This window comes from Macaca thibetana, chromosome 2 (assembly GCF_024542745.1).
Source record: "Macaca thibetana thibetana isolate TM-01 chromosome 2, ASM2454274v1, whole genome shotgun sequence".
NCBI classification, from domain to species: domain Eukaryota; kingdom Metazoa; phylum Chordata; class Mammalia; order Primates; family Cercopithecidae; genus Macaca; species Macaca thibetana.
The window spans coordinates 135379856-135451944 of NC_065579.1; the positions used below are offsets into that span (position 1 = coordinate 135379856).

At 38.0% G+C, this 72089-nt stretch overlaps 1 long non-coding RNA gene across 1 annotated transcript; it reads left to right on the top strand.

Moving 5' to 3' along the window:
* The first annotated feature begins 33308 nt into the window (after positions 1-33308).
* On the top strand, positions 33309-55909 carry LOC126947672 (uncharacterized). Its single transcript, XR_007723162.1, has 3 exons — positions 33309-33401; positions 55145-55280; positions 55819-55909. It is a non-coding gene; the product is annotated as an uncharacterized LOC126947672 (long non-coding RNA).
* The last annotated feature ends 16180 nt before the right edge of the window (positions 55910-72089 follow it).

Here is a 72089-nt window from a genome sequence, read left to right on the forward strand (position 1 = left end):
AATATTAGCCGGGTATGGTGGCAGGCACCTGTAATCCCAGCTACTCTGGAGGCTGAGGCAGGAGAATCGCTTGAACCCCAGAGGCGGAGGTTGCAATGGGCCGAGATTGCACCATTGCACTCCACCCTGAGTGACAGAGCAAGACTCCGTCTCAAAAAAACAAAAACAAAACAAACCAAAAAAAAAGAAAAAAAAAGCCAACTTGTAATTTTTATTATTCCATTTCTCAGGTATAATACAGTTAATATATTGACCAATTTATATACAAAATTATCGTAATTGCTTCATATAATCTGGGATAAAAGTATCTGCTTCTTTAAGTTGACAATATATTATGAACATTTTGAGTTTCGTTATAGATTTAGACACATTACTTTCAAAGGTTTTGCAAGATTTCACTGTAATGAGTGTACCAAGATTGATATAATTATATATTACTAGTTATTTAGGATATATCAGTATTTCTCAGTTTAAAAAACATATTAGAATTATGATTACACACATTTTTGTGTGCTTTGAACTTGCAATTGAACTTGGAATTGAGGCTATGTCTATTTTTAAGCATCTTGTTATCTCTCACCAACTATTATAGCTTGAATTGTGTTCCCCTAAAAGTTATATGTTGAAATCTGAACTTTCAGTACTTCAGAATGTGACGTTATTTAGAAACAGGGTCATTGCAGATGCAATAAGACGAGGTAACACTGGAATATGTGGGCCCCTAAGTCATTATGATTGGTGTCCCTATCAAAAGGGGGAAATTGGGCACAGACCAATAGAAGCAAGGTAATATGGAGAGACACAAGGAGAAGACGGACATCTACAATCCAAAGAGAGAGGCTGAGAAAGTTCCTTCTCCCGGAGATCTCAGAAGGTTTGAGCCAACCCTGCCGACACCTTGATTTCAGAGTAGTATCCTTGCGAACTGTGAGGCAATACATTTCTGCTGGTTAAGCCACTCAGTTTGTGGTACTTTGTAACTGCGGTCCTAGCAAATTAATACATGAGCCAACACTGCAGGAAAGTTATCCCCACTCAAAACTCCCTCTCCCTTGCCAGTCCCGCCATACCTCTACTGACGCCTAAAATGATTTGGCAGATACTTTGTAATCTTTTTTTTTTTTTTTTTTTTTTTTTTTTGAGACGGAGTCTACGATGTCCTTTTGATTTTTTTTTTTCTGAAAGTTTCTACCAATAGATAGGCTTACCCATGTTTTTCTTTTTCTTTTCTTTCTTTTTCTTTTTCCTTTTTTTCTTTCTTTTTTTTTTTTTTTTTTTGAGATGGAGTCTCGCTCTGTCGCCCAGGCTGGAGTGCAGTGGCGCGATCTCGGCTCACTGCAAGCTCCGCCTCCCCGGTTCACGCCATTCTCCTGCCTCAGCCCCCCGAGTAGCTGGGACTACAGGCGCCCGCCACCTCGCCCGGCTAATTTTTTTTTTTTTTTTTTTTTTTTTTTTTTTGTATTTTTAGTAGAGACGGGATCTCACTGTGTTAGCCAGGATGGTCTCGATCGCCTGAGCTCATGACCCACCCGCCTTGGCCTCCTAAAGTGCTGGGATTACAGACGTGAGCCACCGCGCGCCTGGCCGATTTTTTAATCTTTTACTGTCTTTTATCTCCAGGTCAAGTGTGTGTCCCTGTTTCCCTTCTTCCAGTCTGTAGTCATCGTAGAGGGCATTTTCTTATCATATCATTCCTATAGTCTTGAAATAATTAAAAAATCATACTACTAGTAACAACAGGTAATATTGACTGCTTTCTATGTTCAGGCTTTATGCTAAACTAAGCTCTTCGTGTTAATTATCTCCTTTATTGCCGTGTTAATGGATTCATAGAAATGAAGCATAATCTCCATCCTGTTTTTCTCTCGTTTGTTTGACTTTGTTGTATAGGTGGTGTCCTGTGCGTTTTTCACATCCATTATATGTTGACAGCTTTGCTACTCTGGCATAAGCCTTTAAAAATGATTGCTCCCTGATGCGGAGTTACAACTAACTAAACTCTAACTACAGTGGTTCTCGGAAAAACAGATTAGAATTTGCATTAGGGTGGCATTTATTCCGGGAGTGGGAATTTTCACTGAATTGAATTCCAATTCAGTTGAAATGTCACTGGAATCTTCACAGTATTTAAGTTCACTGAGTAACCCCCCACCTCACCCGGAGGAGGGAGGAGCACAGCAGCCAAAAGAGGCTCTTCCGATGGTCAGAAGGCCAAGTAGGAGGCAAACAGTACTAAGCGATTGTGAGCATCCAGAACTGCGGTGCTGAAAGCTGAGGGAGGAGTGGAACACAGCCTTTGGGGCTGGGGAGTAGAAACCATCTGAAACCAGGGTAGTAAAGAGAGGGGTGCAAGGAGGTGACTGGGAAGCAGTCAATGAGGGTTGGATTGGGGCAGGCCAGGAACAACCTGAGGGGCAGGACTGACAGAGCAGGGTTTGGGAACGGGGGAGAGGAGAATTTGTAGCAAGAGGAGACTAGCTCATGTCAAGGAACAGAAAGAGAAGTTAATGAAAGGAGAATGGGCTGCCAGCTGCTCTGGATTTTTGTCATTTAGGATGCAGCTGCTGGCTAATGTAGGGCTGTTTGGGTGAAGACAGCTGTCAAAGCCTGATGTTAGCAAATGTCCCACATAAGCACTATGCAAACACTGCTGCAAGGGTGGAGTTTGATAGGAGAAAAAAGTTGTGGGTTTTTTTTTCTCATTAGAACAGATTTCTTACTATCAGTAAAGAAAATTGTATTTTGCTCTGAACTCTTGAAGGGACCACCTAGGAAATGTGTGCTTTCAGATTTAGAGGGTGTGAAAACTGGAAGGAGCCTCAAGACCCTTGGTTTTAAATAGCTTGAAACTCTGAAGGAGTGGGGGCATACGTTTATTGATTTATGCCAATGCCTTCTCCAAGTGTCTGGCCTCAATTCAGTGAATGTTCTTTCAGCCTGAAAGAGTTAATGCAGCTTCCTGGCTGCATTTTGGCTTTCTCCTCCTGGGGAAACTACTAATGTATTTTTTTTCCAAAGGTGTGACATGAGTGCTTGATGCCTTCATAGAGACTCTGCCTGTCTACTGCAAAGACCTCGTCTCCTGTATGTGCAATAAAACGCTTGTTTATGCATGAAGCTAAATATCAAATTTGGCTAAAATGCAGATGATAGTGCCAGCCATAATCCTATATGTGTTTCTTTTGGGAGTTTCTTAATTATATTTACAACTGTCTAGCAGGAGAAGATTATGTGCTTGGATTTCTCTAGTTTGAAGTTCATTCATCTCATATTCTGGTAGCTGTCTTTACCTTGGCCTGCCATTATTCACTAATCACTCCTTTTCCAGTCATACCAATCAAAGACCAAACATTTGCCAAGTTTATTTATCTATTATATATTTATTTTGCATCCCTTTGCTTCAGCCAGCAAGAATTTTCTGCTAACCTAGGTGTCTAGAGAAAATGGTTTTATGAAGAATTGTTTCTGACTGATTATTTATTCATTCTGTCTTTTAATAAAAATGTACTCAGTGCTTTTTTTGTGTGCCACATGCTACACTAGGTACTGGGAATATGGTGGTGAACCAAAACAAACAATCTGTGCCATCCTGGGCACTGCAGTCTAATGATAAGAGTTGCAAACTCAAGGGCCCCCCAGGATTCCAGTCAGCTGTAACCACTGCATCATCACCCCAGAGTAGAACTTTCAAAGTCGTTCAAGCTTTATAAACAGGTCTTCTGGGAAACATTGCAGTCGCCAACAGCAATGATTGCACTGGGGCTGGGTTTTCCAGTCAGTGGTTTGTATTTCCAACGTGATCTGCTGGCCTCTTGCATGTAATCGAACCTATCCCATTGTACATCCTCTGATCCTGCGTCGTGAGAACTGGTCCACAGCCACTGAATGCTTTTCAAATCAGAAAGAGAATGTGTTCACAAAGGCTTATTTCTCCCAAGAGAATGTACAGGATCAAGGCTGCAGTTTATAAATTCCATTTGGTTTAGCACTCAATAATGCTGATGTCTCCACAGGAAAACTTTTGTGGTCCTAGCACACAGCAAGCATAACATTTCACTATAACATTCTGTAATCTTGGATGAGTTTTCCAGGAGGCTGTGCTCATTTAATTATGGAGTTTTATGTAACAGTAGGGTTGGCCCTTATCCAAGGATTGATGAAATCCAAGTCATTCTCCTTCCCATCAGCCCCACTTGGTACCAGATCCCTGGATCAAATCCAGAGGAAGAACAATCTCCCCTCCCTTATCCCTCCCTTCCTTTCAGACTTACAGAGGGCCTTCTGTGTGTAAGGCAGTAGGGACGTAAAGATAAGCCACAGATATATATGCACCTCTGCCTCATTTAGTGGGAGGACCCGCAAGAAGGCACCATTTTAATACAACATAAAAACTCCAGAAATTGCAGATAATGACAAAGTTAAAAGTTTGGACTAGGGCTTCAAGCTGAAGTGAGCTTGGGTGATGGGAGAGAACTTGGTATGGGTACATGTGTGTACATATTATTTGATAATAAAAACAGTTTTTAATGCTTACTGTAAATATAAGGCCATATTCTGAAACAATAAGAACAAGTAAGTATAGTAACGCGATTGAGGGCCCATCAGGGTTTGGTGTGCTGTGGAACACGGAGGAGGGGTTGATCCATTCCCCTCCAGAGACTTCTTGGAGAGGTGATACTTGACCTGAGTCTTATGGATTCAGGTAGTAGATAGAAAAATAATTCCTGGCTAAGGGTGCAACATGAATATAGTCCAATGGGAAAGCATTTAGGTATGAACCAGCAGTTTCAGGTTGTTGTTTGATGTGGCTGGTGGATATTGGTATGAAGGACAAGTTCTGGGAGAGATGAAGGAAGCAGGACTCAGATCATGAAGAACTTTGTATGGAAAGTACACAAAGGATCCAAATGTCTAGCATTTTCAAACAAATCAGAAATCTTACTTAGCATCAAGTTTTACTATTAATTTAAAGAATACAATTAATCATGAGGCTAATGAAAGAGAGAAGTCCAAGAACACAAGCATTGCTCCCCAGTCCTTTCTTGCTGAGTCAGGCAGGACACACTGTGGCCCAAGTCAACATATGTGATTTTTAAGTAATGTATGCAGCTACATTTTATGCAAAATGAATTAGTTTTGCCCACACATCATCTCAATTTTACACTAACATAGATAGCTTACATGATGTTTTCTAGGGAGCTATGTTCCATAAATCTGTAGTGTTCTATGTTTGTTTACCATAAGCAATACTAGAAAGACTAGGTACATCTCACTAAAAGCATTACATTAATAAGGCTTCTGCTAGCAAACATCAATTTTATGTTTGCCAGGTCTATTATTATGCTAACAGTATGGTTACAAGAAGATTTGGCCTTCTTGCTTTCTTTCCTTCCTGGGTAATTTCCTGTCCACCTTCCCCACACAGGAATGAGTGAGAATGGGTTGTAGGCTTGCTAGACACCATTTCCTTCTTAGTATACATTTGGAGTATTATAAAAACCAGTGTGGTAGAAATACAGTCCACATAATCTGAATCACCTGGGATCCTGAGTGAAATGCATACACCTGTGTCTTGCCCAAAACCTACTGAATTAGTTTTCTCAAGTGGGGCCTCAGAAATTTGCATTTTAAAGAAGCTCACAAGATAATTATTATGCAAACTAATGTTTGAGGCTTTATTAGTAAATGATGGTGGAATTTGAAGTGAGTTCCAATGTTTAAACTAGGGGCAATTCTGAGATCTTCAGTAGCTTAAACTATATGAAACAAAGCTAGCACTGAAAACTTGGTAATCAATTTGGGAGATAAGGAATAAAACATCCAGGGCATGATGGCTAAGATTATTGGAGTGAAAATGACACATCATTTTTTCATTCTAGTCAGAGCTCTGAGAATGTCAGAGGATTTTAACTTTTCTGGGTATTAAAATGGGTCACCCATTCATACTAACATTCTGTGGTTATTCCACATGACTAAATTAAATGTGCTATAATATAAAACTATCTTTTATGACAATAAAGCAATTGAAATGTGCTTGATATACAGTTTTAAACTAGAATTCAAATATTTTAGAGTGGATACTTCCAGATTGCTCTTGTTTGATTATTTCTACCTATGTTCAGAGATGAATTTATTTTTCTTAGATAAGAGATTATAGAAGTATTACTTAGGAGAAGGGCATTAGGCCCCAATCTTTAGTTCATCATTTGTTTTAGTGAAGTAGCACTGGAAGAAATTAATACCACAGTGGTGATGATAATACATCATTATCTATAGTGTATTCTATTCAGGCAAATTATTGGGCTGTATAGCTAGTCAGTTAAAAGCCACAGATCAAATTCCAGAGATACTATATTCTTGTTGTATGACATTAGGCAATTTATCTAACCTTTCTGAGCATCAGTTTTCACCTATGTAATTTAGATTATTAAGAAAATCCACCTTTAAGTGTTGAGAAATTTAAATGAGAGCATTCATGAAAGCAAAGAAAACAAAGTATTGAGATTATAGTGTTTAACAAATGGTAGCTATTGTTATTAGGGTCATTATATACATACATTCAGGACATGCAGTCTTAATATGCCCAGTTAATTTTTCTCTTCTCTAGTAAACAACATGCTTCCTTTTCTTAATCCACTATTCCTTCCTCTCTTCCGTGTATTTTTTGGTAGTGCATCCAATCAAATCACCTCCTTTTTCTCTGGCTAAGAAGTAGGTACTTGACCCACATTCATTCACTCAGAATCTCCCTACAAGGAACTGAATCTTAAGAATAGAAAATGGCTAAGAAAGAAACATTTAGAGAAAACCCCTGAAGAACTTGTCAGTAATTCCTCCTACTCAGTTTCTTGATAATGACTGTATCCTTGCCCTTCCTTAGATTCAACAAGATACTCAATTTTTTTTAGTACCTTCATTTACATTTTCAACAGAATTGGTTTCTGATGCTTATAATCATCCTCAATGAGGTATTAATATTGAGGTTTTGATATATATCAATGGCCTGTTTCACCTCTGTATAGTTTGTATAAATTTTAGATTTTCATATATATGAGTTTTTTTCTACTCTTTTAATGTTATTATGTACATTTATCCTAATAATATTAAAAATATTTTTCCAGCATCATTTTTAATGGTTACATGCTATTCCACCACAGAATTTTACTGCAGTTTGCTTAATGATTTTCCTATGTTGGACATTTCAGATATTACTACTCTCTGCTGTTACAAATAAAGTGCAGGAACGTTGGTGACTAATTTTAGTACTGCAACAACCTAACTGACTGTAAGTCTTCTGTCTTAAACACAGACCAAATAAGGCCAGAGTTTGTAAAGCTGGAGATCCCTCAAGCACATGCTAAAGAATCCCATGTGCCCAGAACATCAAAGACTCTTTCGTTGTTTCCTTCAAGTTGCCCCAGTAAGCAACCAACTACATGTCCAATTGCTTTAGTGTCTCATTATATCAAGAATATAAACAGGTATTTTAAAGTGGTTTTATAATGTACAAAGATAGAAATATTTAATAGACCTGTATTGAATCCTGAGAAGTCATGGTACTATGGGAAATAATAGTTAATTTTGAAACTTTTTAATATGAGCCCAAGTGGTGCTCTTTAACCGTACCATTTGTGCCCATATCTCTAAAGCTGGGTCTGTACTCTGGACTTCACTTGCAGAACTACAGAAGCTGAGAGAGTGAGTTTCATGAAGAGGTTGCCCTAGAATATATTTCAAGCAGCATCAATCCCAAAACAAAAGTAATCTCTTAGTCATCTTATATAGAGCTATGATCATGTATTCTTTATGCTTCAGATTGTGCTATTTTTATGGTTTGGACTCCTCAGAACTTTCTGAAATCTGAACCCAGAAAGATAATCATCTTTTCTTTATATGTGTAGATATTCAAGGTTCTATGGTGGCTTACTATGAATATGAAATCATAAATATCTGTTAGAGTTTGTGTAGTGCAATATTTTTTGAAAAGACGCAGTCTAGGATTTTATGTTCATTGAGAGAAAGTGATTTGATTTTTCTATTGTTTGAGGTTTGTTAAAAAGTTCTAGAAATGTTAATAATATATTTTATTAACCCAATGAAAGCAGCCTCTTGAAACATAATTCTGGTAATCAATATATTTACTGGGTATCATAAATTCATTTTAGTATTAACTCAAATTCAAATTAACTTAATTATCTTTCATTTGAAAAAAACAATAACACTTTTATGTCCTGGGATAGTATAATGAGATCAAGTGAATCCAATTTGATTTGGTGATTAGGTTTCCCAAGGCCAGATCTATTTTTCTTGGCATGTATTACCCCCTTGTCTCCTCCTTTGGAAAGCTTGATATTTTTCTTTACTTCTAGAAACCTAAACATATTTCCTTGTTGTAACCAACATCAATGCAATAACAATGACCTGATTTGTCGGTTTTTTCCTTTCAAACATCTCTTTAATCACAATTAGAGAGTGTTGAATCCCTGATACATTAGATAAGCTGTTCCCAGGTGTTGTTTTCACAATATCTGTTAGACTTCTGAAAATTATTGTGGAACCTAAAGAGCTGTAGTTCATGCGAATCATGCCTATTGATATTTACCAAATTAAAAATTAAATTTGACAAGAAATTAATTTTTTTGTAATTCTTATAAACCTATTACATGCTAACATTAATAACAGTTACATTAGATATAAAGCTTTAATATTCTAAAGCAAAAATTAGAAGAGTAGCATTGTTTTGTTTTTTTTTTAATTTATTTAATGGCTGGCTTAATAGACAGCTAGATTCACATCTGCTTCTGCATTACATTTATTTCAATATGTTATTTTGGCTGAAGTATAGGAATAAAACCTGGCCTCACACACATAGGTAGTTGAACAAGGGAGATGAGTATTTTAATATCCTATGCATAGATAATTGTGGATGATCTTCTTTGATACTATAAACAAAACTTGACAAGTGGTAGTTTCTTAAATGTTAGTTGCAATGTGGAATCTGAAATATTATCAATGAACTTTCTGAGCTCTGGTTTATTAATCTTTGATCTTCCTCATATTTTAAGTGGACCCTTTACCCATAGACAGTTTACAGCATCATGCATTGATATTTTGGAGGATTTTGGTTCACTCTTTTATGCACATTGTCAAGACTATTGCAATAAGGAGACAAGATGGAGCTCAACTCTGAGTACAGCAAGACAGTTGGGGATTTATAGCCAACAGGCAGAGTCTATGCATGGAAAATTACTAAGAGGAGACATCAAGAATAGGGAGGGTCTTGCTAAACCAACTTAACACGATTCTCTTACCGAAAGCAGGTCAAAGACTTAAACATCAGTGGGGTGATTCTCATTAAACTGACTTAGCAGGATTCTTGCAAAAACTGGGCTGTGTAGGCCTAGCAAGAATGGGAGCCAAGGCTGAGGATTAGTTGAGAAGAGAGCTCAGAGGTTCCTGACGAAAGTTTGGTCAATAAGATAATCTGTGTTAACATCTTCCAAATGTTGACATATTTCATTATACAATTTCAGAAAATCACAGTTGTTAATATCACAACTAAACTCATCAGAAAAGTCTTTAAGTTTCGGGAAGCTGTCATGCTGATAGTGGCAGAGATTTCTAATGTTCTAATTTTGAGTTTAAAGCTCAATTTTATAACTCGTGCCAAATACTGTTCTTTTTTTTTTTTTTTTTTCCTTGAAGTGACAGGCTCACATTATTTATTTATTTATTTATTTACAGAAAATATCTGTCAAATGCACAATGCTGAATAATCATACTCTGTCTATTGTTCTTTCAAGTAAAATTGGTATTCCACATGAAAGGCAGCCATTTCAGCCAGGTAGAAGAATTTTCTCTCAAGATAACCATCACATTTCGTATGCAGAAGTATGTGAAAGGATATTACTTCCAGGTATGTGACTTAAATATTAAACAGGTGTACTCAAGGGTTAAGATTTAACAACTTTTACTGCTTTGTCAAGGACAATCTTAGGTGAAACTGGCATTTAAAAAAAAATTGCAAGTGTGTTTTGGTGCAGAATACAATGAATAGTAGTATGGTTTAGTTTCAGTGTTTTGATTTGTGCTAACGCAATGGTAGTCTTACCCACCATAGCTTTTGCACCAATTAATAAAAATGTCAACCAGTGAAAAAGGCCTCGACGATCTGAATATTGTTAGGAAAGTACTTTTGACATCATGGACCCCATGAAAGGGTTCTGGGAACTCCCAGGGTGCGCAAACCAAACTTTGAAAACTACTTAGATTGTCAAAATTTGGGAAATGATTTCTGCTATACCATTATATGCTAACCTTCAATTTTACTAATTTACCAGGGGACTCTGGGGGTTCCAGTAACCCATTAACATTCTTTTGAATGCCTCTCTCTCTCTCTCTCTCTCTCTCTGTGTGTGTGTGTGTGTGTGTGTTTGTGTAGAAAGAGAAAATAGAAAGGAAGTGTAAGAAAGAGAGTGGGAGTGAGAGTGAGAGAAAATGGGAAAGAGAGACAAGCAGAGATAGAGAAAGACAAGCAGAGATAGAGAATGCATGAAAGGCTGCTGTAAAGGAAAAGCGACCAATGAAGATGTACTTCTTTTACTTTAAGACTCATTCAGGCGTATTGTTTGCTTTAGCTTAGCTCCTGACAAATGTAGAGCCTGAGACAAATGTTTGCATACAGGTAATTTATTTGGGAATATAATCCTTTAGAAAGAAGGGAAGGTCAATAAGATCCCATTTTGATTTTCTGAGATGGCTCCTTAGTCCTGCTTTCTGAGATACTGGTGCTCAATCTTGCCAGAATCTTCAGAAAATCCTTAGAGCCACCTGCCCAGGAAAGAAAGGGAAGCATTTATTTATTGATTCCAGTACTCCAATGGTTAAGGGTGGCTCCATAGGCATCTATCACTACGTTTCCATGTTACTTCTGTTTTTAGTCTGGTGAGTTAAGAGTGGTTCTACCTGAGCCCCATGTTATAGCACGAATGAAATCCAAAAGCAGGGAATGAAAGGTATAAGGGGCAGGCTGGAAGCCATGCAAAGGCCATAGGAAGACATGAAGGTGAGCATTTGCAAGAAGTATTCACCATGCTGCTTTTGCCTACTTCCATGACCATGAGCTTGAAGACTTCGTTAAGACCCCCTAATGAATTCAGCATCACCTTGCTAAGTCTTGGCCCATATTTTTGGAAGTACAGTGCTAAGGTGGAATCTCTGAAATAATATATGTGAAACTACCTGTCAAAGAGTAGGTACTCAATCGACATGTGTCATGTGGGAAGCTGTCCATGTCCTGCATAGAGATCTCTGAGCAGACAGACCAAGGTGCTCTGATAAGCTAGAAGGAAAGTTTATATTCGGTAGGCTTTATGAAAACAAACAAATAAATAAGAGAACAACTTTACCAAAACAATCAGTAAAGTGTTCCTAGTTAGTATCTGTATGGATTCACAATGTCATATTTTGTAAATAAACATAGAAATATGAGTTAACAGCTACTGGGAGGGTGAGGCAGGAGAATCGCTTGAATCCGGGAGGCGAAGGTTGCAGTGAGTGGAGATCATACCACTGTGTTTCAGCCTGGGCAAGACTCTGTCTCAAAAAAAAAAAAAAAAAAAAAAAAAAGAAATATGAGTTAATATTTACGGTACTTTCAGCTTGGTCATCCTCTCTTGAAAAGAGGGACCCTGGGCACTGCTGAGTTGTTTCCGATTTATGCTCAATGTTACTATTTGGCATTAATGAACCAATCTCCTAGTTTAACAGGCTTAAGAATGACTGTATTCTCAGAAACAGTTGTCCTAGTTTATGAATTTATTCCAAGAAATTATTCAGAGATAAGTTCTAAATTGAGATGTATAAGAAAGAATTATTTTAATGTACCTCATAATCATAATTTGGAAACAACCTAAGTGTCTCCCAAATAGAAGAAGTTTTAGATAATTTATGGTAAATGGTAGCATGAGATGTTTTGCAGACATTAAAATATTGTTTTCAAAATGGGAAAATTCTCCTAAGTGGCCTGATATGAACACAGGTTATGAAAGTGCATATTCAAGATAACAGTTGTGCTGAAAAATATGTACATGGAAACTAGAAAAAAATGCACAAATTTTAACACTGCTTACCTCAAAGGTGATTTGTGTTTCATATTACGCTTGTCAATATTTACCCCATTTTTTATTTTGAGTATGTGATACATTAATATCAGAGAAAAAGGAACTGTTAAGAAAATACTGGGGGAAAAGCTAAAAAGAGCATGGTAAACAGCCAACTAGCCACTGTGATTGAGAGATCAAAAGCAATTCTACAGATATTAAATATTTAACATGCTAGCCTGCTTTCTGTTGCGTTCGTTCTGTCACCCATGTCAGGTTTAGACTTTGTTAGGATCCTTTTCTTCTACCAGAGTGCATTGTAGTAGAGCTGATCAAAAAAATCCATGCTCTGACTTTCTTGGAAGTCTGCCGGTGGCCGGCTATACCACCATTTCTATACTTTCAGGCTCCAATAACAGCAACTTCTGCCCATGTAATAGGAAACTAGACTTTCTAGCAAGACTTTTCTCCAGGCCCGTTTGATGTTGCTGCAACATCCCAAGATTCTGGCTGGACACAAGTTATATCACATAAGGCAGGAACAAAGCCAGCAGGGGCAGTAATCAATGCTGCACAAGTTTGGTCTAATATTTCTTCTGTAGTTACACTCTGCCCTATGAAGAGCTATTTTCTGTCATCTCCTCATAACATCTAGAAAGATACCTGGCTCAATCCATTACTGGAAAGAGTGCTATGTTTCTCATATAATCTAAAAATCCAGAGGATAGTTTAAATATTTCTTTACTGTTCAAATGTGCCCTCTGTCTGTGTCCGTCCTGTCTCTCTTGAAACTCCCACATGTCCTTCTTGCCTGGATCCCTTCCCTCCTTTTTTTAATTACCCCTTCCCTTGTGAGGTCTGGCTTCTTAATTCTGCTGCCATCTCTTGCAGGTGTTTGGAAAACTCCAAACTTGCAGTTGCCCCATAAAATCAATTTGATATAGGACAAACCTCTTTTTTTGCTAAAATTGATCACTTCTTCTAGAATATTTCTCTGGATTATAGGGAGGAAAAATTAGTACGATAATGGATAGTTCTCATAGAGAGTGAGAACAGCATTCCACTTAAAACAGGACCTTAACTTCTTCAGTCCCTCACCTCTTGATCAAACTATGATTAATGTTGCTTTAAGGAGCATACGCAGAATTTCCTATTAATTTTCAAGTATGGATATTTCTCCACAAAGAAAATGAGAGATTGAACAATTTAAAAAATATACAGACATTTATGTGTAAGTTGAAGAATAAAATTTGGAAATAGATCTATAATTGAAATTTCATATAAATGTATGTTACATTCATCAAATAATGAAGATACAACATAATTAAAGAGAAAGCAATATCATCTGAAATTAGCAATAATGGTGACTGTGTTATGAATTTCTACTTATGATCTCTGTAATGCTAAAAACTTAAAAACCTTTGAGGATTTTCCTCCTCCAAATATTTAGGATGTTTGTGTAACAAGTGTCAAGAGGAGTCTCCTCTTATTGGAGGATATAAGCCAGAGGCTTTTGCATTTTCCAATTACCTCTTAATTGTAATATATTGAATGCACATGGATAGAGGCAACATGCAGAAGGGCATCAACAACATCAAACTAAAGAAGGCTGAAGTGAAAAGTCTTGGGGATTCTTTGGAACATTAATGCATAATTATGAGACATTTTGGTTGAGAACTGACATTTGCACATAAAGCATATATGTCACCCTCAGAGTGTTCAGTAGCATTTGTCTGTATCCCTTTTAGGACTTGAACTATATTCTACTTTATAGTATCACTGTTAGTTTACTTTATTTCATTCACAAGATGCTAAACGTTTTAAGCACAGAATTGTGACTGAGCACCCTCAGGTTTAGACCTCTTGCTACCCTGGGTATCAGCGTAGCAATGTAAACGCAATCACTATCACAGCCAAGTCTATATTAGTCCAAGTGGCACTTTGGTGTGAGTTATAAAAGTCAGGTCCTGCCTCTGGGTAGATGCATCCCTTTGCTAGGGTGTGCACATTGGTGATCCAACTGTAGTCTGGATTTCAGCCCCCATCTGCTCCGCAAGTTGGGTGACCATATGCAGGGAGCAGCCTACACAGCCATGCAGATGACCCTGATCATTGCTCACTAATTTGTAAAGTAAACATGACTTCAAAGAGCCAGACCCCGGAGAATTATCCCTCAGGCGTTGGGCTAGCTTGAATCTGTGGTACCTGGTACATATTTTTAAGCTCTCTATATCCAACTAGAAATGGAGAGATATGGTTAAGGCAACTGGAAAGTCAACAGAATGCCATGTAGGATCTACTCTTCAAATCACATTGGAAATATGCTCCACAGAGTCTTGTTGCATAATTCTATAGCTACTCTTTATTCCTCCCAAGCACCAAAGTTGCTGTAGAAAGTAAATACATTAATTGAACACTTTCTAGTCCTAAAAACCTCAAGGACAATCTGGGGCCTTCCATAGACATCAACTGTTTTTAGAGAAACACTTCCTTAACTCTTCGTTATATACCTAGCTGCAATACACTACTGATTTGAGACATATCAGGTAAGATGCTATTATATAGAGAACATAAACAGGTATGACAACCAACATGCCAATATGCTGTAATGAGGAGAAGCCTTTTTTATTATGAAGATAAAGAAGGTAATTATAAGAAATGTGTGCCTTATAAGCTTCAGTAAAGTGATCTTCCTCAGACTCAGTGCCAAAACAAAGAATATTGTTTTTCCTCTGTATGAACTTTGTCCTAAGCTCTGTCAATATCAGTTGAGCCAGAGCTTTGTTGATTGTTCAGCTGTCCAGAAAACCTACCAAAAAAGCCTGTTGATAAAGCAAAGCTGAGTTTATTAGATTTACTGCAGTAGGGCAGAACACCACCTTGACAGAATCTTAGAAGTGCTTTAGACAACTGAGGTCAGAGAAGAGTAGTTTCAGGATTTTGAGGTCTAGAATCAAGAGGTTCAAGATGGATCTTTCAAGAAAGAGCAATGATTGAGATTGAGTAAAATTTGTATTAGAATAATTTAGAGTTGCTGAACACTCTAAGGTGAGGATCTTAAATGAGTCTTGATAAGTAAATTCTTGTCTGATAATGAGTAATTTGCCCAGAAAATCAATCTGTTCTTCTGAGAGAACAGCTATTTGTCCATATGAGCCCATCATTTGGGTGGGCTATTTGCTAAGATAAATTGAATTGCAATCATTTTCTGAAGTTTCTTATTTGTTTAAAATCTTATCTTCGTGAATGATAATTTCCTGGAGATAATTAAGTCATATTAACAAAGACAGTCTCAAGTCTCTGTCTTCTGTTCACATGTGTTAACCTATACTATGGGCTCCTGACCCCAGAAGTCACCTCACAACCCTCACCCAGCAGACCTATCTCTGGTACTATGGGATTCCATTATATCTTACATGTACCCCCATTTCTGCCCTTATCATACTATATTCTAATTGCCTCTCTTTCTAGGTAAACTATGAGCAACTTAAGGGCAACAATTTTCTTTTTTTTTTCTTTCAGTACCTCCAAAACCTGAAATATCCGGAGACATTCTAGATCTTAAAAAATAGAACTGTTGAATGAATGATTAACTTACGCTATTTCCTTAAGGTCAACATTAGCTATTTGGTATTGGTCTATCAAAGGATAGTTGAAGGCATTTGTTCCAGATTTGGACCTCACCTCTGTCATTTATGTCTCTGATGCTCAATTTCTCTAAATTGTAAAATAAGAATGCATAAAATGGTTAACACCACTGTTGCGTACACAAATCTCTAATTTATTGCTGTGTTTATATTATGTCAAGAAATGTGCTAAGCATTTATATAGATGATCTACTTTATTCCTCACAATAATCCTGGGAGGCACTATGATACAAATCTTATATGATGAATAAATTGACGCTCAGAGAAATTAAATAATTTTCCCAAATTCACGTAGTCAGAAACTGTAAGACCAGAATCTTCTGATGAGAAAAGCCAGATTTCAACCACTTCATTAGATTTCCAACCACCTCATGGGTATTTTAACATGATTTTACGAATTTAGAAGTCAGAAGCCTGAATCTTTACTATATCATGTTCAGCACAAGACTTATCACGGTCTGTCTCACGGCATACCTCACATGATGGGGTAAACAGAACCTTAAGAATCAGTCTTCCACACTCGATACATTATACTTACAAAGAGGTGTTAATGTTAAGTTGAATCCAGCCACCTTGAAATTTCTACCTAGAGTGATATGTTTTACCCTTTGTATGTAAGCAGAATAAATTAAATCATTCTCTTTTGCATATCAACACTTTACAATTAAAGACACATCTCATGCTTTCATAACCTTCCTTCTTTACCACCCTAACCAAAGCTATCTCCTCTCAGATTTAAGCATTCCCAGCTTATTCAGGTGTTCTCCATATACCACCATTGGGTTTGAGCACCTGTCTATCAAGCTGGGGACATTAATCTGGGCATGTTATAGATTAACAAAAATATTTTCTATTATGATGCTCCAAACTGGACATAATATCATAGATGTTGTTTGACCAGTATAAGACAGGGATAATAAGAGTATCTGGCAAATTATGGTTTCTGTTGCCCTTCAGGGCTAGTTATACATCCTGCCTTATTTTGGCAAATCATTATGCCACAGAGGGTTGATTTCCGTGTTCCTAAGGTCTTAATTATGGAAGATAACGTTTCTTCTTGGGGATGCTATCTTCTTACTCTTCTCTTTCTTTAGTCAAAGCGTGCTCTCTAGATTAAATGCAAAACCAGTTCCCACTCAAAGGGAGGCAGAATTTATGAACAGAGGTTTTTGTAGTGAGACTACGTAAAATTTAATCCTTTGTTTGCTACTTACTACCTCCATGAGCTTGGAAAATTCTTTGACCTCCCTGAGCTTCAGTTATTTCATCTCTGAAGTGGGAATTCTAATCCCTTACTTTTGTTGGTGGTATACGTGTTACATTAGAAAAGGCAGGTAAATGCTCATCTCAGATCTCAGTCCCTGACAAATAGTAAGGGGTAACAAGAAAGATAACTGTTGTTTTTAAATCAAAACAATTGAAAATTTAAAAAATGATATTCTACTAACTGGGTTATATCTAAATATGTAGTCAAATAATTTATAAAGGAATTACCACAGTCTTAGGGCCTTCATCAACTCTTTGTAGTCACTGATTTTTGCAATGACAAAAATAACACATTTCTTCAATTCTCAAGGCTTTGATAAAAAGATAAAAAACAAGGTTCCTGATACATCTATGTATTTGTACTCATGTTCATATATAACTTCATAATTGAGTTTAAAAATTTTTCCAGCTCTTCTTTGCTAATGACCCTGCACAGTGATCACATAATAAGTTATTGAGAATGTACTGGTAATAGGCCTTATTGACATTTTCTAAATTCACGTCACTGTAATCTGTCTCGTGGGCCACAATAATAATTTTTTTAACCTATGTAAATTTCTTTGAGACTCAGTAGTCCCAGGGTTTTTTTGTTTGTTTGTTTGTTTTTTGTTGAGACAGGGTCTTGCTCTGTCATCCAGGCTGGAGTGCAATGGTGTGATCTCAGCTCAATGCAACCACTACCTCTTGAGTTCAAGTGATCCTCCACCTCAGCTTCCTGAGTATCTGGGATTACAGGTGCATGCCACCATGCCCGGCTAATTTTTGTATTTTTGGTAGAGACGGGGTTTCACCATGTTGGCCAGGCTGGTCTTAAACTCCTGGGCTCAAGTGATCTACCTGCCTGAGTTTCCCAAAGTGCTGGGATTACAGGTGTGAACCACTGGGCCCAGCCAGTAGCCCCAGTTTGAAATGAAAACGATAATACCTATCTTACCTGGATATTTATGAGGATTAATTCAAATTTTTGTATATGACATAGTAGATACGTGGCTTATAAGTTTTCTAAAACTTAATTCTTTACCCCTACTTGTTAGGGGGAACTTGATATTACGATACCCTGCTACCTATTATAATAAGCACAGATATATAAGCCTAACCTGATAAATATATGTCCCACAAGTGATCCCTGCCTTTTCGAATTTAACATGTACACACCTCATTATTTAGCTTTCAGAAGCCTCTTTTGTTGTTGTTGCAACTATGAGTATGAGGGCAGAAAGACAATCTTGCTTTTACACTTAGTATCATATATTAAATATTTCCATTATTTAAGCTGCATTTTGGAACAATTGCCTGAGGTTAATAGCAGGAGATTATTGCAATTTATGTTCTGAATATGCATCTCAATTCCTATGGGGGAGGAAGGTTGGGGTAGAACTTCTTGATTGCAGTTAAAAACTCTATATTCCCTCCCTCTGCAGGACAATTACAATTGCTATCAGTGTGTCAAACATGTGTAATATGCCTCCCAAAGAGCAGACCCCACAGTTCCTTCAAACATCAAATGCGGTGATGTGACAGATCAAAAACAGTCAGTTGATTTCTGTCTTTTAAAATACATACGACAGTCACATTCATACCAAATGATTTCAACAAGATTAATGTTATTCAAGTCAGTAACTAGAAATTAATCATTTCACCATTTTTTTAGTGTTAACGAGACACTTTAGTGGAATCATTTGACAAAGACTATTCACATTAAATTGAGAGGAGAGGCACAGATGTCAAAAGCTAATTAGTACCGGACAAATTCTATAGAGCATTCTGAGTTGAGTTTTAGAAATAGGATCTATGCCTTTGGAAGTTTCTCTTTTGCTTAATTTACTCTTGGGTCCTGGCCTCTGTTCTCTTAGGTAACATCCAAAACCCAGCTAGAATGTGTCATCTCCCTAGATACTCCTGTTTTAAAAAGAAGCACTTTCAGACCACAATTAAAAATAATCATCATTATCATTACAGATAACATAATAAGTGTTACCATGTTATAGAAACTATGCTTGGAATATTAGGAATACCATTATTATCCCCATTCTTCAGCTAAGATAAATAAGATAAATAGACTTGTTTAAGGTCAATTTGCTTAGGCAACAACTTGTTGCTTTTTTTTTTTTTTTTTTTTTTTTTTTTTTTTTTACTATTCTAAATCTTTAGTTCAATTGCTGTTTCAGGACTGTTTCTTTCTATTATGACATGTTCCTTTAGTTCAATTGCTGTTTCAGGACTGTTTCTTTCTATTATGACATGTTCCTTTAGAGAAACCCAAACTCAAGTTTCTCAAATGAAATAAACAGTGACCTGGTAGGTAGTGAAGTTTAATTTTTAGGAGAGAGCCACATATTCCTTTGAAATAGTGTATTAATCAGTCCTAGAATTTCCATTGGGTTTTATCATTTGTCCTTATCTGCTGAGATTTATCAACTTTTTGTACATTATGAGCATATTTTCCTTTGCCTCACTGAGCATAGTTATAATAGCTGCTTTATTGTAATTGTCTGCTAATTACAAAATTTACATAATTTGGATAATTGTCTTGTTTTGAATATTAGTCTTACAGTCCTGTCTCTTTGCATGTTGAATAATTTTTAATTTTATCCTGAACATTGTGGAAGTCATGTATTGTAGTTTCTGTATTCTGTTATATTCCTCAGAAGAGTGTTAAATTTTGCTTTGGCAGACAATTAACTTAGTTGGGCTCAAAGTGAATACTCTGCCTATTGGACAAAAGCTGAAAACTCAATTACTTTATCTGAAAGTTGGTTGCTTTGTGTTTGCCCCACACATGTGTGGTTTGGGGGTGAGCCAGAGATTGGGCAGAGCATTTTGGTGTTTCTTTTCTAGCTCTCTTCTTTCCATGATCCCTCTCACTTCACTTTCCAGATATTGTAGATGTCCGAAAATAATTTGTCCTTCTCTCTTCTTTCCATGATCTCTTTCACCTCACTTTCCAGATACTATAGATGTCCCAAAATAATTTGTCATCTTGTTCTTCAGGGTTTTCAACTGTAGGTTTTTCGATCAGAGCTTTAGACTCCTTTCTTGGCTCTTGGCTCTTAAAAGCTAGAGAGAGAAAGAGAGAGAGAACATTGAGTGCTGTTCTTTTCTTCCAGGTTTTAATTTCTTCTCATCCTTCCCAGAATCTCTTGTTCACTTTTAGGGCCTTCAGGGAGTTCATTTTTGTTTCATATCCAGAATTCATATTTGCTGTCTATGGGAAGCTTGATTTGATAGTTGCTGAGCTGTCCTATTCTCTTTTGAGATTAAGAGCCAGCTAGAAATCTTTGCTAATAGACATAAATGTGCATGTGAAAATGAATATGCACACTAACGCATATGCAATTTATGAGGCAATTCTGTGGGGTACATGCATCCCTGTACATGTGGTGGATCTCTGCTCAAGAATCCTTGGTTCCTGTGCATAATGCTGAGATTGCAAAGTTTACCACGATGTAGTTCTCACCCTCATAGATCTCTTGTTTAGAGCAGGGGTCAGCAAGCTTTTTCTTCAAGAGCAAGAGAGTAAGAATTTTAGGTTTATGGCCTGGCTTTATGACCTCCATCACAACTTCTTCAATTTTGCTGTTACAGCACAAAAGCAGACATAGACAATACATAAATTATGGGCATAGTTATATTCAAACACAAGTTATAGTTATATTAAAATAAAACTTTATTTAAAAAAATAGGCTACAAGCCTATGGACTGTAGTATACTGTCCCCTATTTTAGAAGAAGAGAGACTGTGAATAAAAATGAAATAGTTTAGGCCCGGCACGGTGGCTCACGCCTGTAATCCCAGCACTTTGGGAGGCCAAGGCGGCCGGATCAGGAGGTCGGGAGATCGAGACCATCCTGGCTAACATGGCGAAACCCCATCTCTATTAAAAAATACAAAAAAATTAGCTGGGCGTGGTGGTGGGCACCTGTAGTCCTAGCTACTCTGGAGGCTGAGGCAGGAGAATGGCATGAACCCAGGAGGTGGAGCTTGCAGTGAGCCAAGATCGCATCACTGTGCTCCAGCCTGGGCCACAGAGTGAGACTCCATCTCAAAACAAAAACAAACAAACAAAAAAAACATAGTTTAATAAGAGCATCAGTGTTAAAGAGAAATCCAAAATAATAAAACAAGAGACTGTGATTACTAAGGGAAGATACTGGCATTGAGACTCTGTTTAAAAAGCAAAAGAAAATAGCATAAACATCATAAAATTGGTTTCATCTTCTTATAGCCAAGATCCAAACATCAAACAACAGCAAATAAACCTACCCCTGGCTTATGCATAGTAATTACTTCTTCATCAGTTCTGCAGACTGAAACTCTAAATCCTGTTTTGAATTAGCTGTGGCATACAGCTTCACACTGTTTTGTGGCTGTGTACTATCTTTATTCCATACTGGAATATGAGTTAAAAGTACAGGTGATGGTGGGGATATATTTATTTATTAGCTTGTTTATGTGTCCTTATTCTTAGTGTGGTAATTATTACTTAGTACTTGGATAAACTCATCTGAACAGATGATGGGGAAAAATTCACTTTCATCAATATCCATAACGTAGAGTAGAATAGTAATAATCTCTTAAGAGATGTATATGCAGTACATTAACATTTTATAGGAATGAAAAATCATAATAACATATCTAAGTGAAAGAACTAGTATGAATTCCATGGGGAGAAATATTTAAGCTGCATTTTAAAAGTTGGAAACACTATAAAGCATTATTCTTCTAGTCTTTTTCTAGAAATTGAAATAATACGGACTTATATGGGAAATGTGATTCCTTAGCCCCCTCTTCCTGATCCCCAAATTCTTCTGTCCCTTTGTTGACCTCTGCTCTATTCCTCCCTCATTTCTCTTTAGGAGGAGAGAATGCTAATGTGACCTATTCACACATATTAGTGGACAGGGTCATTGTGGAAGACAGAACAAGTGCTCATGTTTTCCCATCCATGTGGCAGAATGGCAATCTAATTATCCAAACCTACTTGCCTACTGGACATTGCTTTTGATTTCTGTACTTGTGTCCATTCAGGAAGTGGTAATATTTCCAAACACAGTAGTAATATTCCCAGTTCTTGGAGATATTGAGGATTTGATTCCAGACTACTACAATAAAGCAAATATCGCAATAGTAAGTTGCACACATTTTTTGCTTTCCCAGTGCGTATAAAAGTATGTTTACACTACAATGTAGTCTATTGTAATAGCATTGTGTGCAATAGCATTGTGTCTAAAAAATACACATACTTGAATTTAAAAATACCTTTTTGCTAAAAAGTGCCAACAATCATCTGAGCCTTTAGTGAGTCCTAATCTTTTGGAGGGTGTTGCCTCAATATTGATGGCTGCCAACTGATTATAGTGATAGCTGCTGAAGTTTAGGGTGACTGTGGCAATTTCTTAAAGTAAGACCGCAATGAAGTTTGCTGCATGAACTTACTCTTTCATTCACAAAAGATTGCTCTGCAACATGCGATGCTGTTTGATAGCATTTTACCCACAGTAGGATATCTTTCAAAACTGGAGTCAATCCTCTTAAACTTTATCGTTCTACCATAAAGACACATGCACACAAATATTCATTGCAGCACTATTCACAGTAGCAAAGACATGGAATCAACCTAAGTGCCCATCAATGACAGACTGGATAAAAATAATGTACATATACACCATGGAATGCTATGCAGCCATAAAAATGAATGAGATCATGCCTTTTGCGAGAACATGGATGGAGCTGGAGGCCCTTATCTTCAGCAAACTAACACAGGAACAGAAAAGCAAATACTGGACGTTCTCACTTATAAGTGGAAGCTAAATAATGAAAACTCATGAACAGAAAGGAGGGAACAACAGACACTGGGGTCTACTTTGGGGGCAGGGTTGGAGAAGGAAGAGGAGCAGAAAAGATATCTATTGGGTACTGGGCTTAATACCTGGGTGATAAAATAATATGTACAACAAACTCTTATGACACATGTTTACCTATGTAACAAAACTTCACATGTACCCCCAACCTAAAATAAAAGTAAAAAAAAAATCCCCTTAAACCCTGTGATGCTTTATGAACTACATTATGTAATATTCTAAATACTTTGTTTTCATTTCAACAATATTCGTAACATCTTCACCTGGAGTAGATCCACCTCAAGGAATTCCTTTCATTGCTCATTCATAAGAAGCAATTCTTCATCTAGTCAAGTTTTATCATGAGATTGCAGCAATTCAATTACATTTGCAGATTTCAATTCTAATTCTAGTTATCTTGCTATTTCTACCAGATATACCATTACTTCCTCCACTGAAGCCTTGGGCACCTCAAAGTCATCCATGAGGGTTGCAATAAACTTCTTCCAAATTTCTATTGATGTTACTATTTTGACCTCCTCCCATGAATTACGGATTTTTTAAAATTTATTTTCAATTATATGGGTACATAGTAGGTGTTTATACATATGGGACACATGAGATATTTTGATACAGTCATACAATGTGTAATAAACATATCTGAGGAAATGGGGTATCCATCACCTCAAGCATTTGTTATTTCTGTGTGTTGCAAACATTCTAATTATATCCTTTTCATTATTTTAAAATGTTCAATAAATTATTTTTGACTGTAGTCACCTTGTTGTGCTATCAAATACTAGATCTTATTCATTATAACTATATTTTTGTACTCATTAGCCATCCTTACTTCCTCCACCCCTACCTGCATAATATCCTTCCCAGCCTCTGGAAACCATCATTCTATTCTCTGTCTCCATTAGTTGTATTGTTTTAATTTTTAGCTCACACAAATGGGTGAGAACATGTGAAATGTGTCTTTCTGTGCCTGGCTTAATTCATCTAACATAATGTCCTCCAGTTCTATCCATGTTGTTGCAAATGGTGGTATCTCATCCCTCTTTATAGTTAAATAGTACTCCATTGTGTATAAGTACCACATTTTTATTTATCCATTTGTTGGATAATAGACACTTAGGTTGATACCAAGTCTTAACTATTGTGAATAGTGCTACAATAAACACAGGACTGCAGATATTTTGTAGATACGCTGATTTCCTCCCTTTTGGGTATACACCTAGGAGTGGGATTGCTGGATTGTGTGTTAGCTCTACTTTTAGTTTTTGAGAAACTTCCATACTATTCTCCATAGTGGCTGTATTCATTTACATTCCAACCAATAGTGTATGAGGGTTTCCCTTTCTCTGTGTTCTCTCCAGCATTTATTTATTGCTTGTCTTTTGGATAAAAGGTATTTTAACTGAGGTGAGATGATATTTATTCATTGTAGTTTTTATTTGCATTTCTCTGATGATCAATGATGTTGGGCACTTTTTATATATATATTTGTTATTTGTATGTCTTCTTTTGAGAAATTTCTATTCAGATCTTTTGCCCATTTTTAATCAGATTATTAGATTTTTTTCTGTTGAGTTGTTTGGGTTCACATATTCTGGTCATTAATCACTTGTTAGATGGATAGTTTGCAAATATTTTCTCCCATTCCGTGGGTTGTCTCTTCACTGTATTGATGTTTCCTTTGCTAAGCAGGTGTTTAACTTGATGTGAACTCATTTGTTCATTTTTGCTTTGATTGACTATACTCATGCATTATTTCTCAACAAATCTTTGCCCAGATCAATATCCCAGAGAGTTTCCCCAGTGTTTTCTTTGAGTAGTTTCGTAGTTTGAGGGCTTACATTTACATATTTAATCCATTTCTATTTTATTTTGTATATAGTGATAGATGGGGTCTAGTTTCATTCCTCTGCATATGGATATTCTAGTGTCATTTATTGAAGAGACTATTCTTTCTTCAATGTATGTACTTGACATCTTTGTTGAAAATGAGTTTACTGTAGATGTAAGGATTTAGTTCTGGTTTCTCTATTCTGTTCCATTGGTCTGTGTGTCTGTTTTCATGCCAATACCCTGTTGTTTTGGTTTCCATATCTCTGTTGTATAGTTTGAAGTCAGGTAATGTGATTCCTCTAGTTTTGTTTCTTTTGCTTAATATGACTTTGAGTATTCTGGGTCTTTGTTGGCTCCATATAAATTTTGGATTGTTATTTCTATTTCTGTGAAGAATGTCATTAGTATTTTTATGAAGATTGTATTGAATCTGTAGGTTTATTTGGATAGTATAGACATTTTAACAATGTTGATTCTTCCAATTCATGAATGTGGAATATCTTTCCATTTTTCTGTGTCCTCTCCAACTTGTATCAATGTTTTACAGTTTTCATTGTAGAGATCTTTCACTTCTTTTGTTAATTCCTAGGTATTTTATTTCATTTGTAGTTATTATAAATGTGATTACTTTCTTGATTTCTTTTGCGGATTGTTCCCTGTTGGCAAATAGAATGCTACTGATTTTTGGATGTTGATTTTGTATCTTGCAACTTTACGGGATTTATTTATCAGTTCCAATAGTTTTGTTGTTGTTGTTGTTAGAATCTTTAGGTTTTTCCAAATATAAGATCATATTGGCTGCAAACAAGATAATTTGACTTCTTCCCTTCCAATTTGCATGCCTTTATTTCTTTCACTTGTCTAATTGCTCTAGATGAGAATTCCAGGACTACATTGAATAACAGTGGTGAAAATTTGCATCCTTTTTTTGTTCCAGATCTTAGAGGAAAGGCTCTCAATTTTACCCCATTCAGTATGATACTAGCTGTGGGTCTGTCATATGTGACTTTTATTGTGTTGAGATATGTACCTTCTATGAACAGTTTTTTGGGGGCTTTTGTCATGAAGAAACATTTAGTTTATGAAATGGTTTCTCAGCATCAGTTGAAATGATCATGTCTTTTTGTCCTTCATTTTGTTGATATCATGTATCAACAAAATCAACATTGAATGATTTCCATAGGTTTAACCATTCTTGCATCTCCGGAATGAATTCCACTTGGTCATAATGAATAATCTTTTAAATGTGTTGTTGTATTTGGTTTGATAGTATTTTGTTGAGGGTTTTCACATCAATGTTCATCAGGGATATTGGCCTGTGCTTTTGTATTTTTGATGCATCTTTGTCTGGTTTTGGTATCAGGATAATACTGGCCTCATATAAACAGTTTGGAAATATTTTCTCTTCCTCTATATTTAGGAACAGTTTGAGTAGGATCGATACTAGTTCTCTTTTAAATGTTTGATAAAATTCATCATTGAATCCATCAGGTCCTAGATTTTCTTTGCTGGGAGACATTTTATTTTGGCTTCAATTACATTTCCTGTTACTGGTCTATTCAATAACAGGCTTTAGGATTTCCTCAACATTCAATTTTGGTAGGTTATATATGTCTCGAAATTTATTCATTTCTTCCACAGTTTCCAATTTATTGACATATAGTTGCTCCTGGTAGACTCTAATGATCCTTTGAATTTCTGTGATCTCAGTTGTAATCTCTCCCTTTTCATTTCTGATTTTATTTACTTGGGTCTTTTTTCTTTTTAGTCTGGCTAAAGATTTATCAATTTTGTTTATCTTTACAAAAAACCAACTTTTTGTTTTATTGATCTTGTATATTGGTTTCTTAATTTCAAATTCAGTTATTTCTGCTCTAATCTTTATTATTTCTTTTTTTATACTTGTTTGGGGTTTGGTTTTCTCCTGCTCTTTTAGTTCTTTAAGATGCATTGTTATTTGATGTTTTTCTACTTTTTTGATGTAGGCGGTTATTGCTACAAACTTACTTCTTAGTAGTGTTTTTTTTGCTATATTCCATAGGTTTTGGTGTGTGCTGTTTCCATTTTCATTTGATTCAAGAAAGTTTTTAATTTCCTTCTTAATTTATTCATTGACCCACTAGTCATTCAGGAGCATATTGTTTAATTCCATGTGTTTGTATAATTTCTAAAGTTCCTCTTGTTATTAATTTCTAGTTTTATTCAATTGTAGTCAGAGAAGATACTTGATATAATTTCCTTTTTTTTTTTAAATTAAGACTTGATTTGTGGCCTAACATATGATCTATCCGTGACAATGATCCATGTGCTGAGGATAAAAATATGTATTCTGCAGTCATTGGATGAAATGTTCTGTAATTATCTATTAGATCCATTTGGTCCATAGGACAAATTAAGTATGACATTTCATTGTTGATCTTCTGTTGGCATGATCTGTCCAATGATAAAAGTGAGATGTTGAAGTCTCCAGCTACTATGGTATTTGGGTCTGTCTCTCTCTTTGGCTTGAATACTTGCTTTACATATCTGAATGCTTCAGTGTTGGGTTATACATGGATTTATAATTGTTACATCTTCTTGCTGAATTGACCCTTCTGTCATTATATAATTACCTTCTTTATCTCTTTTTATAGTTTTTGTCTTGAAATTGATTTTGTCTGAGGTAAGTATAGCTATTCCTTCCCTTTTTTAGTTTCGATTATCATGGAATGCCTTTTTCCATACCTTTATTTTCAGTCTATGTGTGTCTTTTTTAGGTAAAGTGTGTTTCCTGTAGCCATCAGATTGTTGAATTTTTTAAAAACCCATTTAGCCTTTTGTCTTTAAATTGATTAGAGAGTTTAGTTTATCTGCATTCAATGTTATTATTGATAAGTAAGGACTTACTCTTGGCATTTTATTATTTGGTTTCTGGTTGCTTTTTGGTCCTGCCTGCGTGCCTGTTGTTTTTTGGTCTTCTATGCCTGCCTGCCTGCCTACCTGTTTTTCTTCCTTCCTATCTTCTTTTGTGTGAACATTATTTTCTCTGGTGGTATGTCTTAATTTCTTGCTTTTCATTTTTTTGTGTATCTATTGGAGGTTTTCTGATTTTAGGTTACCGTGAGGTTTGCAAATAACATCTTATTACCCATTATTTTCTAATTAGAAAACCAACCAAACAAATAAACAAGCAAAGATAAAACTAATAAAGGCTCTACACTTTAACTTCATCACCCATACTTTTTAACTTTTTGCTATTTCTATCTTATTACACTGTTATGTCTTAAGAACCTGTTATAATTATCATTTTTGATAGGTTTGTCTTTTTGTCTTCCTCCTCATGATATGGGTAGTTCCTATACCACAATTATAGTGTTATAATATTCTGTATTTGTCTGTGTACTTAGTATTACCAGGGAGTTTTGTACCTTCAGTTGTTATTACTCGTTAATGTTCTGTTCTTTCAGATTGAAAAACTCAATTTAGCCTTTCTTGTAGAACAGGTCTGGTGTTGACAAAATCCCTCAGCTTTTGTTTATCTGGGAAAGTCTTTATTTCTCCTTTATCTTTGGAGGATATTTTTGCCAGATATGATATTCTAGGATTTTTTTTTTTTCCTCCAGCACTTCAAATGCATAATGACCCTCTTTCTTGGCCTGAAAGGTTTTCACTGAGAAGTCAGCTGCCACATGTATTGAAGCTCCTTTATATGTTATTTTTTTCTTTTTTCTTGCTGTTTTTAGGTTACTGTCATTATCCTTGGCCTTTGGGAGTTTGATTATTAAATGTCTTATTTGGGCTTAATCTGTCTGGTGTTCTATAACCTTCTTGTATTTGAATATTGATATATTTCTCTAGTTTTGGAAAGTTCTCTATGATTATCTCTGAATAATCTTTCTACTTTAACCTCTCCCTCTACCTCCTCTTTGAGGCCAATTGCTCTTAGATTTGCTCTTTTGAGGCAGCTTTCTGAATCTTATAGGTACACTTTATTCTTTTTAATTCTTTTTTCTTTTATCTCCACTGACTGTGTGTTTTCAAAGAGTCTTCTTCAAACAATAATTCTTTATTTTGCTTGATCATCTCTACTATAATGAGACTCTGATGCATTCTTCAATTGGCAAAGTGGATTTTTCAACTCCAGAATTTCTGCTTGATTTTTAAAAATTATTTCAATCTCTTCTTAAAATTTATTTGATAGAGTTCTGCATTACTTCTCTGTGTTATCTTTAATTTTCTTGGAGCTTCCTTGAAACCACTGCTTTGAATCCTCTGTCTGATAGTTCACATATCTCTGTCAGTCAAGGATTGGTCACTAGTTCCTTATTTGGTACAATTGGTGAAGTCATGTTTTCCTAGCTGATCTTGATTCTTATGGATGTTCATTAATGTCTGGGCATTGACGAGTTAAGTATTTAATTTCATCTTCACAGTTCGGGCTTGTTTGTACCCATCTTTCTTGAGAAGGCTTTCCAAGTATTCAAAGGGAAGTAAGTGTTGTGATCTAAGTCTTAAAACTTTGGTCACTGCAGCCATATTTGCATTGGGGTTCCTCAAGCCTAGTAACACTGTGACTCTTGCAGACTCATAGGTGTAATGCATTGTTGATCCTACTAAGATCCAGGTGAATTCCTTGGATTACCAGACAGAGTCTCTTCTCCTCTTTCCTTACTTTCCACCAAACAAATAAAGTCCCTCTCTGTGTGTGTGTGTTGAGCTGCCTGGAATTGGGGGAAGGGTGACACAAGCACTCGTGTGACAGCCACTACTGGGAATGTGCTGGATCACTATTGAAGCCAGCATAGTACTGGGTCTTGCTTAAGGCCTGTGGTGACTATTGCCTGGCTACTGCTGTTGTTTATTCAAGGCTCAAGGCCTCCTTAGACAGCAGATAGTGAATCTCGCCAGGCCTGGATCTTTCCTTTCTGGGAAGTGGGTTCTCTTCCAGCCCAGGGTGGGTCTAGAACTGCCATCTGAAAGCTTAGGCTTGGAATCATGGATTTTATGAGTCTGCTTGGTGCTTTATTTTATTGTGGCTGAGCTGGTACCCAAGTTGCAAGACAAAATCCTTTTTACTTTTCCATTTCCTTTTCTTAAGCGGAAGGAGTCTCTCCACAAGTTACAAGCTGTACTCTCTGCAGTTGGAGAAAGGGTGATGCAAGCACTTATTGGTGGCCCCAGCTGGTGTCTCACTGGGTTGTGAGCACTCCAGGTCCATTGGCCCTAGCACAGCCTTCCACAGCACCAGACCTTACCCAGGAATTGCAGTCCTTGTTGTCTAGACTGCCTTTCAAATTTATTTAGGACTCCAGAGCCCTTTAGCCCCCAGTGGTGGGGCTAACCGGAACTCGAGTTCTGAATTTAGGGATGGATGATTCCCTTTTGGCTAGGGCTGGTCTAAATACTCCCTCCACATGTGCTGGCTGAATTCTGCCTTGTGTTCTTTCCACTATCACAGAGCAGCACTGACTTCCAGTGCAAAGTACCACAATCACTTTGCTATCCTTCCCCAAGCACACAGATTCTCTCTCTATGCCACATGATGCTGCAGGGGGTAAGGGTGGGGTGGGGAGGGGCAGTGTAGATAATTCAGGACTGTCTTTTGTACCCTATTATGTGCCTCTTTGCTTGCTATGATATCCAAACCAGGTACTGTGATTGCTCACCTGATTTATGGTTCTTATGAATGTACTTTCTTATGTGGATAATTGTTCAATTTGGTGTTCCTGCAAGGAGGATGATTGTTGGAGGGTTCTCTTCAGCCACCTTGTTTCTCCACCTCATGAACATGCTTAATGGCATCTAGAATGATGAATTCTTTTCAGAAGGTTTTCAGTTTGCTTTGCCAAGATCCATCAGCTGAATCACCATCTATGGCACTTATAGCCTTACAAGATGTATTTCTTAAATAAGACTTGAAAGTCAAAAACTCCTTAATCCATGGGCTATAGAATAGTTGTTGTGTTAGTACACATGAAAATAACATTAATCTTGTACATCTCCATCAGGGATCTTGGGTGACTAGGTGCATTTTCACTGTGCATTAATATTTTGAAAGGAATCTTTTTTTTTTTTTTTCAGCAGTAGGTCTCAACAGTGGGCTTAATATATTCAGTAAACCACATTGTAAACAGATATGCTGCCATTCAAGTTTTGTTTCATTTATAGAGCATAGGTAGAGTAGGTTTAGCATATTTTTTAAGGGCCTTTGGATTTTCAGAATGGTCAATGAGCACTGGCTTCAACTTGAAGTCACCAGCTGCATTACCCTCTATCAAAAGAGTCAGCCTGCCCTACCAAGCTTTGAAGTCAGGCATTGACTTCTCTCTTGCTATGAAAGTCCTAGATGGCATCTTCTTTGAATATAAGGCTGTTTTTATCGACACTGAAAACCTGTTGTTTAGTGTAGCCATCTTCATGAATAATATTAACTAGATCTTCTGGATAACTTGCTAAAGCTTCTACATCAGCAATTCCTGCCTCACCTTGCATTTTTATATTATGGAGACAGTTTTTTTTTTTAAACCTCCTGAACCAAACTCTGCTAGCCTCAAACTTTTCTTCTGCAGCTTTCTCACCTCTACTAGCCTTCACAGAATTGAAGAGAGTTAGGACCTTCCTCTGGATTAGGTTTTGGCTTAAGAGAATGTTGTAGCTCTATCCAGACCACTCAAACCTTCTTCATATCAGCAATAAGGCTGTTTTGCTTTCTTGTCATTCATGTGTTCACTGCAGTGGTACTTTTAGTTTCCTTCAGGAACTTTTTCTTTGCATTCGTATCTTGGCTAACTGGTGAAAGAGGCCTATCTTGGCTCTCAACATGCCTTTTTTACTAAGCTTAATCATTTCTAGCTCTTGATTTAAAGTGAGAGATGTGTGAGTCTTCCTTTCATTTGAATAGTTAGAGGCCATTGTAGGGTCATTAACCAGCCTCCTTTCAATATTGTTGTCTCAGGAAACAGGGAAGACTGAAGAGAGAGAGAGAGGTGGGGGAATGACCAGTTGCTGGAGCAGTCAGAACACACACAACATTTATCAATTAAGTTTTCCATCTTATGTTGGGCAGTTTGTGGTGCCCTAAAACAATGATAATAATAACATCAGATATCACTGGTCACAAATCATTGTAACAGATATGATGATAATGAAAAAGTTTGAAATATTGAGAGAGTTATCAAAATATGACACAGAGACCTGAAGGGAGCACATGCTGTTAGAAAAATGTTGCTGATAGATTTACTTGACTCAGGGTGTCCACAAACCTTCAATTTGTAAAAAATGCAGTATCTGTGAAATGTAATAAAATGAGGTCCCCTATGTGAAGATAGGCATATAAGAAAGCAACAGGGCCTACTTATTACTTGTACCAAATTGGGTTTTCCCAATTCAGCTTTATCTGATGCCTGCATGTAATAACTTGAGCACTGGTATAAGTAAAAATAAAATACTAGGTTGCTTCTTACTTAGTTTCTATTCTTTAGGTTAAAATCTTCCTTGGAAAATCTGGCCCCACAGTCTGTCATAATAAAATCCTACATGGAAGCCAATATCAATTAACTGAAATTAGCATGGAGGCAGAATCTATTTTCCACACTTGCTCTGCAGCCATTCTGCCTGGAAGCATATGTGCTCATTACTGTTATTTTGAACATATTAGGTATGTATTTATCTCATGCATCTGTGAGCTTTCTGCTGGTGCTACTTTGAAGCTGTGGGAGGTCAACGCAGAACATCATTAAACAACTGGGAGGAAAGACTCAGTAGGAAAATTCAAATAGCAAAAAAAAGGTCATGAATCACATAAAATTCAAAGCGAAACATGCTTTGAATTCAGTAGAAGTTTCTTGAAACATTCTTGGTTGTATGTATGGGAATATCTTTGGAATGAATCAGTCATCATTTCTTCCTGAGTACCATAGAAGGTTGTATAAAACAGAGAGTCTTCTTAGAAACCAGTCAAAGAAGCTTGGCTTAATTTTCTTGATCTGGAAATGCAAGCACATCAGCAAGGATGTAAAAAGTACTGAGAAACTAATCAGTTGCTTTTGGATGAGGCAGCTATGATTTTCATTGAATTTGGGGAAAACACCAGCATTTTATTACCTTCAATATAAATATTCTTGAACTTCCAGCAGTCTTAGTATTCAGCTACCAGGTGTTTTGTGCTATTATGTCAGAGTTACTGAAGACAGATGCACCTTCTCTTCTGACTCTGGTTTATAAATGGCTGATACACACTTTAATCAGTTGCTCAAACTGTGGTTCATGAATTACTGGTAGCAGGATCATCACCTGGAGTACTTGTTAAAAATGCAGATACCTACTTATCACCCCAGACTTCCTGAATAAAAATATCAGTATGGGATGCAATGCATGAAAATCTGAAATTTTTAACAAGCATAATTGATAGTAATATTGAGAACGAGTGTTTAGACCTGTGCCTAAACTTCACCCAGTTTAGTTGCACCAAATATGCTTGTCAAATCATTGGAGTACAGATTAATATATTAGGCTTGAACTAAGACAGTTGGTGTCGTAACTAATTGGAATCTAAAGAAAATTAGTCTGAGTTTTTTCTTTCTCCTAATGTATCCCCTTTAATTCTAGTTTTTCTAGGTTCAAAAGAAAGAGGAGTGAAGAGGAGTAAAACATACATCTATTATAAAGCAAGAAGGTTAAATAAATGGAAGCTTTTTATTTTTCTTTCTCTGCCTAAGGTAAGTCAAACAGTGTTTAAAAACCTAAGTTTTTGTTTTGTTATGATGTAAAACAGGTCTCTTGTATAGCGTGCTTGTTTTAATATCAAAAAGTAGCCATTTGAAGCCTCAAGCAAGCGGGGAGGGAGTGTGTAGAACAATCTGCAAGAAGACTGTTTTAAAAATTTAAGCATCTCACAGGCAGGCATCCATCAATAAGACTGTAGTGATATCATTGCTCACTGCAATGTTGTTATAAATATATTGCAGTGAACACTGCTGCAGGTCTTAAGGCTCTGTATGACTCTGTCTGGGGAGAATAAAACAGGATTTGATAACATCTGATCTCAATGCATTTTGATTCTAGTGACGCATTTCTAAGCATGACTGTCAAATAAACACATAAGCATGTGACTATGGCAGCATCTATAAGGAAAATTGAAGTGGGGACGTGGCAACTTTTTGGATAATTCAGGCAAGTGAGGGACATATATAGTTTGGATTCTGAATTATTTATTCAGGCTTTCTATGTTAATCCAATCCATCATAGTTGTTACTCAGTTTTACTTTTCCAGCATAGCTGTAGGCTGTAATGTGTTCCTTTCAGTGTGATCCTAGTAGATTCACAGTCAGTGGTCTGAATGGGCTTTCCTTGTCTTCTCATTTGTATGCAATGATAATTATGGTTGTAGTAAACATTTATTGAAATTTATGTGCCAATCACAGCTCTAATTACTTTACTGCTCATTCATCCTTTATAACGGCTCTATGAGGTAGATATTAACATTTCCCTTTTATAGATGAAGAAAACAAGACTCAGACAACTCAAAAAATTTTCACAGCTACATAGTAGCAGATCTAGAGCTCAAAATTGCTTGACTAATTTCAAAGGTCTGCTTTGTATCTGCTGCAGGATGCTGAGAGCTGTGAAAATGAGGTTTGATTCAAAGGCAACCTTAGTGTTGTTTTTGGTCCTCATTCTATAGCTTTATTGACAGCAAGTAGCATGTAAGAAAAACCTGTGAGGATGAAACACAACAGCACTGAGTGTGGTATCTGGTTTTCTGAAAAGCCTCAGAGTAGTCAGGTATTGCAACTTGCAAAGATGTAAGGGATGAGGATTGCTCAATGGAAAATGAAAGGTGGAAGAGACCTGGGCAGATTAATTTCTCCAGCTTCCTCTCTCTAACAGACTGCCCAAAGATGTGATTCTTCTTTGCAGTCTTTCTGGAGAAGTTGTATGTGACAGGCAAACATATCTCCTGAGTGTCCTGTTGGTCTCGTGGAAGCTTGTTGTAAAGTGGAGAAACATCATTTCATATCACTTTTTCTTTGCCTCACTTTTCTTCCTCTTCTTTTTTTTAATCTCACCCTCACTGTTTTGGGCTTACACCTTCCAAATAAAAGCTATGCTACCATAATGGGGTGCTTGATGGGGTGCCTCAGGTAATACTTCCTAAAGTTCTGAGGCTGAAACAGTAATCAATATAGGCATAGGCCTTGCATATGCCAGACCCATGGTATCAGACACATTAACTCATTCCTGGCAAAAACTTAATGAAATACTATTACTATTATCATTCCCATTTTACAGATAAGGAAATTAAAGTATAGAGATGTTAAGTCCCTCTATGGAATCCAGCATAAAAAGAGGATTTTGTATATGTTTACTGCACATGGACACATGAATGAATGAATGAATGCAAGCTTGATCAGTGGAATAAAATGGTAGGGAAAATTTCAACTTCTAACATTTTCCAGACGCTACTACTTACATTATTCCATTTTCTGAAGAAAAATCGATCCAGCATCTAGCAAAATACATGTGCAGATTAGATAATCGGCATTTACTTGTTAAAATAATGCATACAATATTTTCTAAACTCCATTTTTAGGGGTGAGACAACAGATACAAAGTATTTTTTTAAATATTAATGGATGCACAGACATACAAGGGATTGAATAACATGGCTCAAGGAGCTCAGATTATGAGGGAAGATACTAACTTGAAAGATACTTTGCTACATCTTTGCTTTGTTTACCTGAAATAGAGCTTAGATGCTGAAATTCAAATTTCCTTAGGATTACAGCACCAACAACAAATAAAAACAAATAAAAGATACTGCCATGAAAATCAATGTGGTATCCAGAAAAATAAATAGCCAAGAAATGAAGCATTTTTTTGTGCTCTCTAAATTTTCCTTGACATCATTTGTAGTTGGTCCTTTGCTAGTGGTCTTTGTTTCCTGTTTGATGTGACTGCTAGTGGTATATTGACCCATGTTCAAGTATTGATGAGAGCTTTGAGGGACTTCAGAAGGCTTAAAGATTCAGCAAGGATTGGAAACAAATGACTGGAGAATAAAAATGATACACGGGTGCCAAACCTTAACCTAAAGCTTCAGTTTTCTGATATAGTTGATGATTCATATTTCCTTAGATTTTCTGCATTTTTTCCCCTTTTTTTCCAAATTATTCCATCTGGTTTTTAAATGAGTTGATTTTGTGTAAAAAAATGGAATATCAGAACTCAGAGTAAAATTTCAATTAAGCCTAGTTTATTTTTACCATATTATAGATGATTTCCTGAAAAGTCTTTACAGCCTTAGAGCCAAGTTTTTAAAGCCTGTCATTTTCCATTGCACTGTAATCAGACATACACCTGACAAACTATTTCTATACCTCTGTGTAAGGAAAGCTTTGGATGTGGTCCTTTCACCTTTGGGGAACTCTTGTAGACATTTTCAGGTGCTAGTTGAATCTTACCATCAGTAAAGCTAGAATATCCATGTTGATTTTTAAGATCCAGTCAAAACTTAAAGCTCCAAAATAATCTCCTTTGACTCCATGTCTCACATCCAGTTCATGCTGATGCAAGAAGTGGGCTCCCATGGTCTTGGGCAGCTCCACCCCCATGGCTTTGCAGGGTACAAGGCTGTTTTCATGGGCTGGTGTTGAGTGTCTGCAGCTTTTCCAGATGCACAGTGAAAGCTATCAGTAGATCTACAATTCTGGGGTCTGGAGGACAGTGGTCCTCTTCTCATAGCTCCACTAGGCAATGCCTCAGTGGGGACTCTGTGTGGGGACTTGCACCCACATTTCCCATCCACACTGCCCTCGCCAAGGTTGTCCTTGAGGGCTCCACCCCTGTAGCACACCTCTGCCTAGACATCAGGCATTTCCGTACATCTTGTGAAATCTAGGCAGAGGTTTCCAAACCTCAATTCTTGACTTTATGCACCTGCAGGCCCAACACCACATGTAAGCCACCAAGGCTTGGAGTTTGCATACTCTGAAGCAACAGCCTGAGTTCCACAATGTCCACTTTTAACCCATGGCTGGGTTGTAGGGCATCAAGTCCTAAGACTGCACAAAGCAGCAAGGCCCTGGGCCCAGCCCACGAAACCATTTTTCCCTCCTAGACCTCCTGGCTTGTGATGGGAGGGGCTGTTGTGATGACCTCTGACATGCCCTGGAGACATTTTCCCCATTGTCTTGGTGATTAACGTTTGGTTCCTCATTATTTATGCAAATTTTTGCAGCAGGGAATTTCTCCTCAGAAAATGAGTTTTTATTTTCTATCACATCATCAGGCTGCAAATTTTCTAAACTTTTATGCTCTGCTTCCCTTTTAAATATGACTTCCAATTCCAAACCATATCTTTGTGAATACATAAAGCTGAATGCTTTTAACAGCACCCAAGTCAATTCTTGGACACTTTATTGCTTAGAAATTTCTTCCACCAGATACCTTAAATCATCTCTCTCAACTTCAAAGAGTCACAGATCTCTAGGGCAGGGGAAAATGCCACGAGTCTCTTTGCTAAAATATAGCAAGAGTCACCTTTATTTTAGTTCCCAACAAGTTCCTCATCTCCATCTGGGACTACCTCAGCCTGGACTTCATTTTCCATATCACTGTCAGCATTCTGGTCAAAGCCATTCAACAAGTCTGTAGGAAGTTCCAAACTTTCCCACATCTTCCTGTCTTCTTCTGAGCCCTCCAAACAGCTCCAGCTTCTGCCTGTTACCCAGTTCCAAAGTCACTTCCACATTTTCGAGTATCTTTATAGCAGCATCCCACTCCTGGTATCAGTAAGTTGGTACGTTCTCATGCTTCCAGTAAAGACATATCCAAGACTGGGTAATTTATAAAGGAAGTAGGTTTAATGGACTCATAGTTCCATATGGCTGGGGAGGCCTCACAATCATGGTGGAAGATGAAGGAAGAACAAAGGGACTTCTTACATGTTGGTGGGCCAGAGGGCTTGTGCAGGGAAACACTCATTTATAAAGTCATCAGATCTCATGAGATTTATTCACTATCACAAGAACAGCATGAGGAAGACCCACCCAAGGCCTCCCACTGGGTCCTTCCCAAGACATGTGGGAATTATAGGAACTACAATTCAAAATGAGATTTGGGTTGGGACATGGCCATACATTGTCACCCACTATGATGGTGGATTTATCTAATTTATTTTTAACTTTTTATTTTAAAATAATAGAGTGATAGGAGTTGCAAAAACAGTACAGAGAGATTCTGCCTATGCTTCACCCAGTTTTCCCCAATGATTATATTTTTGTATAACTATAGTATGTAATCTCCACCAGGAAATTGACATTGGTACAATGTGTGTGGCTAGACCTGTGTCATTTAATTGCATGTGTAGATCTCTCAACACTGATTCCACTGCAATTAAGACACAGATCTATTTAGGGGAATAGAAGATTAAGGTCTTCTATTCTTGTTTATAATTAGACTGAAATCCTGCTTACTGCCATCCCTAACCCCTGGCAACCACCAGGCTCTTTTCCATCACTATAATTTTGTCATTTTGAGAATGTTATATAACCTGAACCTCAAAGTATGCAACCTTTTGAGATTGGCTTTTCAATTTCAGCATAATGCTTTTGGGACACACCCAAATTTGTTGTATTAATAGTTTACTGTTTTTTATTGCTGATAGTAGTGTATGGTATGGATGTACCATATTTTGTTTAATCATTTAGCTGTTGAGGGACATGCTCTCAGTTTTTGGCTATTGAAAATAAAGCTGTTACTAATATTTGTTACAGGTTTTGTATGGGCATACATTTTATATTTTCTGGATACATGTCCAGAAGTACAATTACTGGGTCCTCTAGTAAGTATATGCCTAGTTTTTTAAGAAACTGTCAGACAATTTTTCCAGAGTGGCTGTACCATTTTACATTCTGCCAGCAACGTATAACAGACCCACTTTCTCTGCATCCTTGCCAGCATTTTCTATTGTCAATATTTTTTATTTTACCTGTTGTAATAGAAATTTTTAACAGAATGGATCATCATTTCTTATTATGGTCTTTATGTACATTTCCCTAATGAATAGTGATACTGAACATCTTTTTATGTGCTTATTTGCCATCTGTATATCCTCTTTGCTAAAATGTCTCTTCATGTCCTTTGCCCATGTTCTAATGGATTTCTTGATTTTTACTGTTGAGTTTTGAGACTGTTTCATCTTACCTAATCTGCACCTGGAGTCACCCCAAATGGGCAGCAGAAGAGTTCCCACAAAGGAATGCCCAAGCCATCCAGAGATGAAGCTGGTTGAGATTCCAAAAAAAGGAAGCACTGAATGCTGGGGTGATGAGTTCAAAGCATTTATTAAGGGAACTTACAGCATGCTGCAGAAGTCCTCACTACTGACAGCAAGAGAAAAAGGGTGTTCTACCTAGGATGTCCACAGTGAGGAGTTCAGGGCATGGACTTTATATGAGGGTTTAAAGAATTTGGCTTAGGACCAGGTTAATTTCTTTCAGTGATTTGGGCAACAACCTAGATGCCTTTATTAGTACCTGAAAATGTTCAAGGCTCTAGTTTGGTCAAGCCTGCTGGGAAAAACCTGCAGCTCGCTGGGTCACAGAGCTGTCAATGCACTCTGTGATGTTTGGTCAGGAGATGGAAAGAAAGTTGGGGGACTACAATTTACACCCCTGACTGGCTCTTATAATTTCACACACCCATCTCTTCTGAGATGTTCCCTGAGCTGGCAGGAAAGGATGGAATTGCTTGTAAGGTCCTTTTCCCTAACTTTATGACACATTGCCAACAAAACAGCAACAGTAAATACAGGTGCATGTGACGAGACCTAAAATCACAGTTCCCCAAAGGCTTACTAGCAGTGCTTTCCACTGAGGCTCCGATTCTGAAAACTATGATTGTATTGTAAGCCACCAAGAGTCAAACCCCTGTGGTCTATTAGCTGTAATTGCTTTTGTAAATGAAGGAGGGGTTGATTAACATCAGCTTCTTTGGCATCGTTCAGGTTTTAAAGGGGCACAGATTCCTCCCTGCTCAGTTGTCAGCATGTCTAGAGCTATTGAGTTCCGTAGGACACTTTTCTCAATGTGGCTGTTTCAGTGTTCAAAGACTCCAAACCATGCTCAGTGTCATTCAGAGCTCTGAAGACATATCTTTGAAGGCTTCCACCTTCTGCACAATAGCAACAGAGCCTTCCAGGGGTACAAATACAGTCAATCAGTCATCCCACCAAAAACAAGCAAACAAACAAAAACAGACCTACTTCACCAGCCCCTACAGATGGACTCAGTGAGGGGGACAGGGATGGTGTCAGAGATCCTGAAGGGCACCTACATGAAGCCAAGGGTATATCATCCAAGCCATCTTAGGGGAACCCAGGGCCAGAGGTGAGTACTACTGAGCTACTAGGTACCAATCAAGCAATCCAATATGTTGCTGCCCTACAAAACCAGTCTGTGGCAAATCAGTCTGTGTCCCTAAGTATAACAATGTGTTGGCTTCCAGCAGTTGGGAGGAGCCCTAGGTATCTGGTATTGTTTACCTGAGTGTCTTTGGAATGATTGCTTTGCTCCCGACAGATCTCTCTAACCCCAGAGAGCATCCCTGCTGTAGGGGTGAGGCACAAAAATCCATCCTGCATTTGCCAGTATGATCCCTATTGCCAGGATGGGATTGTCTTCAGGGAAGTCTTGGCTTTGGTTGTTGCCTCCCTGTGGGACATGTTCAGGGAAAAACTTACATTGTGTTCAGGGTTGCCCGATGTCGCATCCCTATCACATTTGCACACATGTCAGAGGTATCTAGAGTACCCATTCCCATGTGTTGTTCAGTTATATGGGTTTGTACATAGTGGCTCAGTCTACCAGGGCATTCCTCCTTAGCTACTCAGGGGCATAAGGCCATGTATCTGCCAATTAGATCAGCCTTGGCTATGGACTGTGCAGTGGGTCCAGGCCAGTAAAACATTTTCACGGGATATCCGAGCTCTGGAGGGGATGATATAACAGTAAAGGAGAAGGCAGCTCAAGCAAACAGCGAAAAGACAAAAAATGTTTAGGAATACAGGGTGGGACCTCCTGTCCCACCTGTATAATAAAACTTGTGTTAGATCCTCCCTCTGCAATAATCTCAGAAGCCTTGGGAACATTTCCGGGAGGGGTGTACAGACCTTCTGTCCCAGTGCGAGAAGTGTTGTAGACTCCACAGTGATAGTCTGGGTGAAATTCACTGTATTAGTGCCACTTTGGTGCCCAGCGGTATGGAGGCACTGCCTGCCCACTACCAGTGTATCTCCCCAGGCCCTTCATGGAAAAGGAAAGTGGGGGTCAAGTCCAGGGCAGTGGCGGCCTCCCACCTCAGGGGAAGAAGGATTGCTAGTCCAGCCCAGTGGTACTTTCTACCCCAGATCTCACTTCAGAATTCCCTGCCCAGGGTTTATGGGACAAGCGGAGCATAAAATCAGGCCAGTCCATGTGGAACTGAATTCCAGGCTTAGTTTTTTTCCATACCCCTGTGGCTTGCACCTGGCTGTTTATATTCATTACATGTTCATAAGCCAACTTTCCTCCCATGATGGGAGCTTCATTCAAGGCACATACAACTTCCATTTAAACCACAGTCCAATTTCTCAATGAGGGGAGTCCTGTCAAGAGCTTAATTTGTTCTTTGAAGAGGTCATTTTTTCCTCTCTAACAGTCCTGCTCCCTGTGGGCTGTAGGGCAGATGAAATTGTCATGTCATGCGCTCCTTCCCTGCCCAATCTTGGATGAGGGAGCCTGGGAAATGCTTCCCTCGGTCACTATGATTGTTTTTAGGGTACCATACATTAGTTGCAAGCATTGCAGACTCTGTATAGTCAAGGTCTGATTTGCTTTTCAATGGAGGAAAGCTTGCAAGGGGCCACTCAGTGTTTATGCATGTCAGTGTATATTGATATCCCTTACCAATTAGGGAGTGGCCCAATATAATCTAGTTGCCACGTGTTGATGGCTCTCTCCCCTCTTTTTACATTTCCAGTGGCCTCTGGTGCTTGCTGAAGAGGGGCCTGGCAATAGTTGGGCCAATTTTGTATTGTCTTTTCTCTGTCTTGTTTGGACACTAGTAAGCCAGAGTGCTGGACCAATTTCCAAATAGTATGCAGCACCCCTATGAGCTCCCTTCTGATGTATCCAGTACCTGCTTTTTCAGGTGACCACTGACCGGGCTCGGGACAGAGTTTCTGCTTTCATATTTCTACAAGGGGTGACTGTTGGTGAGCTGCTATGTAGAACACTGTGACTTTAGCCTTGGTTGTTGTAATCAGTCTTAAATGTCTGTTCGTAGTTCTGCCCCAACAATGGCCTTCCATTTATGGACCATTGATCCTTTTCCTATAGAGTTATCCACAGTATCAACCTTTCACGGATGCTCAGGAATCAGTACACAGAGCTACTAGGTGTGGCTCTTTCATCATCACTATCCAGACAGCTCAGGGCTCTGCCTACTGGCTGTTATACCCTGTTCCAGACTGCACCCATATGGTGTGGATACTTGGTTGCATAGCCACGGAAGTCCGTCTGTGTAGCTAACCCACATTGGAGTTATCTGTGTACCAAACACCCTTGGGTGGGTTTTTTCTCCTTCCTTTATTTGATAAGATTTCTCTGGGGGTGGTGTTGGGACTGATTTTAAATCTACAGCTTATTGTCTAGGTCCCAACCGGGCCTATAGTTTTATAGACAGATGGTTGGATGTAAGATGCCTGCCCTGCTGGAGATCTGTGTGACCCCTAACCAGAGTACCATTTTGTGCTACAGATGATGTGGACATGGCAAATAGGCCATCCACTCAACACTTAATAGGGTAAGCCGTTTTAAATTCCACCAATGTGTCTCCAGTTAGTGACACTGTTTGCAAGAGGGCCTGGTTAACTGCAAGGAACTATTTTTCCAACAGGATATAGCATTGCTTTTAGGCCCCCTGAACAATTGCGAGCAGAAGCTAAAGGGCATTTGTTGGTTGCTCTCCCTCTGCCAGAGGGCCCAACCTATTCCTTTCTCAGTCACAGAAATATCTAATTCAAATGGTTTTGCAGGGGTGAACATTTGTAGGGCTTGTGCTTACATCACTAAGGCCTCTGCCTGAGTAAACACTTCTTTTTTAATGCTCCGGTCCCAATGTGCCCCCAATCTTTATCAGGCAGTATAATGGCCTGAGACATTCAGCCAAGGGGAAATGAAGGTCCTTCAATATCCTAGAAGACCTACAAAGGGTTGTAGTTCTTTAACTGTTTGGGGCCATGGGTATACCTGAATCTACTGAATCACAGCTGGTGGCAAACCCAAGTCTTACTCAACAAACCATGCCCAGGAATTTTATGATGCCCCCTGGCCTCTGGAGTTTCTGTGGGTTGATGGCCCATCCTCTGAACCACAGGTGCTCTAGAACCTTTTGGGTAGCCTGTGCAAAATACTCAAATCTGTATAAATTAGCAAAATCTGTATATAATGTTCCTGGTGAATGCTGAGCATATCACCTACTATGATTTGGATATGGTTTGTTTGGCCCTGCAAAGTCCATGTTGAAATGTTATCCCCCGTGTTGGAGTGGAGCCTGGTGGGAGGTGTTTGGATCATGGAGGGGGATCCTTTGTGAACGACTTGGTACCATTGTTGAGGGGGTGCATAACTTCTTGTAGTTCACATGAGAACTGGTAATTGAGAAGGGCATGGCACTTTCCCTCCCCTCTCTCTTCCTTCCTCTCTTGCCGTGTGATGTCTGCCCGCCTTCACCTTCTGTCATGAGTGGAAGCAGCCTGAAGCCCTCACCAGGAGCAGATGCTGGCACCAGAATTCTTGTACAACCTGCAGAACCATGGGCCAAATAAACCTCTTTTCTTTATAAATTACCCACCCTCAGATATTCCCTTTATGGCAACACAAATGGGCTAAGATATCACCCAAAACCGTGAGATAACCAGCCATCAAACCAGGCAGACGGTAAGGCAATAAAAACACCCCAGGAAAGCACTTTAAAAATTAATCGTTGGCTCTCCTAGATGAAGGCAGGCATGTCCTGGGACTTTGGATCTAAGGGTATGCTAAAGAAAGTGTTTGCTAAATCCAGGACAGTACACACATACCTAAACAAGTAGTCAGCCTATACACTATATGAACCACATTTAAGACAGCTGCATGTATTAATGGAGTCACCTTATGCATTCCCAGTAATCAACTGTCATCCCCCAGGTGCCATCAGGATTTCACACCAGCCATATAGGGCTGTTGTATGGGCTCTGCGCTGGATGCACGATCTCCACCTTCTCTAGTTTCTGAATCGTTGCTGTTATCTTTCTGTGCCTTCCTGGGAGATGATAGTGTTTGATACACACCACCTGTCTTGGGCAGAATAATACCACCAGCTCCCATCTAGCCTCCTTTTGGAGCATGACTCTTAGTACCCTTACCTGGAGATGGAATTAACCTTTAGTTGTTTCAAGGGCAGCTCCCAGGAGAGTATCTATCCTCACAATGTTCTCAGGGGTTTGGGAGATATAGAACCACCATGGGGTTGGTGGAACATGCCTAATTTGTAACAGTAGATGTACTCATCTCGCAGGGATGCATGTATCTCTGTATCCATCTACATACATCAGGAGCAGTGCATTCAGCTCCTGTATCTGCCAGAACTGAAATTCTTTGTTTTAAGGGTACCAGTGAATCACTATTTCTACATGGGGCCTTTGGTCCCCCTAAATGGCTCTATATTAAGAAGAACTTTGACCGTCCTGTCATGGTAGGGGCTGTGGTGCTCACTACCCTTTTACCTTGGATTCTTCTTCCAGAGGTATTGCTGAGGGTTTAGAATCAATCTCAGGCACACTACTGCTTGGGCTTTAGGACTTTTCAAAGTCTAAGGAAAACTTCACTGAGTTGTTTGTCTATTTTCTCTCTTTCCATACCTGTCTTCAGAAGATCTTGCCATATTTTACCCCTTGACACCCATTTTGCTGTATCTCTATATTTTCCCTTTCCTTGTCTCCTTAAGTTTCCCCCATTATTACAGCACTCCTCACTTTAGCTGCACTGCCATAGTTTTGAATTCCCTTATTTCAACCAGAGCCCCTGCTAAGGGACTTAAGATGGGAAGAAGTGTTTGCTTCCACCCAGGCAGAGCGGCCTTTAGGAACATATTGCACATACTGGCCATGAATGTGGCATTATTATGCCCCGGAAAGCAGGGGCATAGACGACCACCTGCATTGCCAGTTCGTGAACAAAGCCTGGGTCTCTTCGATTGTCTTCCAAGGTGCTGGATCCCCAGGTGTATGTATACCCCTTGGATGGCCAGGCTTCCCTATAGGTTAGGATGTGTTGGTCTATCGCAGGAGTAGCACAGGAGCCATGTAGGCATTGCCCAATAGAAGGATATGCTGTAACAATGATAATATTTTCAGCTTCATTTCCAGACAGAACCACCCAGTCGGTGCCACCATCCCATAATCTTCCCAGCCAAGTGGCTAAGAACTCCTTTGGGTTCTGGCAAAAATGGCTAGCCAGATCAATTAACTCTATAGGAGTATATTTGCTCAAGGGATATGTTTGATTGGCAAGTAGTGGAGGGCCTCAGGCTCCTGCCTTGTGGGCTTACTTTAATTTACTCTGTGTGAGGGAGTGAATCCTCAGAAGTTCCCCTCCATTATCTGGATCTGTCAGACTCACTTTCACTGTCTAGGGGTTCCTATTTTTTGGCATCCCAGTTGGGGGACTGGACGATGGCAGGGCTTTAGGTATTTTCTTACTGCACCATTTGGCATAGCAGCATGCCGTGTGTTCAGTCTCCCCTTCTTCCACTTTATCCACCCTGTTGGGAACTAACAGAGTGGAGCGTACATCTCTTTCCAGTTGTAATTCCTCCTCTAACTTGCCCACCTGGCTTTCTGCTGCCAGAGGATCCTCTGTTGCTAGGTGGATGGCCACAACAGAGGTCAGCCTTTCCCGGTTGCTAGAAACCTGGCCTCCTTGCTGGCCAGTTGCAATTTCAAACCCTCCATAAGGCTAATCAAGCCAACTGGAGTTTTTGGAGCATCTTGGTATTCCCAGGGAGGCCTGCAAGCATGGAGCAAGCCGGCCACAGAAGCCTCACATAGAACCTTGCACCATTACAGGACGTACCCCATCAGTTCCTCTTTGCCCCATTTCTTTGGAGTCCTGTTGACTATGCCAATTGTTTCATCCTGCCTAACTGCTTTTGGGACTCACCCCAAAAGCAGCAGCAGGGGAATTTCCACAAGAAAGTGCCCCAAATTGTGCTGAGATGGGGCTAGTCGGGATTCCAAGAAAGAAACACTAAATGCCAAAGTGATCAGTCCAAAACATTTACTAGGGGAACTTAGAGTGCTGCAGTGGTCCTCTTGATGAACAGCAAAAGAAAAGCGGTGTTCTACCTAGGATGTTTGCAGCCAGGGGTTGAGGTATGGACTTTACCTGAAAGTTCCAGGAATTTGGCCCAGGGCTGAGACCACTTTCTTTCAGTGTTTTTGGCAACAACATAGATATCTTTATCAGTGCCTGGGAATGTTCAAGGTTTTCCCCCTGGGAAAAATCTGAAGCTGGCTGGTCGCAGAGCAGTAAAGGCACTTCATGATTTTTGGCCAGGACACAGAATGAAGGTGGGAGGAACTGGAGACCCTGCAGACTTCTTTATATGTTCCAGATAATAAGAGTGCTTTACCAGATACATGGATTGCAAATATTTTCTCCCAGTCTATAGCTTGTCTTTTCATCCCCTTAATAGGGTCTTTGGCAGAGCAAACATTTTAAATTTTGACTAAATTCAATTTATTGATTTTTTTTCTTTTATGAAATGTGCTTTTGTTGTTGAGCCTAAGAATGCTTCACAGAAGTGTAGGTCCTAAAGATTTTCCCTTATGTTTTCCTTTAAATGTGGAAAATCACCTGTCCCTTTTGAATTAACTTTTCTATAAAGTGTGAGTTTTACTTTGAATTCTTTTTCTTTTTAATCTGTAAATAAGTACTTGCTCCAGTAACAATTGTTGAAAAGATGATTTTTTCCCCACAGAATAGATTTTGGACCTTTGCGAAAAATCAATTGGCTATACTTTTGTGGGTCTATTTCTGGGTTTTATTTGTATAATTCTGTTAATTTCTGTATCTACATCTATAGGTACAAACACATTTGGAATTGTTATGTCTTCATTTGTATTAAGCTTTTTATTCATAGTGTGGTTACCCTCTTAATTTCTGGTAATTTCTTTTACCCTAATGTCCATTATGTTTTATATTAATATAGACGTTATAGATGTTTCAGCTTTTTCAAATTAGTATTTGCTCAATAAATCTTTCCAATTCTCCTTCTTTTGAACTTCCTGTGTCTTAATATTTTGATTTGCCTCTTATAAACATCATGTGGCTAGAATTTTATTAATTTACTTTGACAATTTAGTTTATTTTATGACACAGGGTCTCACTCTGTTGCCCAGGCTGGGGTGCAGTGACACAATGTCCACTCCCTGCAACCTCTGCCTCCCGGACTCAGGTGATCCTCCCACTTCAGCCTTCCCAGTAGCTGGGACTACAGATGCACAACACTAGACCTGGCTAAATGTTGCATTTTTTGTAGAGACAGGGTTTTGCCATGTTGCCTAGGCTGGTCTCAAACTTTAGACATCAACTGATCCTCCCGCCTCAGCCTCCCAAAGTTCTGGGATTACAGGTGTGAGCCACCCTGCCTAGCCAATTTATGATTTTTATCTAAAGTGTTTAATCCATTAAAAAAAAAAACTGCTTGTATTTTGGGATGTGCTTCCATCATCTTATTTTGTGTTTTTTTATTTGTCTTAACTTTTCTGTTGCTCATTTTTTTTTTTTGTCTTCTTTTATATTTTCTTTTATAATTCAATTTTTCCCTATACTGTTGTGGAAGTTAATTTTATTTTTATTCTGTTATTGTCGCTCTAGTGTCTTAACATGCACACTTAATTATTAAACATAAAGCTAATCAACTTTTACCCTTCCTTGCAACAGAAAGATCTTAGAACACTGTAAGTACAATTTATACAATATTCTTTTCTATTTGTGATTTCTTAATCTTATAGGATATTGTTTTATATGATTGATGTTTATGTTTCCCATCATATTTTCAACATTTATTACTCATTATTTTTCCTTATTTTTTTCACCTTTCATCTGGAATCATTTTCCTCCTGTCTATAGTATACTTTTCGGAAGTCCCTTGAATACAATCTGTTGGTGACAAACTCTTGGTTTTTATTCATTTCAATAGGTCTTGATTTTACCTATGTTTCAAAAAGATATTTTTTGATTAGTATACAATTCTAAGTAGCGTTAATTACTCTGAACACATTGAAGACATTATTACAGTCCTAATGGATTCTGCTGTTGCTTTTGAAATGCCAGCTGCCAGTTCAGTTTCATTCATTTGAAAATAGTACACCTTTCCTGTCTAACTGATTTTAGGATCTTCTTTTTGTCTTTGTGTTCTGCTTAGTCAATATCATGTATACAGGTGTGGGTTCTGTTTTTACTATTATTTTATTTCTTTCCTTTTTATTGGCATTGTGAAATGAATAAATTGCCTTTGCTCGATTCCAAACAGTTTTTTTCTGTAATCTCTTCAGATATTATCTTTTTATTCTTTCTTTCCTCCTTTTGAAATTCTGATTAAATGTATTTTATATATTTCAATTCCATTTTGTCCTATTTGTATTGTATTTTCTATTGATATGAGCTAGTCCTTGTTCTTCTTTGCAAAAAAAATGCTTAATCCTTTTGCCATCATTTGTTCTGACTCATATTTTCAATTTCTTATTTCATTCATCATAGTCATCATTTTATAATCTGTATTTTATAATTCTAATACACAATATCTTCATCAATCTATTTCTGCTGTTTCTTCCTCCGGTGTTTTATTTCCTGTGTGTTTCATGATTTATATTATTTTAGTTAACTTTGTGGAAATTTTTGAGGCCTCAGTTGAAAGTGAATTCTCCTAGAAAGAATTTGCATTTGTTTTATCCAGGAACCTGGGTGGTACTATGAAAACTTTAATCAAAATTTTAGACTTGAGGGTTTTTAGGATCAGTTAGGGAGTACAAATTGGTCTTCAAACCCACAGGGTCTGATTTGAGGACATAGACTTTCAGAATGAATTTCTTTTACTTCTGCACTTCATACTACATTTTAATATGGGTAGATTTTTTTTGCAACTTCCTGCAGAGCTAGGCTTATTTATGATTACCCTAAAACTCATTTTAGCTTAATGCAGGGAGTTTCTAGCAAAATCCTTTTCCTCTGGCAAAATGGATGAGAATTGTTCTATCCTATACAAACTGAGAGGTAGTGATCATTAAAGTTGAAGTTCACCAGGATCAGCAAATACTCCAAAGTTTAAAGCCAGCTTCAGTCTCTTTTAATTTACTTTTTGATCTTTTGAGTATTCATTACTTTGTTTTAGCTTATTTGTACCTTTAAAAAGTTTTATTTAAAGCCAGATGTTGTGTCACCTACCTGCAGTCCCAGCTGAAGCTGAGGCAGGAGGATCACTTGAGCCCAGGAGGTAGAGGCTACAGTGAGCTATGTTTATGCCACTGCACTCTAGCCTGGGCAACAGAGTGTGAAAAAAATAATACTAATTACAAAAAAAACCCAAAAAACAAAAAACAAACAAACAAAAAACACCAAACAAACAACACACGTTTTTTAAAATATTTTTTTCTTTCTCTTTTTTTTAGTGACAACTTTTTTATTTTGTTTTATTTTTTAACTTTTAAGTTCAGGGGTACATGTGCAGGTTTGTTACATAGGTAGACTTGTATCATGGGGGTCTGTTGTACAGATTATCTCATCACCCAGGTATTAAGCCTAGTACCCATTAGTTATTTTTCCTGATCCTCTCCCTCCTCCCAACCTCCACCTTCTGATAGGCCCCAGTGTGTGCTGTTCCCCTTTATGTGTCCATGTGTTCTCATCATTTAGCTCCCACTTATAAGTGAGAACATACAGAGTTTGGCTTTCTATTCCTGTGTTAGTTTGCTAAGGACAATAGCTGCCAGCTCCATCCATGTCCCTGCAAAAGACATGATCTCGTTCTTTTTTATGGTTGTGGTACTCCATGGGTGATATGTACCACATTTTCTTTATCCAGTAAGACTTTTTTTCACATAATACACAAAAACTGGAAACAACTGAAATATCAATCAGATGAATAAATATATCATATTGTATTCATACTATATAATATGATATAGCAATAATTTAAAAAGAACTAACTACACACAACAGCCAATTACACACAACAAGATAGATGAAGCTCTCATCTTGTTGAGTGAAAAAAAAACTAGATGCAAAAATACATATCGCATAATTCCACTCAGATGATGTCTAAGAATAGACAAAAACAATCATTGATAATAGAAGCCATATTATTGGTTATCCTGAGTTTGGGGAGTGTTGGTTATTGACTAAGGGGGACATGAAGGAGATGTATGGAGCTCTAGAAATATTCTAGGTCTTGATCTGGGTGGTGGTTATATAGCTATACAAACTTACCTAGTTGTGCACTCAGGATTAGTGCACTTTACACACTTTAACGTGTGTATCTTGTACCTCAATAAGGTAAAAAATATATATAATGCTCGTTTTAGTTGATTTGGCCAAAGTATCTCATCTGCCTTACTACTGAACATAAAAATCCAAGTGCTCTACAAATATAAAGCATTTATATTCATTACCTGTATTGCCAGTGTGAAGTAAAAGATTGGACAGTTATTTAAAGAAGGCAATGAGAATGTAAAACTACCACCTCTCCTTTTTTAGCAATAGGGTTTTTAAAATCATAACTTTAACTCCACACTTCATTTTGCTTTTATAGTCAGTATCTGAATCACCAGAAACATTTCCTAGAGAAAACGTATTAAAACAAAGTATTAACTAATATAATTGCAGATATAATTTCTAAAGGTATAGTGAAGCTATGATTTTTGTAACAAAAGTCTTGAAAATGAATGTACTTTTAATTCTTTAATAAATGTTACCAGGAAGGCCACAGGCAGTTAGACCTGGAGGAATGTGATTAATTTTTCTAGTGTCTCCTGTTTCTAGAAACCTATATAATTTCTACCACTGCACACTCAGGGCATTTTTTCATGTCTAAATGCAATTTATCTATAAACTATTTTTGTGTATAGCCATTTATTAATAGAGAAGGAAAGATTTATTTTATTGGCAAAAGGAAATAAGTAGCCAAATGGGTATATTTATGTATTTAATAGCCATTGTTTACACATTTGCTAACAGGATCATTAATTGTTTTTGCAAATGAGACTCATGAAGTGGGTAACAAATTGTAGATGAGACAAGATGCTTATCTCAGCATAATGAAGCTTGAAACCAACATTTATTAGCAGGATTATCCATGTCTTTATATTTATACATCTTTGTCTTCCTCAGCATGTTCAGCAAAGTGCCTAGCACATAACAGGCTCTCACAATGTTTGTCAAATAAATAAACAATAATGATAACATACCTCTCCTTTTAAATCATCTTATTTAAAAAATCATGTTCCTATTATTTAATAGCTCTCAAATAAGTTTTACTGTAATGGAATGGGAAAAGAAGAATATTATAACTAATATTTTCATGGATCCAAAATAACCATCTACTACTACCATTTTTTCTAAAGCAAAAAACGCCTCAGGGGGTATGAAAGAATACTTTTGTCAATGGAAAATAATTGTTAACCACTTGATGCCTGGGCATCAAAAATTGCAAGAAACAAGTGTTTACTAAGTACAGTGTTTGCAAGACATTCTGCCAGATGCTGGGATCCTAAAACACATGGATCATTACCTCAGTTTACTTGGAAACTGGGGCCCTTGAAACTAAGTCATCTTAACCAACTTTTGGTGTGGATCTCTAAGGGCAACATCAGGCAAAATAGGTCTGGCTCTTTGACTTAACGATTAAATGACAATGACATTCCCCAAGGAGTTCTATAATAGTGTTAGTAGAAGAAGTTATGACTTTTGTATTTAGTTTGCTTTTATTTGGTTATTTCCCAAATTACTACAAGCAAACAGGGCTATTCATTGTATTTTGCTATTTAATTTCTTCCTATTCCTTTGATTCATCAGAAGCCAGACTAATGCGCAGTACCTGCTAGGTGAAATTTGGAAGCACTGGTTTTGCTATAGCAGAGAGACCCACCCTATTCATTGAGACCACACTGAATGATCTTTCATAAGGCATAATTTCCAAATACCTTAATTTTAATCATCTAATAATCAAGGGTGGCAGCATTGTTAACCTTGCATGATGATTGTTCTAATGGAACAAGATTATAATCTATGTCAAGTGCCTTGCCCTTTACCTGAAATATAAAAAGTTGCTCAATAAATATTAACTATCATCGTTAGTATCTTCTTCATTATCATTTATATTAAGTAGCAGCTAAGAGTCTATACTTTGGAGTTAGACCTGAGATCTTGTCCTGGATCTCTCTCTCAAGAGGCATACAACCTTGAAAAATTCTTCATATCTCTTATATTCAATTTTATCACTTTAAAATTGAGAATAAAAATAGCCCTAATATATTCAATTGCTGAGATAATCAGTTGAGATGATGCCTACCAACCAAGCCTTTAGTGTGGTGCCTGATACACAGTACATGCCCAATCTATGAAAGTAATAATGACAATGAGAGCAGATTATTCATCTGTATTATATGGTTCATCTCTGAATTCACAAGGCGAGACCTGGAGTAGATTCCCCCACCCCAATACAGTGTTGGTTGAATTAAACTAAATTGAGGAACAGACATGGAGGAGAGATAAAATGTGAGATAGCCTTATGTGGCATGGGAGCAGCACCTTTTAGATCAAGGAACGAGAGAAAAGGAGAGTGATAGTCTGATTTGATTAAAATAACTTGTACGGGATTATTTACTACTCCAAGAAAGCCTTGGAAAGTCCTTTACCAAGAACTTCAGCAAATCACGTAGGCTTGGAAAACATTAGTGATAGAAGAATTTATTTCCAATAACGCATTGGAAAAACACACCTAAGAATCAAGACATCTGTAAGTTTAGTTCAGATTCAAGATTAACTTGGCTTGAGTTACCTGGATATTTGACCCAGTATCTCATTTGAAATCCATGTATTCTTAATGACAACCCTGTGAACTGTCTGAGCATAAATGTACTTAGCTGCAAAAATGAAGACATTGATGACTCTGCCAAAAGATAGCAGAAAAAAAAGAAAATAGCAAAGAACAACGGCCTAAATTTGTGCCTTGGCTGTTTTCTTTCCAGCCCTGAGATTTTCATTATCCTAGCAAAAGGCTGTTTACATACCTTAATATAGTTGCCTTTTCACTTACATTCTTAGCTTGGAAATATTTTCCAACAACAAATGCATCTGGGTCTTTGTCTTGATGGCAAATGCCTCCTTTTATGGCCATTGTCACTTCCTGCCCCTTATTCCTCCAAATCTTCTTTTTTCTTACAGTCCACTTACATTTTTGACAGTGAACAGCCTTGTGGACAACTTCAAGTGATGATGCATATTTATATATACCCAGCCTTCTACTTAAACATGCTTTAATAAACTATATGATACTGAGAAATGGGGGAAGAGCTTTGCTGTTGGAAGGCTGAATTCTTACCCTTGTCAATATCTTACCCTGAATTAGAGGGTCTTTTCCCCTTACTGCTGTCACTCATAGTTTCTCACATCACAAAGGCAAACCTGGGAAAACACACACACACTAAGATTTCTCACTATCCTGTGGTAGCTGATCTTACTGAGCAAATGAAATCACTTGGAAAATGAGTGGAGAGGGGCACCAGTCATAATGTAACTCCTGAATTCATTGTTCTTCCTAGGCATTTTGTTGTTGGAGAAAAATAAGTTACTCAAATTAAATAAGTAAAACAATTTTTTTCTCTTTATTACTTGACTGCTGAATGTTTTACAGCTTTGTAATTTGGAAAGAGTGGTTCAACTCCTTTTGTGCCTTACTTTATCATGCTATATAATTACATCTGCTAAAGCCCAGCATTAAATTCTGCTTTTTGTGCATGCATACCGTTCATCATCATAAATGACATTTGTTTTGGATGGTGCTGGTTGCTTAGCACTTTTATTTTGTATTTCTTTCCATCAATATCAATCCCAGCAATCAGTTTTACAAGGCATCTTTTTATTGAAATTTGCCTTACTTCCATAAAGAAAAGTTCATTGCAAATGGTACATTATAAAATCTGTACATGGGGTTTCAAACCAACTGTTCATTTATTTTTCGTTCTCTTTTCCTTTCTCCTTTTTTCCTTCCCTCCCCTCCTTTCTTGTCTGATAAGTGTTGATATGTTTCATATACATTGAATTTGAATGAGTGGCCCACATTTTGAAATTGGGACATCTCAGCTGGAGTAGAGGCAGCTCTTTAGAGGGGCAGATGGAGCATGTATCCTCATTTCTCCATAGTTTTCATCTTTTCCTCCAGGTTCCCTAACACCTTGCTTGATTAATTCACACTCCCTGCCAGAACCAAGAGGACATGTAGGGTTGTGATCCCCACTCTATGATGAAGTGAGAGTTGCCATTCCTTTATATTTTTTTTCAAGTTAAAAAACCTTCATACATGTATGTTAGATATCCTCAAATGGTTAAATCCATGCCAGGGTCCATTACTTCCTTAACACCCTGTAGTGTCAACCTTGTGTTGAAACCATTGTATTCCTACACTATGTCTGACAGAGTGAATTACCCAGCACTTTTGGAAGACAATACATTGTTTCAGAGACACAATTCTATGGTGTTTTGGTCTGTGTGGCATAGATATGCAACTCCTAGGGACTTAAAGCATCATTTCAAAACTAAAAATAGGTAAGCGGGAAAATATTCATTGAAATATTATCTATAACAGCTAGGATTTAAAACAACCGGCAAGGTTCTTAAATGTTAATTAGAAAGACTGTGTTGAAACTTGTAAAACATGTTAAGTGAAAAGAACAAATGCAAAAACAGCACACACATTATTACAACTAAGCCTCTAGAGATATATGAAAATATGGAGTGGCCGTGTTAAACATCAGACAAACATCAATTTGTCTTTTTCAAACAAATTGCCCTTAATTTTATTGATTAGCTTGTTTAGTAATACATGCTGGGTGAATGCATTTCATCAAGCAGGAAACATGCCTCCCAGAGGAATTTCCATCCTAGAAAGTTTGGCCTAAGGACCATTTAGGATTTTGCTGAGAAATGCAGACCTCAGGCACTTTCATTCACTCAGAACTAGAGACCTCTTTTCTAGTGCCTATTCTCTATTCTCTCCCCAGACATATAAAGTCCTGTGTGCAAATGAAATCTTGCAATGATTATCAATTTCACAGATTCTTCTCCCTGAAATTGTTTTATCTTGTCACTCTTTTGAACAGGGAGATGCCATTGCCTTTCATCAAGAAAACATGTCAGGAGATCTAAATGTAACAAATACTCCCCCAAAGAATTGGAACTTCAGCAATGGGAAGAAGCAGAAGCTCTGTCAATCTTAACAAATTAACAGGCAGATTGGTGAGTGTGAGCTTTCTCATCCAGTAAGCCTTGGTGCCCCTGAGGATATTGTGTGGATTGGCATTTTTGAATTGTGAATGATAAAATCTTTTTTCCCTTAAGACTGCAATACAAGAAAAGGAAAAAACTTAAGAAAAGTCAGGTCTCAGATGGAAGAGGGTGGAATCTTTGTTTATAAATAAAAACAGCAGCTGTCTTTTTTTTTTTTTTGGTAGATCTATGTTATTTAATAAATCAGGGATTGAAATTATTACCAGAAGGGGAGTGTTTGGCCTACACAGAGAAGAACTTGGAGTTGAAATCATGCTAATGAAGCAACACAATGTAATCAGTGAGTAGGTATTATGTCTTAGATGTCTAAGAAAATTTGTCCACAAAAACATATAAACAAAAGAGTTGTTTTTCTTGGTTCCCTAGTAGAAACCTAAATCTATTTTTTAAATCTACCCAAAAATCTACTCCCCCTGATTCTCATGATGATGTTCTCATTTTCTTTTGGGAAACTGTCTGTCATCCATTATCTATTTTGGTATTTCAGGTGGTTGCTGCGTGGTAGAAGCTTGGCTCATCAGAAAGTTCCAGCCTCCAACCACAGTTGAAACGGCCCACATCCATTGGAGCAAAGAAAAGGTCAGTAATTTGTTAGAATTTTGAGAAAAGAGGGTTTCTTTGCACTAGGATTGTGGAATTTAGTAGGAATACCATGGTTTAGGAAAAGTGTACTTGAGATAGAAAAACTCCATAGAAGAGAGAAGCCCAGAGATGGGAAAAGAGCCCCAGGTCCCAGCCGGGCCTAAAACCAACCAACTGTGCACATTTGTTTCATTTTGGCTTAATTCAGTTGGAGTTTTTATTTTAAAATCACCTGATTAATATAGGATTTTATACATTGTCAAACTGAAAGGAAGCTCAGAAACTGACTTTTTGCATCCATTTTTCTGCTCTGAAATTTTCAATTATACTCAACAAAGAGGGAAATACAATTTTCAAAGTAGAAATCTTAACTGATAATACACATTTTTTTTTCTGGTATGGTTTTACTTATCAAGTATGGAGTTACGTGAAGACCAGTTGTGAGTAATTTTCAAGACCCTTTACCTGTATCCCAAAGTTCCTTAATGTAGTCTCAAAAAGATGTCATATAAGACTTTCTTTTAAAACCAGTCTATGTGTCTATTTTACATCTACTTATTACTGAGGATGGTTTTAATTTTCTGAGACTAAATTACACTGATGGGGTAAAATTATTATTCATATAAATATTAGGAAGCAAGTGGGAAACAGCCTACCTTTTAAAACTCAAATGTCCACATATAACCCTTATTTTGCTAGTGAAAATGACAGTAGTCAGTGCGAAAAGGAACAGGAGAATAAAAAATGAAGGCCTGCAAATTGTATTTGCCAGTTTATAAATGTAGTACATTTCTGGGGGGAAAAAGAGAAAAGTTTTATAATTTATTTTTCTCTAGGTATCTAGAAGTCATAAGAGATGGGCTAAGTCTACTGAGATAAAACAAAGTAGAGGCCTGAGAGAGTTATTTAATTAGTCCAAAAGACAGTTATTATAGAGAAAGGACATTCATTTTTAGAGGGAATTATACTAGCCATGCAAATTGATTAAATTATCTGGACAATGTAATTAAGCTTGCCAGAAAAGCTCATGACTCATAAATTTTCCAACACAGAACCTGGTGTAGCATAGGCTTAAAAATTGGTGACTATAGTCAGTGTCATTGTTGTATTGTTGGTGTATCGATCAGGTGAGAAAAAAAAAGCTAAGAGCTATTATCTCTTTAGGTAACTCTCCCCATGTCTATATCTATGTCTAATCTATATTAAAATAAATTAAATATACAGTGAGATATATATATTTTTTTTTGTGTGTGTGTATATATATATGTGTGTGTGTGTATATATATATATTTAGCTTTCCAGGTAAATGTTAGTGGTCACAATTCCTAGGTTAGTGCAGATGGCAGTGAGAATTGGGGTACTGGGGCAGTTGGTAGTAGAGGGTACAGAGTTTAGAGATGAAAAGTTTGGACCAGCTACCATGAAATGATTGCTTCTTGGGAATGTATGTATCAGCTTTATCTCTTTGTGATTTACACAAACTCTCTGCCCAGAGATCTTTTTCCTGCATGCATGGTCCATTACTCAGGGCTGACCAATCTCTAAGGAAAATGATCATTTATCATTCTTACATTTTTTTTTAATCCTTCAAACTCCAGTAAATCAATGGCATATTCCTTCATCCCCTTTAAAGGCCCATTGTGCACTCTCTCCCTGAGGCTTTTATAGTGGATCCATTGTCAAAGGACATTTTTCTCATCTGCAAAACAGCCAATCTCCACTTAAGGACTTAAGCAGTAAGGACTACAAGTGTTTTCCATTCTTGAGGATATTATCATTCAGCTTCAAGGATACCATATTTTCTGTTGTTCTTTTTTCCTCCTACCTCACTGATTGTTTTCTCTTTGTCTCATTTTCTGGTTCTGTGCTCAACTTTTAACACTGGAGTGCTCTGGGTTCAATCTTTTAACTTATTGTTCTTTTTCAAAATGAGCTGATTTTGTCCCATGGATATAAAGTCACCTATGGGTAGACTTACAAATTATATCTCTGGTCTTGACTGTTCTCCAGCTCAGGACTCAACCACTCATGTGACATTACCACTTGCCTGTCTAACATGTATCTGAACAAATATAGTATAGAACTATTGATTCCCCTGCCCCAGCTCCTTCATCTGTGTCCTCCCTAGACTTCCCCAGTTTGAAAATGGCACCAACAGTATTTGGGCCAAACAACCAAGGATTTTTGAGTATTTTAGTGCACCTTTTTGCACCTTTGTCATCCACCATGAAGTTCAATTGATTCAATTTCCAAAATACATTTCCAATTCCAGAGCTTCCTTTCATGTATACTACTGTCACCCTAACTGGAGTCATTATTTCTTGACTTGGCTGATGAATTTAACATCTAATTGGTTTTTCCTTTCTGCTTCTTGCCCTTGATACAATGCTCTCAGCAGCCAACAACTTCTTAAAATGAGTATAAAATTTATTTTCATACTACTTAAAACCCTCTGCTGACTTTCTATCACTACCAACTCCTTTACACTTCCACCAAATCACATGTAACCTGGCTCAGCCTTCCCTCCAAACTCCCATATTTCCTTCTTTGTCTCCATTAGCCTCATCTTTTTTCTCTGCCTCAGTCTTAATACCTTTACTCCTATGTAAGCCTTTGAACCTTTATTTTCACTCCTGGAACGATTACACAATTCTTCCCATTGCTGAGTTCTAACAGTTCAGGTTCCAACCAACTGGGGAGCTTTCGCTGTGCCTCCATCTAAAATAGGGATATTTAGTAATGTCCTATCATATTACCCTATTTTACTTTATTCATTTTATTTAACATCAGTTGAACCGCAATAAATTACTAATTTTTTTAAGAAATAATTGGGCCTGATCCGGTGGCTCACGCCTGTAATCCCAGCACTTTGGGAGGCTGAGGCAGGCGGATTACAAGATCAGGAGATCGAGACCATCCTAGCTAACACGGTGAAACCCCGTCTCTACTAAAAATACAAAAAATTAGCCAGGCGTGGTTGCAGGTGCCTGTAGTCCCAGCCACTTGGGAGACAGGCAGGAGAATCATTTGAACTTGGGAGGTGAGGTTGCAGGGACCGGTTTGCACCACTGCACTACAAGCTGGGAGACAGAGGAAAACTCCATCAAAAAAAAAATTATTGATTCGTTATGATTCAGCCTAGTATATCTAAAATGTTTTTATTCGTTAAGAACAGAGACCTGGTTTGTCATTTATGATATGTTCTCCAATGCCAAGAACAATGCCTAACACAGAAGAAGCTTAAAAAGCATATTCCCCAAGTTGAATGAATGAATGAATGAATGAATGGAGACTATGAGTTAATTGTAGGGGCATTTGGCATAGCTAGAGAAGTTAGGAGAGCTTCCCTGTGAAAGGGAAAATTGAATAATGACTTGACTTTGTAGGCATAATGTGATTTTCTTTCTAAGAGTAAGTGGTGGGGAGCAGAAAGTTGAGGATGGAGTTAGTATTTCTGGAAAGAGTGATGGTCTATGCAAAGACCCAGAAGCAAAAGGAATCTTGTTGCACTGGAGGAACAAACAGAATGCTCACAATGCAGGAGCTAACAGGGCAAGAGGATCGGTGGTGATCTGTTTCCAAATTATTTCTCAGGGAAATACTTTTTCTTAAACAATTTTTTTTTTTTCTCTGTCACCCAGGCTGGAGTGCAGTGGCATGATCCCAGCTCAGCCTCCTGAATAGCTGAGACCACAGGCATGCGGAACCAAACCCAGCTAATCTCTATTTTTTTTTGTAGAGATGGAGTCTCACTATACTGCCTACCCTGGTCTCAAACTCCTGGGTTCAAGCAATCCTCCTACCTTAGCCTCCCAGAGTGTTGGGATTATAGGTGTGAGATATTTTGTGGAGCCTTAAACGAAACTATGTGGAAATCTAATGCATTTTCAAGACCCACCCATACCCGCTGGACATTTGGTTCCTTCAGGGTCCTAAGAAATAAGTATAGTCTACCGATTAAAAATGCCCAGTGTGAGAATGCATAATTTTCTACTAGGGAAGACCAACTTTCTGGGATTTGTTTATCGGGCTGTACTCCTTTGGAAGGGAGGGGCCTGCCTCATGTACAGTGCCAAGCCCAGCCCTGGTGCATCAGGAATTTGTTATACAATGCTCTCACGGTGTGCTGGGATGGCAGCTCTCACCTGGGTGTTGAACACATGGGCTTTTATGCCAAAGTTTCTATGTAAGACCAGGACTCACCTGCCAGAGTATTAAAACACATTGAAACCCATTGGTCTGGTCTATCTCTGTGGCTCATGCATATCTTATCTCTTGGAGTTCCAGCTTTCTAAAAAAGAGAAAAAGAATGAGTCTTAGAGGATGATGAACTTGAAATTGAATCCTAACTCTACTATTACCACTGTGACCATGAATAAATAATCTCATTTGTCTGAGTTGTGAGAATTAAATGGAATTATATACACACAATCTTGGTGCATTGCTTAGTACATAGTGATGTGATAATTAGTTATTGCTGTTGTTGTTATTAATATTAACTCTTCACAATAATGTCTCCTAAACTAGTCAAGCCTTAATTCTGAGGTCACTCTACAACAGTGGTTCTCAAGTAGGGGTAATCTTGCTCCCGCAAGAGACATTTGGCAAGGCCTAGAGAGATTTTTGTTGAGACTTGAATCGGGGGGTGTGCTACTGGCATTTAGTAGATAGAGATCAGAAATGCTGCTAGCATATACCGTGCACACCTCCAAACCCCAACACAGAAGTATCTTGCCCCAAATGTCAATAGCGCTGAAGTTGAGAAACCTTACCCTACAAAATCAGTCTCTGTAACTTTCCCATGGGAGCATACGGGTTGCATATTTGTCTTTCTTTCCTACTTTTGCTTACCTCTCCTGGCTCGCACTAACTCCAGCAGTTGCACTTTGCCTGGAACACAGTGGGCAGTCAATAATATTCTGATTAATCAAATGCAGCAACAGAAATGATTTGTCTCCTCCTGCCCCACCCCAGTTAACCTTTGCAAAGAATATTTGGTAAATAGAGACTGCATCTGTAATTAGAACTCAGAATTCAATATCTCGAATTAAATTAGCCTCCCAGGTGCTTTCTCTTAATTTACTAAGTATTTAGAAGCAGGAGTAAATTTTAATAACTGCAAATCTCTTAGACAAAAATTTCGCTTATAGTGTATGCCATCAATTTAGCTGCATGGCTAAATTGGTTTACTTTATTTGCTCTGCTCAGATCCCTGCAAAAAAGACACATTTGGAAGATAATTTCTTCTTGAGAGACTGTTACAAAAGTGGCCTGTCATCTTGTCGAAGGGGAGGATGCTGTGTTAAGGGAAATAACAAGTTCATATGCTGTTCCTGAGGTTTAAGAAACTCACCTGAAGTCAACCAAAAAGCCTATTTCCAGGAGCTAGAGAGAAGCACTTATGTTCTAATGAGGCTATAACAAGCTGAGACCTGTGCTTCTCACCCCTGGTTGCACATAAGAATCACCTAAGGAGATTTAAAACATACAGATGCCTGGGCCGCCTGCCCACACAATTTAAACAGGATCTCTAAGATAAGCCTGGATAGCAGAGCATTACAAAGTTCCCATGTCATTTGTACATCCTGCCAGGGTTGAGAGCTGCCAGCTAAGGTGAAGAATTAGATGAGCAGTCATAATAACAGTTGAGCTGTTCTGACAGAGGTAAATCAGGCAACATTGCTAGGTTTCTATTTTGCAGTATTAGTAGGTGCCTTGGTCACTGCTATGCTGAAAACCAACAAATCTTACACAGCATTGTTAATAATAGTACCTTGCATTTGTATTTTTATTGTCAACTTTCAGAGGTACATTTTTATTACATTTCTCAAATCCACCCTCAAGAGTAATCAGAAAATATATTCTGGTTTTATTTTGTTTTTAGATGAACAAATGGGTTCAGAAAGCTCACTTGACCTACCCAGGTTCAACTTGGTTTGTCTACTTCTTTCTTTTGATCATTTATTTAATAACATATACTGAGTGTCTGCCATGTGACAGAGACTTAACTGGTTTGGAAATAGCAGTGGCAGTATGTAGAATTCCAGGTAGCAGAAGTGGTGGTAGTGACAGGAATGTGATATCATCAAGCAACTGAAAGAATAGGCTTCCTATGAAAAGTTTTCTGTGGTAGGGTGCTGTGGCAGGGATGAGCTTACAGTTTTGAATTCGTTGACACTGGGGTTGCCTGCTCTGTTATTCCCAGTTCCCTGTCTTCAGCATTTCTGCTGTTCTCTCCATTGTTAGAGTTCATTCTCTAGTTTCAAAGCATGGTCCTCTTTTTAAGATTTTTTTTTTCTTTCCTGACTGTGGAATTGGCTACCACTATACAGTTGCCTCTGCCACACACCTCAATCAAAGTGTTGAGTACTTGTCCAGCCACCATATGGGTCATGTAACCAACTGCTAGCCAATCATGGTAATTGTTTCCTCTGTTTATAGTGATTGGTGGGTATGTGTTTATAGTAGGGTCAGTCATAGATCTATGAGATATCACTTGAGGATACCAGGAGACATTGTGGCTCTCTTCCTTGTAATTGTGAGCTGTGAGGTGCCTTCTATCTTGCCTGTTGAAGAGAGAGCTGTCCTTGGCAAGAGGTACTAAGGTCAGCTCACAAAGAAAAAGGCTCAAAAGCAGAACCAAGAGAGATGGAGAGAGTGGGAGCTTGGGACATATTGTATTATCCTCTGGATACACCTGTGCCTCAAACTTCCCAATTACACAAGCCAATAAATTCCTCTTACTGCATCAAGGAGTATAGATTGTGTGTGTGTGTGTGTGTGTGTGTGTGTGTGTGTGTGTGTGTGTTTTAACAGAAAATGATCTGATTACAATACCACACATTCTAAAGCTTGGGACATTTGAAAATGCTTTCAACTCAGGGTAGGGTTATTCACTGAAAATTTTACAGACAATACTCCTCCAAACATAGTAGTCAGGCTTGGCCACAAAGTATACCCCTCTGGGCATCACGGAGTGTGAGGCATGCTCTAGTGTAGTGATTCTCAGCATGGAGTCCCCGATTGGCAGCATCAGTATCACTGGGGAGCTTATCAGAAATGCACATTCTTGGGCCCTTCCCCAGACCTATTGAATCAGAGACTCTGGGGCCGGACTCAGCAATCTGATTTTTTCTTTTCTTTTGTTTTTTTCTTTCATTTGGATTTCATTTATTTTTCACTTTTTCTGGTCTTGGCTCTCATCTAAGATATCACATTTAGTCCTCATGTCTCCTAGGCAGGCTGTGACAGCTTCTCTGGCTTTCCTTGTTTTTTATGACCTTGAGAGTTCTGGAGATTGTTTTTATTTTTAATGGAGGTGTAATTTACATATATTGAAATGCAAAGATCTCTACTTATAGTTGTAAGAGTTTCAACTGCAATCAATGTTTTAACAAGACCTCTAACATATCCTGATACACACTAAAGTTAGAGAACCACTATTTTGGGGTTCTCAGAATTTTCTCCATTTTTTTTGAAGACAGCCAATCAAGGAATATCTTGAATGCTGATTATGGAACATTAACACATACAAATTTTTCATGTGATAATTTTCATTATCATATGAAAAGTTGTGTAAACAACTTGCCAGACAAGTGTCTCAACCTGTTTCTGTTAATATGACAATAAACAATAATGCTAATGATAGCTAACCTTCATTGTGCACTTATATATCAGGAACCTTACCACTTTCTTTACATATACAGGCATACCTCATTTAATTGTGCTTCACAGATGCATGTTTTTCAAAAGCCTGTGTTGAGCAAATCTATCAGTGCCATTTTCCCAACAGCGTGAGTCTACCTTTTTATCTCTGTCACATTTTTGTAATACTCTCAATAAGTCAAACTTTTTCATTATTAGTGTATCTGTTACGGTGATCTGTGAGATCTGTGATCTTTGATGTTACTATTGTAATTGTTTTGGGGTGCTATGAACCATGCCCACATAAGATGGTGAACTTGCTTCATAAATGTTCTATGTGTTCTGACTGCTTCACTAATTGGTAGTTCCCTGTCTCTTTCCCTTTCCTCAGGCTTCTATATTCCTTGAGTCACAACAGTATTGAAATGAGTCCAGTTATTAACCCTTCAAAGGCCTCTTAGTGTTCAAGTGAAAGGAAGAGTTGTGCATCTCACTTTAAATCATGAACTAGAAATGATTAAGCTTAGTAAGGAAGACATAAGCAGAGATAGACTGAAAGCTAGGTTTCTTGTGCCAGTTAGCCAAGTTGTAAATGTAAAGGAAAAGTGCTTGAAGGAAATTAACAGTGATACTCCAGTGAACACACAAATGATAAGAAAGCAAAATAGCCTTTATTGCTGATATGGAGAAAATTTTAATGGTCTGGATAGATCAAACCAGCCACAATGGTCCCTCAAGCCAAAGCATAATCCAGAACAAGGCCATAACTCTCTTCAGTTCTATGGAGGCTGAGAGAGGTGAGGAAGCTGCAGAAAAAAAGTAGAAAGTTTGCAGAAGTTGGCTCACGAAGTTTTAGAAAAGAAGCTGTCTCTATAACATAAAAGTGCAAAGTGAAGCAGCAAGTGCTGATGTAGAAGCTGCAGAAAGTTATCCAGAAGATCTAACCTAGTAGTATTGATGAAGGTGGCTACACTAAACAACACATTTTCAATGTAGACAAAGTTGCTTTATATTGAAAGATGCCTAGGAGAAATATCTAAGAGTTTCATAGTTAGAGAGGAGAAGTCAATAACTGGCTTCAAAGCTTCAAAGGACAGGCAGATTCTCTTGTGAGGGAGTCTGGTGACTTTAAATTGAAGCCAGTGCCCATTGGCCATTTCAAAAACCCCAGGGCCCTTAAGAATTATACTAAATCCACCCTGCCTATGCTCTATAAATGAAACAACAAATCCTGGATGACAATGCATCCAGCATGGTTTACTCAATGTTTTAAGACTTCCGTTGAAAACTACTCTTCAGAAAATATTTATTTCAAAATATTACTGGTTATTGACAATGTACCCAGTCACCCAAGAGCTCTGTTACAGATGTACAAGGCAATGAATGTTGCTTTTCTTTGCTAACACAACATCCGTTCTACAGCCCATAAATTAAGGAGTAATTTTGACTTTCAAGTCTTATTATTTAAGAAATCATTTTGTAAGGCTATAGCTGCCACACATAGTGATTCCTATGATGGATCTGGGCAAAGCAAATCAAAAATCTTCCGGAAAGGATTCACCATTCTAGATGTCATTAAAAGCATTCATGATTCACAGGAGGAGGTCAACATGTCTGTATTAACAAGAGTTTGAAAGAAGTTAATTGAAACCTTCATGGATGACCTTGAGGAAGTGAAGACTTCAGTGGAGAAAGCAACTGAAGATATGGTGGAAATAGCAAGAGAACTAGAATTAGAATAGGGCCTGAAGATGTAACTGAATTACTGCAACCTCGTGATAAAATTTGAGCAGATGAGGAGCTGCTTCTTATGGATGAGCAAAGAAAATGGTTTTTTGAGATGGAATCTACTTCTGGTGAAGATGGTGTGATTATTGTTGAAAAGAAAACAAGTTATTTAGGATATTACATTAACTTAGTTGATGAAGCAGTGGCAGGTTTTGTGAAGATTGATTCCAATTTTGAAGGAAGTTGTGCTGTGGGTAAAATGCTATCAAACAGCATTGCATGCTACAGAGAAATCTCTTGTGAAAGAAAATGTCAGAGATGCAGCAGACTTAATTGTTGTCTTGTTTTAAGAAATTGCCACAGCCACCCCAATCTTCAGCAGCCACCACCTTGATGAGTGAGCAGTCATCAACATCGAGGCAAAGCCTTTCACCAACGAAAGGATTATGACTCAATGAGTGCTCAGATGATCATGAACATTTTTTAGTAACAAAATATTTTTAAATTAAGGATATATATATGGAGGATATGTATTTACATAATATATCCTCTTTCTATATAATATATAAATTACATATAATATCCTCTATATAATACAAATTGTATATAATATATAATATATATCCTCCATAAATATATCCTTATGTATATAATATATCCTCCATATATATGTCTATATATATATATATATGAAGGATGTATCATGTACATATTAGAGATAATGTTATTGTATGCTGTAGGGTAAATGCACCTGAAAGCCATACCTTAACTATACTTTTAGAATGATCCTGTATGATAGACATACCTGAATGTGTGCTCTGAGCAAGGGAATCCAGGAGTGGCCAACCCAGAGATTCATTGCTCATTGACTATGAGGAACATCTGAGCCTCTGGCCTTTCCCATGGAATATAGACTGTACAGGGAATCATGGCGCTGAGTTTTGGGATAAACGAAGGTTGCTGGGTGAAGGTCATTAAGAGGAGCGTGTTAAGTGAAAATGGCATATAAACTGTATGCTGTTAATAAGGGGTTGCAGTTTTCCTTCCCAGCCCACTGCCACTGGACCATGCAGATATGTTGTCTAGCCTGCTGCCACTGGACTTTAGGTAAGGCAGGTATCTTGTCTAGCCCACTGCCACTGAAATGTTTTTGTATGTAAGATTGTTTTCCTTTCTAGACTGGCACCACTATACTCTCTCCCTTGTATGTAGGCTCCTAATAAAAAATCTCACGACTTCTTTGCTGGCTCTGGGTCTCTTCTTCAGTCCCTTAAACCTGGTGTCTTCCCTATTGAGGTTAACAGGGGTTCGGCACAATACCCTCTTAATAGACTATAGTATAGTGTCAACATAACTTTTATATGCACTGGGAAACAAACCTAAGAAACTTGTGTGACTTGCTTTATTGTGATATACACTTGATTGCAATGGTCTGGAACCAAATTTGCAGTTATCTTGAAGGTATACCTGTATTACCTCCATGTTGAAAGTTGGTAGTGTAAAATTTGTTTTTTTGGTTTCAATGTTTCCTTGGAATGAGTTTTCAATACCTTGGTAACCAGTCCTGGAAATAGTGTCTCAGTATCCTCATCTGAGAGTCTAGACCCCCTGTAGTGCATCTCACGTATTTGTGGGATGTATTTTCAAGGGGCATTTGTGGCCCCTTTTATTCTCTCAGAAGAGATAATATCCTTTGAAAGAACTAGTGGAAAAGGAGAAACTTTTGAGAAGAGAATAGGAATGGAAAATCCTTGCAAGTAATTCCATGATTTGCCTCTTATTGCTTAAGCACATCTAACCCAGGTGGAATGATGGTGCAATTTGCAAGCCATCTGTTTTTAATATGGTAATTTGAAGCTAATAAAAATAATATGATACTGTGGAGAAGGAATCATATGTTATTTGGTGGTGGTTGTCTTTTTGAGCACTTGAAAAGTATTAGAGAGGTTCTACTGTAGTAATTCCAAACACCAATTCATAGCGGACAGCTGGGTACCTTAAGAATTCCCAGAGAGCTTGCAGAAAGTAGAATTTTCTGTGTTTAGCCCCTTGAGATTCTAAGTCAGTAGATCTGGAGTGGAGCCCAGGAATTCATGTTATATAAAAAGGCTTTTCAGTTAGGTTGGAATACTCTCTAAATCAAGCTCATTGGTTTACAAACTGTGTACTAATTGTTTAAGGGAAGCACCTTAAGGGCTACTGGAAATCCATCAAGTGCCTGACACTTTCATCCCTTTATATTCTAAATTTTGGTGTGAGGCTTTATTTTTAAAAAAAGAATGTGTTACAATTTTTAAAAGTTATTAGTTTTGTTTATCCCTTTGTTTTCTTTTGTAGGGGAATTGGGACTGAAGTCTGGACCTTGTGACTTCCATGACAGTGTTTCTTCTGCCTGCACCAGAGAGCCAAGGAGATCCCAGGACCCTGGAGGTCTGAGGGCTTTCTCAGAACTGTCCAACTTTTCAGCCACAAGGTAGGTTTAAGGAGATATGATAATGTGGCCAGCTCCTCGGTGGCTTCTAACCTGTGATATTCACTTCTTAAATCCTGACCCTTTCTGAACCTGACTCATTCATTCACAGAAATCTGTTGAAGGGCCACTTTCCTCTGTTCACAGCTTTGGGTGACAGCTAGAGGGAGAATTGGTAAGGCTATGATAGACTTAGGGCTTAGAGAAGAGAACCATTAACTGTCCTGTCTTCCTCTTTTGGGGCATCTGCTTGGATCTAGTTTTGTTTCTTTTTGAGGAGCTGCACTAGGATACAGGTTTTAAGATTCCTGTTCTGAAAATAAAAGTCCTATTTTATAAATCTCCAGGAGGGTCAGTTTCTACTTAAAAAATTTCAGTGTTAATTTTGGAGAACGAAAAAGCATAAATTGACAAGTACAGGTATGAAAATATAGAAGGCTGAGATTCATAAACTGGGATTCATTGGGAATCAAGAAAGAGATTGTGCCAATATATGCATGGAACCCCCGTAACCCTACCCATCCTCCACATAGCTACACATTTTCTGTTCCAAGTTTTCTATGTAAATATGAAGCAGGCAAAATAAAAATAATTGTTATGGTCCCTCTTAACAACTGGGATACCTTTTGCTGGTATCGACATATATCCTTCTAGTAATTTGCAAAGAACTCATTTTGTGCCCAACAGATGAACATAGAGCAATGTTATCCTCCTTGTAGAGCACTGTTTTTTTTTTAAGTGAGAAAATGCTTTGACTTAATAAATCATTAAAATGGTGTTTTACTGAGGAAATGTTCAAAAACTTGCCCCAAACAGTACCAAGTCAGGCTGTCAAGAGCTGTGCTTCTTACTTAGATAACACGTTCCATTATTATTTTAAGGGAAGGGTATTAATTGGGATTCTTCTGAGAAACAAGAAAAACCAATAAAGTGTGTGAGTGTGTGTAATAAGTATGTATATTTATAAGGAAATGTATTCTAAGAAATTGGCTTACATAAGTAAGGAGGCAAGTAAGTCCAAAGATCAGCAGAATGATTCAACAAGCAGGAGACCCAGGAGAGCTGACGGTGTAAGTTTCGGTGCTAAGACTGGCAGTGTCAAGACCTAGGAAGCATTGATATTTCAGTGTAAGCTCAAAGGTAGGAAAAGACCAATGTTCTGCATCAAGACAGGCAGGCAGGAGGAGTTCTGTTGCTTCTAGGCCCCACATTAGAGCGCACAATGTCCTTTACTCAGTCTATCAATTTAAATGTCAAACTCATTCCAAAACATCCTCATGGAAACCCCCAGAATAATGTGTGACCAAATATTTGGGCACTCCATGACCCAGTCAAGTTGACACATGAAATTAACCATCACACGAGGACAAGATCATAAAGAAGGATGCCTTCAGAGGAAATTCCAAGAGACTTCTGTTCAATTTTCTAAGTCCTCTTTCTCACCTGTTTCCATTCCAGCCTTCTAGTTAAGTTCAGTGTCTTTGGATCCTTTCTTAGGACCCATCCCTCTCCCCACAGAATTAAGATGCCAGGTGCTTCTTGTGTTTTGCAGACAGTTTCTTTAGGCTTCCCTTGGCAGATAGATAGAGCAGGTAATTCGAATTTGATCTCTCTTTTTCCTGAAGCTATAGTTTCCTTCTGGAATAATTTGAATGAAAACATAGCCTAATACCATAAAGATTAATTTTCTCTTAAATATATCTGCTATATTCTGTGAGTGGGATGAATACCCCATTTAGTCTGTGGGAAGAGTGAATATCTCTTCTCTGGAGACTACTTTGACACTACTTGAGACTACCTTTGCAAAAATTTATAACTGAGGAAATTATGACAATGAAAGAGATCAGACCTAACCAACTCCATCTTGCTTCTGACGTTTAAGCTGTGCTAATTCATTCTTGAGCATAGGCCGAACTAACCTTGGGAAGGAATTTAGCTTTTAGTTTAACTCTGAAAGAAAATTGATAATAGCCCTTTCCCCAAAAAGTCCCCTTCTTGCCTGGGGACCTGTCTGCCTTTGTAGGACTAACAAATGAGCTACAAGATTAGAAATTATGGTTTAGGGGCCATGAAGCCTCTGGCGGCAAGAATCTGAACATCTCCAAATTGTTCCTGGGGATAATATCACTATTGTAAAACCTAAAATCAGTGCTTGAGATATTTTGCAGTCCTTGCACTTGATGCACCAGCTGACACCACCCAGACTGGTAATCCGGCTCAACCAGTTCTGTGATCCCACCCAGGAACAGAAGACAGCAAGAAAAACGCATCTTGATCAGCTATGATCATATCTCCAACCTGATCAATTAGCACTTGCCACTTCCTTAGCCCCTAACCTACCAAACTGTCCTTAAAAACTCCAATCCCTGAATGCTTGGGAGACTGATTTGAGTAATAATAAAACTCCAGTCCCCTGCGCAGTCAGCTGTGTGGGAATTACACTTTCTCCATTGCAATTCCCCTGTCTTGATAAGTCAGCTCTGTCTAGGCAGTGGGCAAGTGAACCCACTGGGTGGTTACATTCTTATACAAAAGTATCACTGGTCTTATTACTTGTACATATTTCCCATCTGCTAGAGCCACTCTGGAGGAATGGAACCAGCCTTAAACATTTTTTTTTCCTAACCCCTGGAGGGGTATAGAAATACTTAAAAGATCATTCTCCTAAAAACATGACTTTTTTTTAAGTAGGAGGTACATATTAGGTATTTGAACATCAAAGGGGTCTATGACCCCAAGATGTTTTTAAACAAGTTGATGGGTTTCACAAGTGAAACTTCACAACTCCCTAAATAAAAGAATATGCAGAAAAATTTTCTGCTTCTGCCTTTATTGATACATGTGTTCTACCCAGAATATGGTGTTTGATTAAACAGGGCAATAAAAATAATTCTGCAGTGGAATTCTACTGTAGAACCAAGTCGTCTTCCTTCTGCCTATCATCTCTCTTTGCTATGGGACAATTGACAGACAAATGTAATTACTTTTGATACCATAAAGTTATTTGGAAAGCTGTATTAAACTGCGTAAGTCCTAATATGTGCATGCCAAAGGTTAAAGGTCACAGAAAAAAAATAACGTAAATACTATTGTGATTTTAATTTCCTAACTCTGCGGATTGAAGGACTCAGTATAACGTAGAATGCTTTCTACAATTTCACTTAACCTTTGAGTCTACATGTTAAGACCTGATTGTTTTCTATGTAGATGGAGGCCCATAAAAGCTCTACATCCTTCTCTTGGTAAGGATGCCATAAAAGTTTAGACTTGAGCCTATAGTCAACTTGGGTAAACTGGAAAAAAAGGCCCATATGATATAACCTTTTACGTGACTTTAAGGAATCAAAAACAATCACATTTGTCTGTCAATTGTCCCATAGCAAAGAGAGATGACGGGCAGGAGGAAGAGGACTTGGTTGTATAGTAGAACAGTAATTCAGTTTTACTTAAACCTGTAATACATTGTTCCTTCTACTGCTTCCCATTTCCGACTCCTAGTATGGACCCTGGAATGTAGTGCCTGAGCCTGACCCTAGGAGATCATCTTTAAACAGTTTTTTTGAACTTGCTTCATAAATTATTCTTGCCAGACTTTGAATGTGGTGTAGGTGTCAACCCCTAAATAAGAAAGCAGGTTCAGCCGGGCGCGGTGGCTCAAGCCTGTAATCCCAGCACTTTGGGAGGCCGAGGTGGGTGGATCACGAGGTCAGGAGATCGAGACTATCCTGGCTAACATGGTGAAACCCCGTCTCTACTAAAAATACAAAAAACTAGCCGGGCGTGGTGGCGGGCGCCTGTAGTCTCAGCTACTTGGGAGGCTGAGGCGGGAGAATGGCGTGAACCCGGGAGGCGGAGCTTGCAGTGAGCCGAGATCACGCCACTGCACTCCAGCCTGGGTGACACAGCGAGACTCCGTCTCAAAAAAAAAAAAAAAAAAAAAAAAAAAGAAAGCAGGTTCTGACACAGGTATATAATCAAAAGTAATTTTCCTTTTGCAACATTCCACAAAGAAAAATAGAACATTTGAAGTTGTTGAGATACTTTCATTGTCTTACATGGGTACTTTTGTGTGTGTGTGCGTTGTCATATAAAGCTAGGACAGAGTTACAATAATAATATCCTGTCTCATTCCATTTTTTATTTTTGTGTTTTTCCCCGTGCCTGTCTCTTTTCAATATTCCCACCATCCTTTCATATTGCCTGCTGGGCCAATCTTTTCTGAAATCAAACAGTAGAATTTTCTTATCATGTTTCAAGTATTTTAAAGATGCTGCTGAATTTCCAGAGCCCCTTGCAACTAGGCAACAGTCCTCTGAGCTCCAGCCCACATGGGG